This window comes from Herpailurus yagouaroundi, unplaced genomic scaffold, assembly GCF_014898765.1.
Source record: "Herpailurus yagouaroundi ecotype Mexico unplaced genomic scaffold, PumYag 141, whole genome shotgun sequence".
Lineage (NCBI taxonomy): Eukaryota > Metazoa > Chordata > Mammalia > Carnivora > Felidae > Herpailurus > Herpailurus yagouaroundi.
Genome location: NW_024412396.1, coordinates 56,551,292 through 56,623,380, shown reverse-complemented (window position 1 = coordinate 56,623,380; position 72,089 = coordinate 56,551,292).

The following is a 72,089-nucleotide window of genomic DNA, read 5'->3' as shown; positions in this document are numbered from 1 at the left end:
AATTTGTCTTTTATTTTTGACAGTGTACGAAAAGAACCCTTAGTTTCATAATTTCCTCTGCAATTCTTGCCCAGGATGGAAGCCCTTCAAAGCTCTAGTCCATTCATTTCCCTCCTTTGACCCATGGAGAAACCACTGCCTCAAACACTGGTCCAGCTTGGCCTAATCTTTATCTCCTGGGGTTCCTCACTCCTACTCACCATTGCCACCATTGGGCCAATCCCAGGGGATGAGGGGGATGGCTAAGCCTTGGTTATAATGGTTATCCCACAGATAAAACAACCATGATACCTTCATATCCTTCCCCTTGGAGTGAATGAATGGTGGGGCCCAGATACTAGTCAAGGTCAACCACGAGCAAGTGTTGCTCTGGACTTGGTGGTTAGAGAAAGGAGTGCTGCCAACATGCTGTCCCCTACTCCCAGCCTCCAGTCCACCTCTGGCATGTATTATAGTGCTAACTGCACTTTGTACCTCTAGCACATGGCTAGATTCCTTTGTCCTGAATCCCCAGAAGGATAGAAAGGCCCTATACAACGGAGGGGCCATAATGCATAAGTTTCATTACTTTTAAAATAAATGTATTTTTGGAAGTGGAGATGAGACAAGTAGTCTGATTTTTTATAAATGTTGGCAATGGAATCGAGAGGACCTGATGATGAAAGGATCAAATAATTTCACCACGTGTATGTACGTCCAATCATTATGTTATATACTTTATTTTTTTTTTTAATTTTTAATCTTTATTTATTTTTGAGAGACAGACAGAGACAGAGCATGAGCAGGGGAGTGACAGAGAGAATGGGAGACACAGAATCCAAAGCAGGCTCCAGGCTCTGAGCTAGCAACACAGAGCCTGACACGGGGCTCGAACTCACCGACTATAAGATCATGATTTGAGTTGAAGTCGGATGCTCAACCAACTGAGCCACACAGGCACCCCTATGTTATATAAACACATACAATATTATTTGTAAATTATACCTCAGCAAAGCTGGGGGAACAAAAAGCAGGGTGGGGAAGGACGGGGGAAGATATAAATTAGGGCATCTTCAGGATTAGATGGGACTTAGAGTAATGAGACTCTGTGAAATGAAAAGGGGGTAGGAGAGGTTTCAAGGACTAATGCTCTATGTCGCACCCCCATTTTAAAGGAAGATAAGAAGAAAACCATAAAAGAAACCATAAAAGAAGAGAAACAAGGAGTGGCCAGTGAGGTTGGAAAAAAGAAGAGAGACAGGGAAAGAGAAATGTAGCCGGGGAAGCCAAGCAAGGAAAACGCATTAGGAAGAAGAAGTAATCAGCTACGCCAAGTGCTGCCGACAGATCAGGTAAGAAGAGGACATAGAACTGATCACTGATGGTCTTGACAAGTAGACTGGATAAACGCCTCCTTGTAGCATGGAAAGAGGGTTGAAGCAGCCAGCTTGTGGTCTGTTTGTGAACCTTCACCTGGGTGGTATTTTCAGGAAAGAGTGAACACAGGTGACTCCAGCTTGTTCTCCTTGTAACACTAGTTAGAACCTCCCAGCAAATAAGCTAATGGTATTGGAGGAGAGTTCTTATTCATGAAATTATGTTAGCAGCATATCATTGATTTATAGATTTATGAGGCCTAGGTTCCTGGAAAGTATCTCATAAACTATATACCTATCTGAGTATAGAATGGGGAGATTTCATTACCTAAATCTTCCCTGCTGTGTGAAAACCTGTCCATTTCAATTACCGATCAGTTCTTTTGACCTGGGAAAGAGAGTGCCATTCACCTGTGCTACTAGATTGTTTGCATCCTTGAAATTCTTAGTGAGGGATCTCAGTGAGCCCAATGTGGCAATCTGACATTTGTGTTTAGCTGGAAGAGGATTCAGGAAAAAAAATGAAAGAGTGTAACTACTTAGGATATTTGCTCTAATGGGTAGAAGAATGAGGCATGGTATAGGCGAGATATGTAGCCAAAATAGGTATTATTTTTATTTTTCATGTTTTAAAATTCCTTTGAATTATCTAGAAGAATTAAAATCTGGGGAAATTCATTCTGCCTTCAGAAATGCTTACATATGACCCCACCCCCAAATAATGGACTAAAATGTTTATAGCAACATTATTATTTGTAGTAACTCCAAGCTGGAAACTACCCAAATACCCATCAACAGAATGGATCAATAAATGACGATATACTCACACCGAGAAATATCATACAGCAATGGGTATGAGCAATCTAAAAACACATGCAACAGTATGAATGGGCCTTGTAAACTTAATGGTTGAACAAATGTATACAGGCACGACAGATCTGTAAAGTATTAATTTAAAATACAATAAATTTAGATAATGTAGCATAAAGTATGAAAATGTGCAAAATAAATCTATTTTGTCAGAAGGCAGGATATCCATTATTTTGAGGGCAGATAATAATTGGAAGGGATCAGAAAGAGAACTTTAGGACTACTTGAATTTTTCTATTTCTTGATGTAGTTTTCACAGATGGGTTCAGTTTTTGGAAATGTGTTGAGCTATACATTTATGACCCAGGCACTTTTCTGTATGTCAAACAAATTTTCTAAAATATACTGGGAACACAGTGACTTCACATTCCCCTTATTCCACTTACATGGCCTAATTAAATTGAGCCCTCATAACAGCAAGCTCCATAAAGAAAGGAGAAAAGAAGCATGTAGTGATCTCTATAGTCTCTATCTCTTTATCTCCACCCTTAGTCCCAAGACAGGAAATTCTCACAGCTGAGCACTCTCCCTTCAAAGGATATCATGGATGATGATGCAATGTCAGTCACACTATTTAGATCCCTATCAAAGGAGATTCTTCTATAAATAGTCATGCAATTTGCATGGTTCTCAATTTATGATGGGTAAAATTAGGAGGCATAAGATAAAGTAGCTCTATCTTTTGGAGTAAACCTCATGTCTCCCAACCACCCATTTAACGTTTATTTATTTTTGGGACAGAGAGAGACAGAGCATGAACGGGGGAGGGGCAGAGAGAGAGGGAGACACAGAATCGGAAACAGGCTCCAGGCTCTGAGCCATCAGCCCAGAGCCCGACGCGGGGCTCGAACTCACGGACCGCGAGATCGTGACCTGGCTGAAGTCGGACGCTTAACCGACTGCGCCACCCAGGCGCCCCCCAACCACCCATTTAAAATCAATGACAGGGCCTTCTTTTTGCTGTATCTTACTCCAAGTTATTACCTGTTAAGCTCGGGTTACTTTCCATCAATTTATTTGTTTTGAACATTAATTAACAGTAGAAGCTTTTATTTTTTTAGGAGTCTGTATATGTTTAAACTTGCTTAGAGAGATTCAATGAACTAATATGTGAAATTACAACATTCTTAAGCCCAAGTCAATAAGGAACAACATGGGGTTGGCACTTTTATTTTTTAGTATATTTCTGAGAGTTCAAAAACTAGTTTGATGATTATTTTCAGTGCTCTCATCTTTAATGGTGAGATAAATACAACTCTGATAGCTTTGAAAAGCATTAAGAGGTCATGTTCAGATCTACCTAGAAAGAGCTGGAATCTCATATAGTGGTAGCAAGAATACTTCTCCCAGGGAATGTATAATCAAGTGCATACAGAAGACACTGGCATGTCAGGTTAAGTAATACAAGGGGATAGGGAGGCTAAATGACATAAGAATGGCTTAGAATACAAAGATAATGGGAATTAAATTGGTGGGATGTGGTGGTAGGCTGGATAAAGAAGGGAAGACTATGGAAATACATGATTTTGGCAGGGGAAGCAAGATGAGCAGGCCCGGACAGATGGTCTGATTGGCCCTGGACCTATCCATTGAGTCCTGTGTATGATTCTTAGGTCTAGAGGAGTTGCAGGAGCTCACTGAGGAAATTTAGGTAAACATTTTATAATGGCTTACCAAAGATTATAACTTTTTGTTTCCTCCCAACAAGTAGGGAAAAGCACTGATGACATTTAGAAAACAAACAGAGGAGCGCCTGGGTGGCTCAATTGGTTAAGTGTCCGACTTCAGCTCAGGTCATGCATGGTTGGTGAGTTCGAGCCCCACGTTGGACTCTGTGCTGACCACTCAGACCCTGGAGCCTGCTTCGGATCCTGTGTCTCCCTTTCTCTCTGCCTCTCCCCTACTCACGCTGTGTCTCTTGCTCCCTCAAAAATAAATAAAAATTTCAAAAACAAAAAATAATAAAACAAACAGAAAGTTCTCATATGGCATGCCCAGAATTGCACTGATGGGACATTGTCACTGAGCTAAGTTGAAAACTATGGCATTGATTCTATGGAGAAACACCTCCCCAAACCTCAATCCTCAAGAGGAGACTGAAGCATTCAGCAAGTTTCAAAACATGGGACCTGGCAACAAGGATAGAAGTTAGAACTGGACTCCACCCAGTCACAATAAAAAGCAACTTGTACTAACAGAAAGAGAAATAGTATGGGGTACAGTATGGGGACTAGGGTATCTCCTCCAGGCCAGGTTAGTAGAAAGGATCGGGTTTTTTCAAATGGGCATAAGCTGCTCCTACCCTACATTCTGGCATATTGAGAGGGATATTAAAGTCCCAATGGTAAGGCAAAGACTGCTAGAGGTGGGAAAAGAACAGAGAAGTTTAGGATTAGGCTGGCCCTGACTGCTTTAAGTACAAGATCCTACGGCATTTTGTGATAGCTACTTTCATGCGTCAACTTGAAGGGTTTTTTCTTTTTTTTTTTTTTGGATTAGATTAACATTTAAATCAGTGAACTTTGAGTAAGAAGATTGTGTTCATAATGTAAGTAGTCCTCATCCAATCAGCTCAAGACCATAACAGAACAAAAAGTTCTGCCTCTCTGTGCAAGAGGGAGTTTTCCAGCAAACTGACTTCAGACCTCATCTGTACTACTGGCCCTCTGGGGTCTTGAGCCTGCCAGCCCACATTGTAGATGCAGACTTGCCAATCTCCATAATCATGTGCACCAGCTCCTTATACTCTCTTTCTCTCTATATGTAGACACACACATCTTATTGGTTCTACTTCTCTGGAGAATCCTAATACACACTTGAAACTACACCTCAAAAATATAAGACAATTTTGAAAGTTGAAGAGTCAGATCAACACTTTGGAGAATAATTCATATTATTTACTCCTCTGGGGTCTCCACAGCTGCTTAATACATCATATTTAGTAACATATACTCAAAAATAAGATTACGTTTGTTGAATAAATATAATCTGCCAAATAGTCTTTTTTCAGAGGTATTTCAAAAAATTTTTTTCAAAGCTTCTTATTTATTTATTTTGAGAGAGGGAGAGTGTGTGCACATTCATGTGAGCGGGTGAAGGGCCAATAGAGAGAGGAAGGAAGAGGATCCCAAGCAGGCTCCACATTGTCAGCATGAAGCACAGCCTGACTCAGGGCTTGAACTCATGAAGCATGAGATCACGACCTGAGCCGAAATCAAGAGTTGGACACTTAACCAACGGAAACAGCCAGGCGCCCCTTTTCAGGGGTATTTGAGAAAAAAAAAAAGCAATCCAACAAATAACATCATTTATATTAATGTGAAGGATGCTATGTCTATAAAGGGAATAATTGATCATGGCTAGTCTGGCTTCCTAAGTTAGTTTTTGTTACTTCACTTTATATTATGTATGGTCTTTTCCTAGTTGCTAGGGTTATGCAATAACCAATGAGGGAAAGCCACTGCTTTCATCAATAATAAACACAAGTGAGTCTACCAATGATTTTCCCAGTGTTAACGCCATACGCAACAATTTTAAGAATAAAAAAACAAAATATAAAACACCTCCAACAACAACCTCTTAAAAATTATTTTTAACTTTGCAAACTTGTTAAGCACTTTCTCTTCAAAGCTTTGTCCCTGGTTCCATAAAGCAAAATCTTCAAGGAACTGATATTCTCCTCAGGTGAAATATACACTTAATTTTTCCATAATGTCTGTGATTTGCAATGATTTACTGACCTCTCTAGGATATCAAGTATTCTACTATTTTAAGTGCACAAAGGAATAGGGACCCCTGCCATGGTAATATTACTCTTTATTACTATCAGAGGGACATAGGACACAGGAGGTTAGTGAGACCAATCTTTATATGTAGCCTTTTGCCCTCAGGAAATCAGAGAATGTGTCACACTAGGTCCACTGTCTGTCTCTGATGTCCTTCAGAGAGCTTAGTCTTTCACTGGGCCTGGTAAAGACAGAAGGTATGTTATTCTGTTAGCAACTACTGTTTCCCAACTGCCTTGAGATATTTTATTTTGTATATGATACTTCTATTTCTCAGTCTTTAAAATAGTGTGTGTGTATGTGTGTGTGTGTGTGTGTGTGTGTGTGTGTGTGTGTGTGTGTGTGTGTGTATTTGGTAAGGCTGCTGTAATAAAATATCACAAACTAAGTGGTATACATGACAGAAATTAATTGTCTTGCAGTGCTGGAGCCTAAAAATATACATTCAAGGTGTTATCATTGTTGATTCCTTCTGAGAGCTGTGAAAGAAGGATTGGTTGCAGCCTCTTTCCTTGGCTTGCTGATGCCATCTCCACATTCACATGGTGTTTTCCCTGGATGTGTGCCTATCACCAAATTTTCCATTTTATAAGAGCACTGGTCATATTGGATTAGGGCCTATTGTAATGATCTCAATTTGATTTGACTACATCTGTAAAGACCCTATCTCTGGGGTGCCTGGGTGGCTCAGCCGGCTCAGCATCCAACTCCTGGTTTCAGCTCAGGTCATGACTCACAATTCTGTGACTTCGAGCCCTTCATCAGGTTCCTCATTGTCAGTTGGAGCCTGTTGGGGATTCTCTCTCTTTCTGTCTCTCTCAACCCTCCTGCTCTCTCTCTCTCTCTCCCTCTACATAAACAAACAAACAAACAAACAAACAAACAAACTTCGGCGGGGGGGGGGAGACCCTATCCCCAAAGAAGGTCACAGTGGTACTGGGCTTTAGGACTTCAACATATTAATATGGGTTCGGAGGCACAAATGAACCCAGAACAGGGACTCTGTCAAAAAGAATGCCTGGCCTGGTCTTCAGTTCACCATGAGTATCCAGACAGTATTCTCACCCTAAACTATCATAGTATCTATCACACGACCATTTGTTGTGTGATTCTCTGTTACAGGCATTGTTGTGCATGTGTGTGTAACATGTGTATGTAACACATGTAAAAATACAACAATCTTTATGGGTCAAAACTGCTATGTTTTTACAAATGAGGGACATGAGTCTGACAGAGATTAAGTAGCTTTGGACAAAGAAGTCAGAGTTGCTGTTCCAACAGAGGTCTGCCTGACACCAAACTTAGTACCTTTTCCCCGCTACTGGGCTACTTTATGTACTTTCAACTCCATTTTGTTGTACCTTCTGTGAATAAGACGCTATGCCCTAAGTGGCATACTTTACCTTGGAAGCACAGGTGACCCTTGAACAACATGAGTTTGAATTGCACGGGCCCACTTGTATGTGGCTGTTTTTCAAAAAATATATACATTTTTGGTGTTGATAAATACAGTAAAGAACTTTAAATGTATTTTCTCTTCCTTATGATTTGCTTTTCTCTAGCTTACTTTATTGTATGAAAACAGTACGTAATACATATAACATACAGAATATGTATTAATCAGCTGTTTAAATTATCAATAAGGTTTCCAGTCAACAAGCTATTAGTAGTTAAGTTTTTGAGAGGTCAAGTTATACTTGGATGTTTAACTACATGGGGAGGCAGCACCCCAGCTCCCCTGCCCCACTTGTGTTGTTCAAGGACCACCCATAGGTATTAGTCTCTCTACAAGGTGAATGCTTCATTTGCTTCTGTTTACCATTAGCATTCTCAAATCCCTCCAGGAATTCCTCAGCTTTCCCTAAATCTAATCCTGCCTCAAAGCCTTGCTATGACAGTTAAGTGATTTAACGTTTTCAAGTGCTATGTTTAGAGTAAGCCAACTGCTCTTACAAATCACCCAGACCTCTCAGTGGCTTAACACAATACAGGTTTATTTTTCATTCACTTTATAGTTCAATGCAGGTTGGGGAATGGAGTGGATCTGCTCTAAACACTTATTCAGGGACCCAAGGTCCTTCCATCTAGTGACACTGTCATCCCTCAGGTCTTCAAGGTCCACCCTCTATTTTTTGCATCTCACTCACTGATAAAAAAGAGGAGAGAGAGAATATATGGAAATTGTACCTTTGAGGGCAGGGTTTAGAAGTGCATACATCATTTCCAACAACATTCTAACTGCTATAATGTAGTCACATAACAAGGTTAGGTGGGAAATGTAGAAGTAAAAAGGAGCAGGACAATGGCAAGCAACTAGCCAATTTTCTAAAATCTCTTAGAAAAACGCTTGGCATAAGAGCTCAATAATGCAATTTATTAGGTAGGATCCATTGTTAAATCAAGACTGGTAACTTTGTGAAGTCAACATGGCCCAACTAAGCTAAGAAGATAGATACAACTATCCAAGGTATGTTGAAGACAGAATATAAGAACTGTCTGATAACCTAACTAATTTATTCTATTGAAGATATAAAGATAATAATGCCTAGACCTTGTCTTCAAGGAATTATATACTTCTTATTTATTTTTTTTTAATTTTTTATGTTTATTTTTGAGAGAGAGAGAGAGACAGAATGCAACTGGGGGGGGGGGAGGGGCAGAGAGAGAGGGAGACACAGAATCTGAAGCAGGCTCCAGGCTATGAGCTGTCAGCACAGAGCCCGACATGGGGCTCGAACCCACTAACTGTGAGATCATGACCTGAGCCGAAGTCAGATGCTTAACTGACTGAGCCACCTAGGCGCTCAGGAATTATATACTTTTTAAATTATCAATATCAACAGTAAAAATGTCCAATTTATACTCATCAAAATATATTTATAATAATTATTCAGGACTAGTTTTGTGTTAACATCTTAGAAAGAAATTAGTTCCTTTTTGCTAATTTGCTCATTAGGTGACCTCTTTTATTTATAATTAAATGTCATCAACTTCATCAACAAGAATATATTCAAGCTCAAAATCAATCAGGCAGAACTGACTTAATTCAGGTCGGACTCAGGCTAGAAACAGTTGGGAATTTGTAGCACAGATCAGTGGAGAGGGACTTGAAAATAGGATATATATGATTGGGGGCAAAGTGAGCGTAATGGAGTGAATTAAAAAGACAGCAAACTAAAGATGAAATGCAGTTTCAGTCAGAAATGGTAACTAAGTATAGTATGTTGAAACTCGAGAAGGAAAAGGAAATTAGCATTAAAAAAAGGCATACCCTTTAAAAAACGGAGACTAAGAACATACTAAAGATTTAGCAATGGATAGAAGGAAGGACACAGGTAGGGGGAGCTTGGTAGGTCAGTATTTCAGAAAAACACTAGGAAAAGGTGAGTTTTGAGGATGTCTGTGCATCATGTCACAGTGTTCCCAGCTAAATGGAATTCTATGAAGGTCGGTGGTTATTCCTGGCTAAAAAGCTGGATGTGGGCTAAGAAAAGTGAGCTATTCAGGGCTGAAATGAAGTGGTAGATATGGGAGAGCACAGTACAAATGGAAGTGAACTACCAGAACCATGATATCCAAGTTATCGTACCTGTAGGAAAGGAAATCATGTGCAAAAAAGACACCAAAATGTCCATGTTAAGTAGAACCTTCCCAGCCCCTCTCTGGATTTATCTTGACATTTAACTTGCATCATCAGATTCTGAGTTCTTTTTATTTCTCCTGGATTTATTGTTGTCGTTTTGAATCAGGAAGGTTTCCTACACTGTACACCTTTGGAAAGAGGTGGCTAAAAGGAGAGACAGGTTTGGGAGGTTGTGGCTATCAACAAATGGGGTGACAGAGGAGGATCCCCTGCTTTGTACAGAGCCATCACACAGCCTTGTCCCCTTTAACTTCATGTGCAAAGCACCGGGTATAAATAGGACGAGATGTTTTCTTAGATCCAGTAGAAGTGTTCTTCAAATAAGCTGAACGATATCTTGGTGGCTAACGTAGAGAAGTTTCCACACATCTTATAACCCGGTAGAGCCTAAACTTTCTTTGTATCTCAGAATAGCTGTGGTCAGTACTGAGAGTGGAGATTACTTCCTTATTTTTGACAAGAAAAACATGACCCAAAGAATTAAAATTACTGTCTCAAAGTCATAGATCTTCTAATTGGTGATTCTGAATATGAACACTGATTTATAACCCAAAGCTCATTTCACAGTCATATTGCTGACATTAAAAGCCAAATTAATCTCCTGATTACGGCGCAGGTAGGCTTGCCCAGCAGTAAAAAAGCTTTGCCAAGTAAAAAGTAGTCTTGTGAGGGAAACCAGGCATTCATGCATGCATGTGAGTGCACACACACACCTGCACACTCACGTGTGTGCAAACACACCACCTCCAGTTATAACTTAAAACAAAGAGAATCAGTACAGTAGACAGCATAGGCAGATGATTGGTTTTAAAATATCTGGTACCCAAATGAGATCTAATACAAGTTTAAATCTTCACTTTAATCCATCCAACCCCAATAATTCACACACAAATCTACCTAGTTTAAAGAAAAATAAGTTGGGTGGTGTTCAGCTGGTAACTAACATTGCAAAGGCATTTACATTGAGTCCGGAATGGGAAATAGAATCAATATACTATAATGACTTATTTTATCCTTGTATTTAGTCATTGATTCAACAAATATTCACTGAGTCCTTCTGAATTCCCAAACATTTTAGTAGATGTCAGGTCACAGTGAAAATGTAAATTGCAAAAAAAAAAAGAAAAAAAAAAAAAAGCACACCTATTTTCATTAAAAGTATACTTATTATCACAGGTCTCCCTCTAGTTAATAAGCATTATCACTTGTTCTGACCTAACTTTGCTTACTTTTACACTATTATCTGCTAGATTTAATTAACAGTATCTGTGAATAATCAAAACAACTGAAATAATATAGAGGAAAGGTGGCATATATCATGAATGTAGCATCTTCTTTGCCTCAATCTATTTGTTCATTTTTTTTTTCTTATTATAAATCCTCAGGCTTCCTAATCTCCTCATCTGTCAAGCTTGACTTTATTACCAGGCATGCTCTTATAACAATGAATGCGGTGAGTTTGTCTCCCCCAGAAAAGGGGTTCAATCAAAGAAGGTCATTTTATTCTGATTTGAGAAAATTTAATTATCTCTGCTGTCTTTATAATTTGCATATTTTACCCACAATGCACCATAACACATTTTCTTTTAAAATTATCATGACCTATAGATGAGTCATTTTTATCCTTGTGGCTACTGTTGAGTAAAGTGATGGACAGATTGAGAAACTTCTGCAATTACTGTTTCAGTCCAATCTAACTGAATATATGTTAGGGCAGAATGGAGGCAAGAGATTTCAATTGTCCTGATCTGATTCTTTTTTTTTTCTTTCTTTCTTCAAATCTGTCAGTGACTGTAATAGCATTGATACGATCTCTGAGCTGCTTGTCTACCATGACTTACACATTTTAAATTTAAACTAACTTCCCTTTTTCTATGTATCTCATATTTCCTAAAGCAGTGGACTAGTAAGCGGAAAGGTACACACCATGTAATGGGTGGGTAATTCTCTCCTCATAAACATCTTGAAAGATAGAGCAAAGAAATACACCAAGCCAAAGCCAACCAAATAAAAAGAAAACAAAGACAGAAACTAACACCCACTGCTATGACACTGTTACAGGAACACTGGGGATTTATAAACACAGAGTATCTCAAATCACATTGTGCTTAGAATAAAAAAAAAATCACCTTAAGCAGGTTTTGATTAATGAGACACTCAAGAGGTTAATTGGGCTAAATTTTGACCTGGATTTTCTTCTAAAGGCTAATTATGAAGTTTGTGTAACTCAGTCTATAGTGTTAGAAAACATCATGGTTTCAGAGCTGCCAATTCTCCTTTCCCTCTATTTTTACACATTATTATTAGGTTTTCATTCTGGTTTGCTTTTTAGGATGGGAGAATTTAGCTTAGGGTCAATAGCCCAGCCTTGAATTATGATGAGATTCAAAAAAGTCCCCATCCTTACAAGCAGATTTCTGACAGCAATTAATTTTATTATCAATAACTGTATAATTTAGCAGCATGTGAGACAAACTTATATGACACTTTTGAAAATGAAATAGTTCATCTTTTTTTCAAGCATACCAATAAATGCCACCAACCTCTCACACTCCCCACATAAACCGAGTCCACTTACAGAAAGCGGGACCCTTTCATATCTTCACTTCTATTAACTGATGATTTTTTTCTGAGATTGAAAAGCTTTGTTTCAGAGCCTGTGGCTCTTTTTAAACATGCTTAAGGAACTTTTTGTTTTGTTATTTTCTTCCTTTGAAGCAAGTTAACGTTTCTTTTTATTCTCTTGATAGGAAACCTCCAAAAGCTATTGGAGGAAAAAAAACCTTCAGATACAAGTTTTAAATCTGTAAGGATGTTATTTCTTCTCTGATTTACCAAGATTTCCATACAGGCGGGTGACTTATTTCCTTTGTTGCCTTCCTCTAGTCCTTAGCTCTCAAGTGAGTGAGGCTAATTATTTGTCAAATGAATTTTTTTAAGTATAATTTATTGTCAAGTTGGCTAACATACAGTGTATACAGTGTGCTCTTGGTTTAGGGAGTAGATTCCATGATTTTTAAAATTACAGAATTATTACTGAGTTCTTATTATGTAACAGATGTCTTGTGCTACGCACTTGTATGTGTGTCAATCCATTAAAGATCACAAAAACTCTGTGAAAATTGTTATCTCCATTTTTAGAAGATGAAATAGAAGGATCACAAAATTTACCCAGGTAAGTAAATAGCAGAGCCTGAGATCATTGTAACTGTATTTGTCAGGCTCTAAACCCCATGCTTTTAGCCATTACTCAGTCACCAATGGAAACAACTCAACAGTGTGCCAAATAGGTCACGTGTTTCCCTCTACTCGTCAGTCCTTCTTGCTGTTAGCCAGGGCCATGTGAGTCATTTAGCAGTGGGATGTGAGCAGAGCTGCCGGATGCTATTTTCAGTCTGAGGTAATTTAGGGTAGGCGGTATTTTTCTCATTTTCTTTCCTCCCGCCGCAGCCAACCTGGAAGCCACAAGTTGGCAGTAACCTAAGATGGTAGAACCTCCAAGTGCCCAACTTTCCGAGTTCTAACATGGAACAAAGCCACCCTCCATTTTCAAAATGTGCTTTAGATTTGTGGTAAGAATATAATGAGATTTGGAGGGTAATTTGTTACTCTGGAAAAATCCAACCTTTCCTAACTAATATAGTGTCCTGTGAGAAAGAAAAAATGGATTATTTAGTGATTAAATGCATATATGATCGATTTCATTGGTTCCAAGTGAGTATATATTGTATTAACAAGGATACATAATTCTCATTACTGGCAATACATGATATCACACATCTGGAAGAACAGATTAAATAGTATACAGGGCCACCTGGATGGCTCAGTAGGTTGAGTGCTGGACTCTTGATTTCGGCTCAGGTCATGACCTCATGGAACTGAGCCCTGTGTCCACGTGGAGCCTGCTTAAGATTCTCTCTCTCTCTCTCTCTCTCTCTCTCTCTTTCTCTCTCTCTGTCTCTCACCCCCCTCTGCTCCTCTCCCCAACTCACACACACTGTCTCTTTCTGTCTCTGTCTCTAAAATAATAAAAAATTTAAAAGTGTACAGATGCCACAAAATACTACCAATATTAACCTTTTGAGAATCTTTGTTCGAGCATTTTTTTCTTTCTTTTAATCAAAGAGGAAAAATTCTGGAACTTTGTATTCTTCAGTTAATAACATTTACTACTCTATCTGATTATAAGCCACTGCTAAGTCAGCCCTACCTGAGACCGACAAAAATTTGGGAGAGAAAGATACAAATGTTGGGGGGACTTACAGGCATGGAATGGAGAGAAGAGCCTATCTGATACATGCTGTAGATAAGGTCTTAGTCCTCTGTATAAAGATTTCAAGACAAACAGGAGTCAGAGTTTCAAGTAGTGTTAGTCCCTGCAAAATGTGACTCACTCACATAATGAGTTTCAGTTTGTTCAAATTGGAAAAAAAAGACTGTTAGTCACAGAATTGTCTTTTCTAAATATATGCACAGAAAATACCATTAGGAACTTTACTTTGGGAGAAGAGAAAATATGTGTGTCTCAGTATGGAGTAACCAAAACTGTGGAATATCACAACACTGAACCATGTGAATAGGTAAATTAGTGAAATCATGTTGCTAAAGCTGTTACTTTGGACTAGGATCCAGGAGGTATAGCTGTTTATACAATAGTAGGCAAGTCATTAACATGCCAGGTTCAGCTTTATACAATTTGTAGAAACTCGTATAATGTGGAAAAATAATGTCTGAAATATCTCCTAGCCTGAATATTCTGAAAATCTCTAAATCTTATAGCATAGTGGTTAAAAACATATGCTCTTAACAGCTTTATAACCCATCATATTACCTAACCTTTTTGTAGTTAATTTTCTTGATCTATAAAAATTAAAGTAATAATTGATCTCATAAGATTATTGTGTAAATAAAATTAGGATAATACAAATAAATGATGAGAATTCTGTCTGACATATAATATAATAACTACTTAATAAATAATAATGAGTTCTGTAGATAAAGTAATACATATTTTCAAAGTTGTTCATGCCCTAACAGATGTTGGGGAGGAAAAATGTTTATTGTACCCTTTAAGGTTCTTCTGGCTGGTGTAGGAGTTAAAACGACATGAGACAGATTAACAGAAGAAAATACAAGGAAAATATGTATGGACTGGGATTCCATAAGAAAAATGAGGCCCACAGGCAATCAGGAAATTGACATTCATATGCCTTCCAGGGCTAAGGAGAAAGAGTTAGAGGTCTGGGACTTAAAAGAGAAGGCAGACAATTCACAGGAAAATTAAAAAGAGTAAATGTTTGGTAAACAAATGTTTGCTGGGCCATACAAAAACAACAGGACACAGAAAGAAATTTTCACAGACTTTGCTAATCTCCTCTCTACCTATCACATCTAGTTCATATTATGCTCTAGTTAAATATGGTGGTAGCTCTCTTCCTGGAGCAGATCCTCAACCTAAATTTTTTTGGGCAGTTAGACGGAAAGGTCAAAGGTTCTTCATTCAAATTACTTTCCTTTTTTTAGGAGACAATCATCTCAGCTCAAGAGATTTGTTTGTTTTCTCTATTCTTAATATGCTGTAGATGAGTCTTATTTCTCAGCTGGAAACTGAACTAGAACTGGGGGAAGAGATGTACCCCAAAACTGGAAAGCTCTCCTCGCAATGTTTGTCGCTATGACTAGAACAGTCAACAGTCTATTCCAGGAAGCAAAAGTATAATAAATAGGAAGCTTGGAGGATGGGGAAATCTCATTAAGTGACAACAAGAGGAAGATTTTGCTAAAATGCTGGCCTTTCTCAGATGATTTTAAAGGAATTCAGTAAAGATAATTGGATTCATGATTAAACAGAGGTAAGAGGCAAGCACGGTGGTAAGGGTAGAAAGGAAACTGAGGTAAATGTCACAGTGATGGTCCCTTTGAGGTCTCTTAATAGAAAAACCTTTCCTAAATCTGCATTTTACTTTAATACAAATGACCTTTCTTTTATGAAACCAGAGGAAAACTATATATATTATTTTCTTTAACATGAAAGGCTTTTCTCTTATGTATTTACATGTACCCTATATTTTTCTGGACCCTAAATTCGAGATTAAGCAAGAGAAATATGCTTAAATTCTACCATTATTCTTCCCTCCTTTAATATTATGTAAGGAAGAAACATATCAGTGGAAAAGTCAGAAAGATGTGTACTGGCAGATTAACAACAAATACATATTGTGCAATCTACAGATGTTCTATGGCTTAAAAGTTCTCTATTTTTACAAGCCAATCTGATTTTCACTCGCTCAGTGCAACAGACTCCCAACCTACTCCCCTGGGACCTTTCTGCTGTTACCTTCCAAAACAGATTAATTAGTACCTGGAAAAGCCATGCGGGGGTGCTGGTAACTGCTCAACTACTCGCTGAGACTGTAGTCATTTCCAGAAGGAGAAAGGGTGCTCTGCTGCCGATGTAATAGGTGAGCTTTGTTTATACACTCCAACATTAACTGAAAGACAAAGGAGATATAAGTTGGGTAAGGAATTTTCCAGTTAAGAGTCAACATACGATATCACTTCTCTACAAGAACCTTGCCATCCCCCAAGTATAGTTCGTTCAAGCTGAGGCCTGCCTATCTCTTTCACAGTGACACCAGCATCTGACACATTCAGGGGATGCGTGGCTGTAATCTGAGCCAAGATACTAATTATAAAGAACATGAAAGGATGCTAAATTTGGCTTGAGAACAAAAGCAAATGCCTGTTCTTTTAAAAATCAGTTCTAACATTTGATCTTCTTAACCATCTTTGGTGATTGTAATAACACTGGAAAATAACACTGCATAAAGGATTAGTAAACATTGCTAAGAAAGAACTGGCACAAAGATAATAAAATTACATTTGGTTAAGAAACCTGGTTCCCTCTTAGGGCCTCCCTCATATATTCAATCTTTTTGTGTTTTTTTGCCAAATCACTGCCTGATTTCATTATTCATAACAAACATCTCTAATAATATGGATAAAATTTTATTGTTTTTACTTGGCGGGGAAAGATTTCTTTGGCTTTAGTGAAACCTACATGATTGAAAGTATCGTACAGAAGATTGTCACAAGCAGAAAGGGCTTGTTCTTAGCCATGTGTTCTCATTCTGTACTGTTCTCTGTTCCTTAATTATGCTTCACTACAGATGTTGTCCTCTATTTCCTCATCCTTCATGCCTTACAACTTCACGACCCCAATTCCATCTGAGCCTGTTGTGCACCCTCCTCTCAACCGAGGACAAATTGGTTTAGCTTTAAGCATTCCATCTTCGTATGTTGAAACCTTTCCCAACTGCAGTTCACATTCGACTGGGTCACTTTTCTCACCAACAGAAGAGAACCATGTACTGGCTGTGTTGGTTGTCAAAGAAAACCCCAACACTGTCAAATCGTCTCAATACCTGCAACGTTTATAACACAGCTACAAGAATTGGTATCAAAGGCGCTTTGAGCATACTTTTTCTCTAAAAGCTTAAAGTTTAAGTCCTGTAACCAACACGAAACCCTAATCCCCCAAGGTGTACAGGTAGAGCGGTCATAAAGAAAACACTTACCCAGGAGAGACTATCGATTTTGAACCCTGCCAGATGAATCTAACACAGAATATGCTCTAAAATGCTCCGGGGAAAAAGTCCCCTTTGTTTCCCTTCTCTGAACTTTCTTCTTGGATAAATTCAGGCAGTTTTCCAATTCATGAACACTTCCCTCCGGCAAGGTCTGATCGTTGTAAATGTGTTGCCAGGATGGCAGACTCTCTTCTTTGGCAGAAACCCCAGAGCAAACAGATAATGTGCCCGGGAAACCAAGTTCCCAATCCTGGGAAGGTCAAACTGAGATGAACTGCGAGCAAGTCACTTCTCAATCATGCTGATTTCTTCTACATTAAATGATGCTGGGAAGCACAGACACTGGCAACACTGCTATTAAGATAAGTTTGACTCATTTAGCAGCAGTAGTAAACCTAGGAGGCTGACTCAAATGAGCAGACGCCAGTGACGCTGGTAAACAAGTGTTCACACCTGTTAACAGCTGTGTGGCTTCCCTATTCCAGGTGTGCTATGTAAACTCAACTCAATGCCACATTTATCACCTATTAAGGGTTATCAAATTGCATTGTGCAGACTATCCCTCTGGAAATTGTCACAAATAAAGCTGGGCGTCATTTGTCCGGGGCCTCAATAAAGTGGATGTAGATGCACAATGTAAATCTAAGATCGTATCAAATAGGCTCCAATTAAAATGCTGTACTATAAAGAATACTCCAAAGCCATAGCCCTGGAAGACTGCCACAAACCACTTAATTCTAATATTTCTAAGAAGTCAGTGGAAAACTTTCTTGCTGGATTTTTTTTAGGGAGAGCAGTCACAAGGTGGGGACGGGGCAAATGCAATCATGTGAACAATTGTGATGGAGAGAGGCAGACTGCCTTCTACAAAGCCAATCAAAACCAGACCTGCCAATTTGCAGATTATATTATAAATTCTGTGGTAATGATGGGAGAGAGACTGGGTGGCAGAGTTTCTAGGGACTACTTAGGCAACTAATATGATTGTACATTTCTCCCACCACTACCTAACATACTTAATAAATGGAACACTCCTACCATAGGTAGTGAGCCCCCGGAATTCTGAATTGCAGAAATTTGTGAGTTGGAATGTAGCTTAAGAGTTGTCAAATATATCCTCCCTCTGATATAGTAAGCTTTTCCACAGAATGTCTCTAAAGTCACTCATGAGCTGCTATTCAAATATTTCTAGCGATGAAGAACTCAATTCTTCACAAGAAATATATTTCATTTCTGAAGATCACATTCCTCATTCAAGCTAAATTATTCTTCCCCATAATTGTACATGAAATTTTATGTTGAAATTCTATTCTAATCCATTTGGTCTTACTGCTTCCCACAAGAATGTAGGTTTCATGAGAGCAGAGGCTGTGTTTGTAGGGTGTATTTTGTTTTACCTACATCATGCACATGGGCTGACAATGGACAGAATACATACACATGTTTATTGAATGAGTGAAACAATAGAAGTTAACCCTCCTCTTAGCATCTTAACAATCTTGAAGATGTTTAAGAACAATTGAAAATCCTTTAATTCACATCTTATGTTTTAATTTTTTACTCATATTTTGCCATCCCAGTTGCTCATCCATGGGTTTAAGTCCTATGTATGTGTGAGTGTATGTGTCTTGAGAAAGAGAAAATATGCCTAAGCCTTATCATATACCTGCTCATATTCCTTGGCCATTAACAACTTTAAAATGGTGTAGTCACTTTTATCAAGTCCAGAGTGCTTTGCCCTAGTGTATCAAAATCATGGTCTATAACTCTGAACGAGGACACCATCTACACTGCTGCTCTGCCAATCTTGTCTCCTTCAATGTCATAGATTAAAATAAAAACAGTATTAAAAATACCACCTACTCCTTCATTTCTATCAGTTTCTTATGCAGGCCTTGAAATATATCTATAAAATAGTCCTCATCACTTTAAGAGACAAAACAGATGAACATAAGGGAAGGTAAACAAAAATAATATAAAAACAGGGAGGGGGACAAAACATAAGAGACTCACAAATATGGAGAACAAAGGGTTACTGGAGGGGATGTGGGAGGGGGGATGGGCTAAATGTGTAAGGGGCATTAAGGAATCTACTCCTGAAATCATTGTTGCACTATATGCTAACTAATTTGGATATAAATTTAAAAAAATAAAATTAAAAAAATAGTCCCCATCGAAGTGAAGATAACCGATTTCTACTGATGCCACAGAAGTCTGGGGTCCCTCAAAATTTAAATTATAATGAACTGTACATTTGGCCCTCTTTTCTCCACAAAATTGGAGGCCTCAGAAAGTTAGAAAATTAAACTTTTTAATTACTCCCTCCTAACTTATTTGTGGTACTTAATTCTCGGAATCGTTATCGGCCAGAACTGACATTTTTGTCAATCACGAACAAAGATTATGAAAACTTCCTGGGGTCAGCTCTTTCTAAGAAAAACTAGTTCACATAACAAGTATTTATTTAGTACCCACTATATGCAAGAAGCAATTCTAAATACCATCTCTGACAAAGATTATAGTTGGAATGGGAGGAATCAGAGAATAAATACAAAATTTTGAGTACAGAAATATATATTAGATAATGCTAGTGGAAAAACAGACCCTTCTATGTGTTCTGGCCAATGTGTAGGAGTGACTGTTGCTCAAAGACTATAAAAGTGACATTTGAGCAAAGAAGTAAAGGAAGAAAGGGTCAGAGTTATGTAGACAATTGGGGGAAGCAGACAGAACACAGTATTTCAATGCTACTCACACCTTACTGTGCATATAAACGAAGGCACCAAAGGTCTACAGATAACCCCAACAGGGCAACTTAATTTGTTGGTATAGTCTGATGATAAGAGATACGGAAACGGGAAAGGAAAATTATTTTAGTTAAAAAAATTATAATCTTTTCTATAAAATAGACAAGTACTTTAGCCAACTCTTAATCTCAGCATAATGCTCAGCTTTTGTGATTTTCATTGATGTGGCCATTATTTGAACTTATTTTGGCATACTTTCTCATTTTCATGCGCTGTCTCACTTTTGGATTCCATTAGGTGCTAAATGTGTAAGTGCCAAGAATATCACTTGGGAGCCTGCTTCGCATGAGAATTCTAGAGCCAATTTCACATTCAGAAATGAATGGGAAAGGTTTCAGGAAAGCTATTGAATTTCCATAGGGGTGCTCAAATGAAACCTTGCAGCCATTTGAATTTATTTTATTGCTACACACATATCATATAAATTTGCATTACCTTTTATAATACATATTTACTTATTTTTCTCAGCCTTATGCTAAACCAGGAGGCCAACTAGACTTTACAGAAATTCTAATTATCCAAAAAAAAAATCTTAAGTGGTTTTAGGGCACATTATGCATTCAGCATATGTGTGCGAGCTTTCACTCTCCCTCACACATACCCCTCTGGCTGATTTCTGGAATACAGATAACCCAACTGTGGTGGAAAGGAAAAGCCTATTAGAGATAGCATCAAATCTTCCACATATTATCTTCTCCTTTCCTTCTCTTGCCTAGGTAACATAATTCAATTCTGCCTTGGCCATTCACCTTTGACAGAATGTTAAGGTGGTGATTCCACGAGGAAAATCTTTGATAAAATAATTCCATCCTTTGGGTATCTTGGCTTCAAGTATTTATCATCATTTAGAAAAGTGGCTGAAATGTTACCTTTAGGATGGGGACTTAAAGAGACTGAATAAATGCTAAATGCCTTTAGTTGGTTTTGCCCAATACTTTGGGTTGAGTATAAAATGGATCACAGGAAATCTATCTTTTGTCTTTCTGTGCAAAGCTATTCAACATTTATCCATTATCATAGAAACAATTCAATCAATGGCTCTTGGGAACCAGAATATAGCCCTACTATCTACACCTTAATAGCCTCTATATATCACTGCAACCTAATTTCCAGATTGAATTGAATGTAAATGGCAGTTGCCCATAGATTAAAAAAAAAAAAAGTTTAAATTGTACTATTTTAGTTCCGTTCCCACAATGCTCTCCTGGTATACATATTAAATGCTTTCCTCTAATTCACACTCTGAGTTCTGTAAATTAATACTGCTATTTTGATTTCATTTAGACTTTTTAATTTTCAGATAAATCATTTGGATGAAAGGGAATTGTTTGCCAGTTGGAGCCTGCTTGCATTATCAGTGAATTATTCAGCAGTATTCTCCCCCACGGTGCTCAGAATATCAGCCCCACTTTCCCCCTCCACCCCCTGGTGTGTTTTTCCTTCTAAGTACTCATGTGAGCAGAGCAGAGAAAGCTGAGGCCACGCAGAAGGAGGATTCCATTTCTCCGGGGCAGAGTGTCAGGAAAGGAGGGCCTGTGTTTAATGTCTTTGTAGCAGCTACACTCATCTGCTCTCTGGTGGAGCAGAGGAACGGGAGGAAAAATTCCCACTGCCAAAGCAAATGAACGTGAAAGTGTTCAGCATCTCCTTTATAACCACTGTAGGTTGAACAAGCTGCTTCTGCTGGTCTCTTCTATTTCATTCTCCAAACACAGAAGATCTGGTGGAAATCTGTGCAGGAAAAAGTAACTGCAAATAGGGTGCGGCTCATCTGTAGAACTGCTGCAGACTGTGTCTGAGATCTCTCCTGGCCTGGCACTCACAGAACTGGAGGGAACAATTCGGTTTAGTGGAAGGGGTGAGGAGTAAGAACTTACGATGCATCTCAGAGGGCATTCCTGATGGCCACTGCATGACCCCACTGTCCCAGCCACAGCCCACACTGCAGCCCTGATCACTTCACCTTGGAACTAAGAGCTTGTTCTGAGCCACTGGCTCATTCCCACATTTCCCTCCAAACCACCACACTCTGCCAGATGAATCTCCCTGTTAAGAGTTTTGCATAAATCCTCCTGCAATTACCCCTGCCTTGCTCCCAGCAAGATAAAGCTCATACTCTTTAATCACAGCATTTGACACATTCGGATCTCTTTCCTTGCTATCTTAAGGCCTCTCTGTTCAAATCCTGCCTGGTGGGTTTTTCCTTTTCCAAAAAGAAATGTCTTATTCTCATATGGTGTGGAAAGCCTTCTTGCCTTTTCCCCACGTTATACCGCGTTCAAAAACCAGCTTCTGCTCTGTCTGGCCCTTTAGAACACACCCCCTTGGGAAAGGGTCCTGACCAATCTTACTTGCCACCATGTCTCCTTATATACACTGGTATGGTGAACACAGGCTTCTGCACAACTGTGTTCTGCCCTGCTCACCTGTGCCTTAGGCTGTGTTATCAGGACAACTCCCTGGCATTCACCATCTCCTTCCTCTTCCCCGCTATTCTCTTTGTCTCTTGTGGGTCTGGTGAACTTCTACCTACCCTCCAAAGCCCAACCTTGTTAGCTCCAGATTTGCTCAACATAAGCCTTAGGGAGAATTAGATTCCCCCTCATCTGCATTCCCATTAATCTTTACCGACACATTTCTAACTGCATGTACTTTTTTTTAGAGTTAGTATCTGCACGTTTTTCTCTTGTACTTCTTAATCCAAGCCGCAACTCATTGAGGATAGAAGATGAGATATATTCACTTGTCCTCCAACGTTGGCACAGTAAATGGCACATATCTGGTGCTCAGTCAGACTTTACCACTAGGAAACTAATAGCAGTGTGTCATTGCTTCTGTTTTTCACAAATTTAAAGTAAAAGTAAATTCACCCCTTCAATTCATCATGATCTTTTTATCTATCTCATCAAAACCAACAGTCCCAAAGAATGCTCTTCTTACATCTCCTTCTTAGGGTCTCTAAGCCCTGGGTAGTGAAGAGTAAAGAGGTTTTCCTACCTGAATAAAGAGCTGAAAAATATGCAGAGCTCTCTTAAAGCAATTCGACGGGCAGGAAAGAAAAGTCTTTCTGATTTTTCATAATGAACAGGCTGGGGTTGCCTCACAGTAACAGACTGTGATACTGACCTCTCAACTACCCTCCCAGGGACTGGAGACTTTACCATACCAAGACTGGCATTAAAAAATTTGATAACAATAGCTGTAACCATGGGAAACTTTCACTCCTCCAGTTTGAATTAAAAAAAAATCAAATCTCAGAGGGATGTGTTTTATCATCCCTAACAAAAGGTGCTGCTTAGAAAAAAGAAATGACAGCTTGTAAATTATGAGACATCCATCTGATGCGGGCCTGTCAGTCACCCAGGCCCTCCATCAAGATGAAAGAAAAGTAATAAAAATTCTGGTATCAGGAAGCAAACTTGAGAAATGGAAGTTCAGACAGCCATTCCTGTGGTCCTGCTACTTTTGCACTGGTCCTCTCAAAATCCACCGCATCCCAAACGCTGGAAAAAGTTAACGAATCTTGGTAACATGGCTTCCTACTCTCTGTGGTTGGGCAGGGAGAAGTGAAAGAATTACAGTATCGTGCACGATGCTGCTCTGGAATAATTTGCATTCCAAATGGGAACAGAAAGTTATGGGGAAAAATTACATCCCTTTCAATATGTTTTCAAGCTAAATTTGGGAGACCAGAAAAATCTGAATAAATTATAAAGCCTACGCCAAACACCTTAGTGATTTAAACTGAACCCAATTTCTTTTAATGTTCCCACATGACTATTTGACATCTTGACTTCTGTGTGTTAACAACATTCAGCACTGTTCTTTTTAATTACTGAATTTCTCTACATTAAAATTAGATCATAAATACTTTTTTTCAAAAATAAAAGAAATAGACCAAAAGATTGAGCCCACACAGGAAATCTCAAAATGGGTAATTTACACACAGGAATTATAATCTTTTGAACTATTTTGACTTCAGGATAATCTCTCTCCCTCTCTCTCTCTCTCTCTCTCTCTCTCACACACACACACACACACACACACACACACACATGCACACACACATATACACACATGTATACTTACATATATGAAATTATATATACATATGTGTATATGTATGTATATACATGTATATACACATATATAGGTATGTATACACATATATATGTATACATATACATTTATATATATTTATATAATGTATCACTGAAAATAGGGACTTGAAAGGATTTACATTCTTAATAGTCCAGATATGAAGGCCGAAATCTTTACTCTCAATTTCCTGAATGTCTTTTTACATAAACTACTATAATAGTCAAAGAAGAAAAAAGAGAAAAAGAAGAAATAAAGAATGAGGAGGAGGAGGAAGAAGAAGAAAGGAAGAGGAGGAAGAGATGAAATAATGGGAGCCTGATATGATGGAAGAATCTATAGTAATGACAGTGAGCAGGACACATTCTGTGCTGCCATGGAGGAAACAGACCAGCAGGTATTTAAAGTGGGTTCAAAACAATTTTCCTGTTCAGTGAAACTATTACTCGAGGCCCGTTGGCCTTGTCTATCCTATGGTTTGTACCTTCTGGCAACTCCTCCCCACCCCCAGTGGATACAGGTGCTGCATACAAAGCAATTTCATATAGAAGATTTGCAAACTGGGCCACAGATCCTTGTCACCCCTTCTCCTCTGCTTGCCTCCATCATGCCCAACTGCCTTGTGCTTAATTTGAAAAGAGGAACTGTAGGTGTGAACTATGCGCTCCCATGTGGCACAAAGGACTTGCCAGAGGTATTAGACAGGGTTCTGCAAAGAAACAGAATCAGTAGGATAGGTAGAGATATAGACAAGAGGAAACTTATAGGAATTGGCTCACACAGTTAAGGAGGCCAAGAAGTCCCACAGTCTGCTGTGTACGCACCAGAGACCCAGGAAAGCTAGTGGTGCAGTTCTAGACTGAGTTGAAGGACCTGAGAATCAGGGTGTGACAGAGTCTGAAAGCCCAAGCACCAGGAAAGCCCATGTCTGAAGGCGAAAGATAATGCTCTCAGCTCAAGCAGAGAGAGAGTGAATCTGCTCTCTTTTTGTTACAGTTCTTATTATATTTGGTTCCTTAACAGATTAGATGATACTCACCCACGCTGGGGAGGGCCATCTGTCTTACTCAGTTCAACAATTCAAATGCTAATCTCTTCCTGAAACACCCCTACAGACACACCCTGAAATAAGGTTCTGCTAGCTATGTGGGCATCCTTTAACTCCGTCAAGTTGATGCATAAAATTAACCATCACACCTGAAAACTGTACTGAGACTTAACCAAACTTTACTGAGCTTCTGCTTGCACTAGGCTAGGACACTAAAGGTGACTGAGGTCCCTTCAGTGCCACTTAAGGTGGCTGAGTCTTTGCTAAAGCCAACACAATACTAACAAACCATGAAATGTACTTTGTCCTAATTCACAGTGCCTAACCATTTTCCACTCATTTCCCTTCTGTGATTTTCCATTTCCCTAGAGCCTCTTGTTTCCCCAGAGCCTCTAGAGCAGCTTTTAGTTCTAGCTTTTTCACTTCCCGATGGCTCCTTTTTGTTCCCTCTCTGCTCTCCCTTTAAAAACCTCAGTGACTGGGGCACTTGGGTGGCTCAGTCGGTTAAGCATCCGACTTCAGCTCAGGTCATGATCTCGCGGTCCGTCCGTGAGTTCGAGCCCCGCGTTGGGCTCTGGGCTGATGGCTCAGAGCCTGGAGCCTGCTTCCGATTCTGTGTCTCCCTCTCTCTCTGCCCCTCCCCCATTCATGCTCTGTCTCTCTCTGTCTCAAAAATAAATAAATGTTAAAAAAAAATTTAAAAACCTCAGTGACCTTTGCCTTAATTGTGGTAGGCTCAGTTTACACTGGGGTCTCTCTCGCTTACTGAAATAGTCTGAATAAAATCTGTCTCACTGTTTAACAGTGATCAGTGCTATTTCTCTTTACTATTTCAACAGGACATGTTGGCTTCATAGAGAGCAGTGAATGAGGAAAGCTTGTAAAGAAGGCGGGCGTTATTCTACACATGGTGTAAATGGAAAATGGGATGGAAGATGCTCATAGAAAGACACAGGCTGCATGTTATCACGTGCTCATTGGCCCGGTGTTCACAGATCCTCTAACTTTTTCAAGCAAAATCAGAGATCAGAATTTTCTTTTTAATTTTTTTTAATGTTTATTTTTGAAGGAGAGACAGAGTGTGAGTGGGGGAGGGGCAGAGAGAGAGAGAGGGAGACACAGAATCTGAAGCAGGCTCCAGGCTCTGAGCTGTCAGTACAGAGCCCGACGCAGGGCTTGAACCCATGAACTGTGAGATCATGACCCGAGCCGAAGTCGGTCACTTAACCGACTGAGCCACCCATGTACCCCCGGAATTCTTTTTTGAAGTATATCTGCCATACTTTTAAAATGATAAATTACCAAACACCGTAATTGCCAAATTAGTAAACACTACACACACACGTGCGCGCGAGTGCACACACACACACACACACACACACACACACACACACACCAAGTTTCCTCGCTTACTGTGGCAGGTTGTGAATGAGAATGTGTATGTGTATATCTCAAAGCCCTCCTGGATTCTAAACAGCCAGAATAAGAAAAGTATTTTCTGTCATTTAATGTAAATTGCTAAGCTCACTGTTGCATCAACTGCTTGAGATAATATTGTAAGCAGAATAACACATATGAGATACCTGTCTCTGAACTAATGGAAGGATTCTATCTCTGGAGCTGTCAATTACCTTTCAGTCCTGCTAAACTCATTTGAGAAGCAGTCTGTTTCTGAGGCATGGATTATTTGTCTGAATAAACGGGAACGTTATGCTCAACAGACACCATTCTGATTGTGAATGCCACCTCAGTTAGAGTGTCACTGCTAATGCTAGGTAGCTACAGATTTTTAGTTTGGTTACATTTGACAAAACCCAGAATGCTCTGTTTCCTTTGTGTTGAACATTTTATATTGTGTTTCATTACCAAATAAAGGATAAAATCACCCTACATAAAACTAACCAAAATAAGATTTGTCCTATTTTGATATCCCCTGCTGAGGCTGGTTTCTACTTTCCTATGGCCTCTTCTCTAAAGAGCTAAGTAGTCCTCTTCCCTTTCTTCTTTCTCCACTTGTTCTCCCTTTTTGTCATTTTATGTCCCTTCCTTCCATTCCCACTGGAGATTATTAATTAACATAGTAATGTTTATGAAAGAGTTCTCCTCCATTTTACATAGTGTTGTCATTCTACATGGGGCTTCCAGGTAAGATATTAAAATGAAATACAGAAAATCTGGGAAACAAACCATACTCAATACTGGATATTGTGGTTGCCTGCACGATAGCTTCCCACCTGCTCCCCTTGGGTAGTTTGGATGAATAAACCCATCTTCCATAAACTCACTGATAGATAAGTCTCAATTTTTTCAGTCAATCAGAATATTCGCTCTCAAGCATTTCAATAAGAGGGAAAACCTGAAATTTAGTGGAATAGTAAAAGATTTTTTTTTAATCTGTAAAGAAACAAAGCTAAAAATTTGGTGGTGCCCATATTTTGACCTTAAGAAAAGGACGCTGGGATTAAAGCAGATATCAGAATAGGACAGAGCTAAAAGAACTCTAGAGAAATATAGCTTGTTTTCTTGAAGACATCATAAACCTCAGGAATAAACCTTTCTTTCTGGAGCTTCACCATACTTTTTAATTATGTGGGCTAATATATACAGCTTTATTATTTAAGCCAGAGTTGATTTTGCTATAATTTGCATATAAAAACATATAATTGATATACTACCAATGCAAAGTCATTTGAAAATTTAAAATGTCTCCTAGGCCTATAAAGTCTGACTATGGCTTGACAGAATATATCGATTCTGTCACTTACTAGCCAAGTGGCTTTAATTATGTTACTTAATAGTCTCATTGCCTAAGTTTTTTTCTATAAAATAGGTATTATAATATCCATTCTACAGAGTTGTTGGGATTATTTGATAAAACATGTAAATGATTACAAACTACATAAAATACTTGGTAAGTGAGGTAGCAATAGAGAAAGAATTTGGGCTTGATTGTCCATGAAAGCAAAATACTGGCAAAAAGTGGCAATACTCCTTCAGATACTGGCCAACAGAGAGGAGCGTTTGCCAGGTGACTACTATTAATCCTGTCCCCTTAGCAAGAGCATCAGGAATTTATTCATTCAATAAATATTAGTTGAGCGTTTACTATGTGTCACCTACCATTTAAGATATTAGACATACAGCAGTGAACACAACGGGCAGCATTTTCTGCTTTCATGATACCTATCTTCTGTGAGGTAGTCAAACAATACAGTGCACATAAAATGCGTGTCATATGCCAGATGGTGATGAGTATTATGAAGAAAAATCAAGCAGGGAAATGGAATGGGTAGTTTGTGGGAAGAATCAGTCTTAATCTAATCAGGGAGGTGTCCATGGAGAATGAGAAATTTGTGTATGGTATAAAGAAGGTGAGTGTGTGAGCCCTCCAAATATCTAGATGAAAAGCATCCAGGCTAAGGGTACATTATATAGAAAGGACCTGGGGCAAGACTAGGCCAATTGAGTTCAAGGAACTCAAGAAGGCAAGTGAGTAGCGATGGGTGAAGGAAGGGGTAAGTAACAGGCATGAGACCCTAAAAGTAGTAATTGTCCCAGAGGAGACTAGAGACAAACACAACACTGATGTCATTAAACACATGATTCAGCTAACTTCCTTTGTTTTGATTCCATCATCTAACATCTTTTTCTCGTTATTAAAATGTATAAATAATTTTTCTATAATTTTGGAAAATATCAAATAGGGAGTTTCCTTCCCTACTGACATTGCTACTAATCTCCAATCCCAGAAGACTCTGTTTTCAACTTTCTTCACATTGTTGCCTCCATATCACTAAATGATATTCTTAAACCATTATTTCATAATTTAACAATTTTAGAATATTAGCCCTTGATTTATTGCTATCTTAAAGTTTAGTGTACTTTTTCTGTTCCCACTTCCTTTACCCTCAAAGAGTTAGATCCCTTTTACATCTTTTATAATATTTTTATTTTTTAATTACTTTTAATTTTTTTTTTCATTTTATTTTTGTGAGAGAGAGATACAGAGAGAGAGAGAGAGAGAGAGAGAGAGAGAGAGAGAGAGAGAGAGAGAGAGAATGAGTGGAGGAGGGGCCAAGAGAGATAGGGAGACACAGAATCTGAAGCAGGCTCCAGGCTCTGAACTGTCAGCACAGAGCCCAACACAGGGCTTGAACTCAAGAACCTTGAGATCATGATCTGAGCTGAAGTGAAGACACTTAACTGACTGAGCCACCCAGGCACCCCTATAATAATATTTTCAAGTCAAAGTTTAAAAATACATCTTTACTTCTTTGTCCAATAACTAAAAACAATATTTCTTGATTCTCCATTTTAAAATTGTAGGCAGCTCTTATCCTCACTCGCTGACACCTTCCATTTTCAAAACTGTGTTATCCGTATTTTGTCTTTGATATTTTCAAGGTTGGTAACATTTACATGCTCTTCTGTGACTATAATTAATTCTGAAATCAATAGACATAACTTAATATGTAAATATTCATCACTGATGATCACATTTTCTTTCATCTACAGTTTTTCCATGACTCTGCCTCTCAGATCCTAATTGTCTTTCTTTTATTCTTAAATAGCATATCTTTAGCTGCTTCATTTTTATGCCTTCCATTTTCAGTCTTGCTAGTGTCTTTTAGCCTTATCCCAAACAGATACTTGAAGTCTTCTCTTAATTTCTGTAATAGGTTGGATCCACTGCTTTCCTAACCCAATCTTTCTGTCTCAACTAAACCTTCTTGCGCCCAAGGTATATAACTAAGTACCTTCTTTGAAAGGTTTATATGAGAAGTAAGTATACTGAGTACTTACGACTCTGAAGATGTCTTTTTTGTGTCACGCTGAGGTTTACAACTTTGCCTGACGCAATATTCCAAGTGGAAAATATGTTTTCCTCCAACTTTGGGTGCTTGAAGCAATAGAGAAACTCTCAGTTGCTGAGTCTGAAGCTATTCAGACTCCAGTGCCTTTGGACATATTTCTCTTCTTGAAAAGTTGTCTCATCTTTTCATTTGATCCATAAGGTTACAAAATAGTTCAGTGATATGTTTAAGTATGGGATCTTTTCATTCATTTGGTTGGAGATTCTAAACTCTGTTTGCATCTGAAGACAAAGGTCCTTCTGCTCTTAAAATTTTATTCCATGGCATCTTTCCTTACATTGTTCTGATTTGTTGATGTGCTTTTAAGAAATGTTATAGTTGGTTATTGGACCCTAGATTCATCTTTTATATTTTACTTTTAGCTCATAGTTTGTGTGTCTTAGTTTTGTTTTACTCTCTCAATTTTTTTTCATAACTTTTCCTTTAAACCTATTAATTAAAAAATTGTCAACCAAACTTTTTACTGAACTAAAAATGTGTCATAAGGTTGAGAACACATGCCCTGGAATCAGATTGTGAGATCTAAATCCTACTCTGCCACTTACTAGCTATGTGACAAGTTATTTAACTTTTCTTTATCTTGGTTTCCTAATTGGTAAACTAAAGATAGTAAGAGTTTCCACTTCAAAGGGTTATGACAAAAAGTAAAAAGTGAATTTATTAAAAGTTTTTGAAACAGTGATATGAACCTGTCCTGAAAAAATATTATCTATTATTATTACTATTTCATCATTAAACAAATGTTTATTAGGGCTTATTGTATAAATCAGACACATTCTAGGGGCACCTGGGTAGCTCAGGTGGTTAAGTGTCCGACTTCAGCTCAGGTCATGATCTCAATAGCTTGTGAGTTAGAGCCCTGTGTCAGGCTCTGAGCCTGGAGCCTGCTTTGGATTCTGTGTCTCCCTCTCTCTCTCTTCCCCTCCCCTGCTTGTGCTCTCTCTCTCTCTCAAAAATAAATAAACATTACAAAAAATACACATTCTAAATATTTTGAATACATTAAGGAAAAAACCATCAAAATTCCCTGATTTTGAGAAATTCACATCCAACTTTGGATGCTGCATCCAAAGTTTTGTTTTTTGTTTTTGTTTTTTGGAAAGCTTAGACAAACAAAAAACATAATAAGTAAGTGAATTATGTATATGTTAGGAGGGAACACTGCTATTAAAAAACAAAAAGTTGTAACGGAACAGGGGTATGATAAATTCCATGTGTGTACGGTGAGTAGCGACAGGGGTTCGATTTTACATGAGGCAGTCAGCGCAGGCCTTATATTTCAGGTACTATTTAAGTACTGACTTCAAGAAGGTTATAAAATGTAAAGTCAGAAGGCACGTTAGGGCAAAGGGAAGGGATTTGTTTTGTTCTAAGCAAATGTTATCTTAATGCTCCCCCTGATTTAACATTTATCTCAAATGTTTCGTTTTGTAATGATAGGTTACTATTAACGATGGCATTATAATTCATTGGAAGGGCACCTAGGTGGCTCTGTCCATTGAGCATATGACTTTTGGTTTCAGGTCAGATCATGATCTCATGGTTCATGAGTTTGAGTTCTGCATCAAGCTCTGTGCTGACAGTGTGAAGACTGCTTGGGATTCTCTCTCTCCCTCTCTCTTTGCCCTCTCTCAAAATAAATAAATAAACATTTAAAAAAATGCATTGGAATGGCTTTGGTAGATCTCTACTTTGTGCTTCCAGCATTTCCTTTGGCCTTATCAAGAAAAGTATGAGACTGGTAAGCAGTGAATAGAGTCCTTAATTTGGCATGAGGTTAAATTTTAACACTGGGGATAATAACTACCCATCTCTCCATTCCCAGCCCTATCCAGATTCAAAGTGACTAACAGTGACCCAGCAAGGCCAGCATGCAGAGGGGTTGCTGATGAAGGAAGAGCTCTTGGACAGGGGCTTAGGGATTGCCCCTCCTACAGCTCGGACGCAAGAGGCAAGGGCTTGATGATGCCCCTCTGGCCCCACTTGTTGATTATGTGAGCAGCTGTGAGACCTATTATTTTGAGACACACATGGATAAGAAACTGATCTGACATTAGGAATATACTCCAAGAATATTGACCCTATATACATTATAACTTAATGGTCAATCCATCAAAACAAAGATAATATTTGGTTTTTTGTTGCTTATTTTTGTTATCTTTCCACTTGTTATGGAAATAATTTTGTAATAGAAAGTGGGGGTTTTTTAGTAGAACTATTCTATAAGACTACCATTACAATTAAACAGTTTGTAATAACTGTAGAAACAATAACAAAACAGTGTTATTGTAATAAAAACAGCATTACTGTAAAACAGTAATTAATAACATTTCAAAATGTACATAATTTTAATCATTTTATGAGCATCTTTTTATTTGAGTGTGCAGTTTTAAACAGTAAATGTCATGCTCTCTCCACTTATAGGTGAACTGGTTGATCTTTACATTAGAACAAGGGTCAGGAAACTAAGGATTGCCTCATTTTTTGTGCAGTATATGAACTAAGAATTACTTTTATGTTTTTAAGTAATTGCAAAGCAAGAACAAAAGAAGAATTTTATTCTGTGCCATGTGGAAATTATACAGAATTTAAATTTCAGCATCCATAAATAAAGTTTTATTGAAACACAGCCCTAATCATCGATTTATGTATTATTCATGGCTGCTTTCCTGTTACAAAAGCAGACTGAGTAGTTGCAAAAGAGATCATGTAGCCTACAAAACCCAAAATATTTACTATCTGAGCCTTTACAGAAAAGTTTGACAACCCTTGCACTAGAGTTACCTGTGTCCTACAAGAATAATCTTTCACACTAAATTAATAAATAACCATATCATTCTTGTGACATAAATTTAATTCTTCCCTATAACATAAACATGAATGCTAAAATTTAAAATTACTGAGATTGGGGGGCACCTGGGTGGCTCAGTTGGTGAAGAGTCTGATTCTTGATTTCAGGTCAGGTCACAATATCACAGTTCATGGGATCAAGTCCCACTTTGGCCCTGGGCTGACAACATGGAGCCTGCTTGGGATTCTCACTCTCCCACTCTCTCTGCCCCCCCCCCTCTTGTGTTCTCTCTCTGTCTCACTCTCAAAATAAATAAATAAATAAATGTTTAAAAATAAGAATAATAAAATAAAAGTACCGAGAGTGCAAATATGAGGGCCAGAACATGGTTCGTGGTAGATTCCCGAACTTAATGAGTTCCATCTGGTAAGGCTTCTTGGGATACTATACAGTAGACTTTTTTTTTTTTTTTTGCGTCATCTAATGATACTTTTATAGTATTCTTTAATTTGCTATTTTTCAATTACAAATATTTACAGAAACAGTCCAAGGCTCATTATGTATTTGAAAACTCACAGCTCTGAATTTACTTCGGTTGACAGGACTGTTATACTACTAAGCTACTGAACAGGTGTTATATATACTACTGCAAACTTGCCTAAGTACCATTATTCACGTACTATTTAAAATAAGAGTAAATCAACAATGTATGCTAGGCATTTCATAGAGAAATGTTTTTATTTTCAAGAGTAGTGGCTAAAAAAGGAAAAAAATGAAGTAACTTCTCTGTATGAAGGTCTTCAACATGTGGGCCAGTGTGGGTTCAATATCATAAATATTCCATCTGTTTGATTGTGATCTCAGCTAATTTATGCTTAGCTAATTAAAATTAAGTGTGAAGTTGTGCTGTTATTGTGCAGATATGGTACCATTTAAACAATTGGTTTAGATAATTAAGGGAAGCAAGTTTAGTTTAGGAACTAATGTCAAGGCCCAATGCATGGAGAAAAGCTGGAATGAGACTCACTTCAGGCATTCATTCTAACACAGGTTTAGCTGTGTTATATTTTAGAGTTAATAATAATTGCAGAGGCGGACAATGACCCTAGGCTACAATTGTCTAGTATATTCAGCCATAATGTGCAAGAAAAGAGATTAAGTTGACTTCAGTATTTCAGGCTGTTAGGTTACAATGAATATTATCTTCCCACTAGAAGTGTGAACATATGACTTAGATATGTATGCAGCTTTTTTTCAGTAATTTTAAGCTGCAATTTGTTTAGGTCTATTATATACGCAGTAAGTATAGACATGGCCTCTGACCCACATTGCTTAGATTTCTAACTACCTCTTAACACCTGTGCATACTAGAGGCAAATTACTTAATCTCACTGTAATTTCATTTCTTGTACACATTAATAATTTGTGAGGATTAAATAAGACAATAAAGGCAAAAAGCCCAGGAAAACTGTAGCATGATCATTATCTTTGCTTTACTTTTAATCTGGACAAAAATGCTTCAGGGTAAGGATATCATCTATTTGAGGGAGGCACCTTTTGATATAATGTGGTTATAAGAGACACATTAAAGATTCAAAGACAAGATTGTCTGATGATAAAATTCCCTTTTGTTCTTCTTATTTTAACTCATTGACTCTTTTATAGATTCATCCATTTATGTAAGTAATGTGTATGGCCCACACATCAAAGATTTACAGTACTTAACCAGTTTTCCAACAACCCTCAAAACTTGATTTTAATTCTGATTTTAATAATTTACCTGATAAACTATAAATGTTATGAGGGAGTTTTGGAGTTTAAACCCACATTTTACTTTGTTTTGTTGTTGTTGTTGTTGTTGTTGTTTGATTTGCAAAGAAATGAGGTATGGAATTGTACATAGATGGAGTTATTTTTAATGAGAGTAGCTTCTAACACTCCTCAAATTACATGTACTGCAAGCCAAAAAAAATCAACTATATATTTCTCTGTTAAAGAAAGGGACAAAAAGAACATTAGAATAAGTTCTTAGGAACATCTTAACTGAGGGCTTAGTTGGAATTCAAGAAGCAAGTAAAAAGCATTTGAATGCATTTTAAGAGATAATTGCTACCAAATAATTTATGGGTGCAGAGCAATACCCAAGGAGAAAATACCACTAGTTATAACCTAGTAAATTAAAACCAAACAGTCTACATGCTTGGTATCGTGTTTAAGATTAATTGGATCATAGCAGAAAGTGCACATTATGAAGATCAAATACTAGGAGAAAAGTCATAAAGTTTGAAAACATATCAGTGTACCTTCAGCTCTGCAGATGCCTTTTATTTATTGTCAGTGTAAACAGATGTTAATGACATCATAAGATTTGGAAAGAAGTAGAGAAGAGAGAGTGAGAGAGCAAAAGAGAGAACAAGTGGGGGAGGTGGGAGAGAGAATTTCCCTGAAGATAAAGGAGAAAAACAAACAACAGAAAATGTTATAACTTAGATTCACAAAGAGCAAACTCATTCCAAACTTGAAGGACTATGGGATGGTGTGAGAGGGGGAAGATGGGTGGGGAGGGGAGGTGGTTTGGATTACTGCATGTATTTATTAGCTAACAATGTTACATTTAATTCTCCAAGGAGCATAATTTTGTTTGAATCATGCTATTTAGAATAAAACAACATCGCCTTAATGAGGCTTTGCTGTAAAATAACGATTTAAAGAAGGAATGAAAAAGTACTACTTAACTCTGGTTTAGGACTCTTGAATATCTTCTCCTTTATTTTTCCAGTGAACACTGTATCCCACTGCTTGGAGCTCCCATCACTTAAGTCTCACTGAATTACTGAGAAGTCTACCTTATTCCATATAACAAGCACCATCAGAATAGGAACCATACACATATCTTAGCATGTCATTAAAATTCAATATCTATTTGAGGAATACAAAATTCTAAGGATCTGTGAGAATGTCCACAATCCACTTAGAGTAGGGTTGTTCAACCTTAGTACTACTGACATTTTCAACTGGATACTTTTTGACCTGGGGGCTGTCCCTGTGTTTCAAAGGATGTTTAGCAGTATTCCCATACCTCTACCTACTTGATGGCAGTAGGCATCTTTCAAGTCACAAATTAAAACATGTCTCTAGACATTGCTAATGTCCTGGGGGGGGGGGGGGGGGGATGGTGAGGAGCAGTGAGGCAGGGGGCAGGTAAAATCATCCCCAGGTTAAAGTTCCTGACTTACAGAATTAACATTTACATATTTGTGTGTGTGTGCATGCGTGTGTGTGTGTGTGTGTGTATTTACACTAGACTGAGTTGTATGTTCCGCTATTCCTGTTGCTGCCATGTATTTTCTCCCTTGGTCTCCCTATCTCCCTCTCCCTCTCTCTCTCTCTCATATATATATATATATATATATATATATATATATAGGCAGATACAGATCTCTCTCTCTCTCTCTCTCTCTCTCTCTCTCTCTCTCACACACACACACACACACACACACACACACACACACACACACACACCCCTCACTGAAATGCATCCTAGCTGGTTAGAATATGAATTTATATGCCTGGCAGGTCGAGTTAGATAACTCTTTCCTTTTCCTCATCCAGGAAACATCCATTGATGCTTTATAGCATCAAGATTATATAGACAAGCATCTTATATAGACAAGCAGATCTTCTGGAAAGATCTCATACTTTATATACACACTTGGTATTAATACAAGCCTGTTTTATAAACTTATGTGGATGGAGTTAGGTGACAGAAATAAATCACAAGTAGGTAAGGCAGAGCAAGCAATCCACAAATTAGACTAAACGATAGCACCTGATGCTCCGAGAAAACTACTGGAACCCACCCATGACCCAGAGACTCTGGAGACTTTTACATATCCTACAGAGGAAAGTGTATAAGCACCAAAAGACCTTTAATTCTTGGGAACCCAAGATGTTTCTTGGGAGGAATTCCATCCAAAGACCACAATGCAGAGAAGGAAAAGCTATTTACCAACAGAGAACAGTCAAGACCTTATATGAGAGGATCAGGAAGCACCATTTGCTGGTTGTGGGCATACTGACCCAAAGGTCATACTGGTTTGGGAATGCTGTCCAAAAGGAGCAAAAAGGAAGAAAAAGGGCTGACGATGCACTGAGGTGACAGCGGTGAATGTAAAGTTTCCAAAGGTCATCAGGGGTCTGGGACCAAGGAACAGGGAGAGGAAACCACGAATGTGAAGGCAGCAGACACAGTAAGAAGCTGAGATAGTACAGACAGTGAACAGGTGCTGAAATGGATCTGAAATCTCACAGAAGATTTCACTATCAGGATCTCCATCGGGAGGGAGAATAACGACACAGGTGCGGGAAAAGGCCCCAGATGTTAGCACATCTTTGATACCTACCAAAGGTTTTCCATGGGTACTACAGGGGGAAAGAACATTTGAATAGGAGGTGGAAGGAGATCAATTCCCTACAATTACACAACTGAGGTTGCCAAAGAGCAGAATTTGCTCTGATTCCACTTAGAATTTATCCCAATGATGCAAAGTTTGTTAAACATTAGTTAACATGTCAATGTACTTAATGGTCACAATACATTAAAAGAGAAAATTAGGTCATTTCAACAGCTACAAAGACTTGCTCTATGATTTAACCCATTTATGATTTAAAAAAAACCAAAATTCTTATAAATCATTTATTGAAGGTAAATGACTTACACTATAAAAGGTATCCAACAAAGGGTAGCCTGTGTGGCTGAGTCAGTTAAGCATCTGACTTGGGACCAAGTCATGATCTCGTGGTTCACGAGTTTGAGCCCCGCGCCGGGCTCTGTGCTGACAGCTCAGAGACTGGAGCCTGTTTCAGATTCTGTGTCTCCCTCTCCCTTTCTGCCCCACACCCAGTCGCGCTCTGTCTCTCCCTGTCTCTCAAAAATGAATAAAAACAGAAAGGTATCCAACAAAAACCCATAGCAAACATCCTACTTAGAGATGGAATATTAGAAGCATTGCTTTAAGGGTAATCCACAAAACAAGGATTCACTCTTAAAACCTTAGTGTTATGCAAAATTTTACTGAAGTTCAAAAGAAAGACCAGTAATAACAATAAATATAAGACTGGGAAAGGAAAAAAAAATCCATTGATTTTTTGGTATTTTCTTGTTTATTTTTTTAGATTAATATAGGATAGGTGCTGCTGAAGAGTTTAGGTACTTTTAATGTGGTTCAGACAAGTAAGAGTTTACAGAGATTTTCTCTATGTAAGTATGCCAAATTCTAAACTAGATGCTGAATGTATAAAGTCAAAAATGTAAACAAGTACTGTCCTCTAAGATTCCATGTGGCATAGACGTTAAGGGTTTCAGTGATTAAGATCTAGATTCAGAAGGAGTTCTCAGTCTCAGGGTTGTCACCTTAACTGTGATCATGGATCAAGTTCAATAACTTCTTCAAGTCTCAGTTTTCTCAGGTTAATGTTGGGATGGGGTGATTCATGAACACATTGATTATCAACTCAATCATTTAAACTGACTTAACATTGGGGTGCCTGGGGGGTGCAGTCAGTTAAGCATCCAACTCTCAGTTTCAGCTCAGGTCATGATCTCATGGTCATGGGATCAAGACCCTAGTCAGTCTCTGCACTGGGCATAGAGCCTGCTTAAGATTCTCTCCCACTCTCTTTTCTCTGCCCCTTCCCATGCATGCTCCCTCTCTCTCTCTCTCTCTCTCTCTCTCTCTCTTAAAAAAAAAAAAATATATATATATATGTATTATATATATAATAAAATGAAATAAACTAAGATTAATTCAAATATCCAATCCTGGTATATTTACATAATTTTATTTTGTAATTATTATATTATTTCCATTGTGAATTTTAGAACCAGCATATAATTTCATTTTTGTTTCATTAGGGAAATGTACATTAAAATGGCAGTGAAACAGCACTGCACATTTATTACGATGGCCAAAATCCAGTCCACTGACAACACCAAATAATGGTAAGGATACGAAGTAACAGGAATGCTCATTCATTGCTGAAAGGGGGACACAAAATAGTACAGTCAATTTGGAAGACAGTTTGGTGGTTTCTTATAGAACTAAACATACTCTTATCGTGAACTCCAGCAATCACACTTCTTGGTATTTATTCAAAGGAGTTGAAAACTTATGTCCACACAAAACCTCCGCTTGGATATTTATAGCAGGTTTATTCATAACTCCCAATACCTGGAAACAACCAAGATACCCCTCAGTAGGTAAAATTCTGGTATATCCAGAAAATGAAATACTATTCAGTGTGAAAAATAAGTGAGCTATCAAACCATGAAAAGACATGGAGGAACCTTAAATACATACTACTAAGTGAAAGAAGTCAATCTAAAAATGTTATATATGATTCCAACTACATGACATTCTGGAAAAGGCAAAACTGTGCAGATGGCAAAAGACTCAGTGGTTCCCAGTAGTTGTAGAAGAAGGTGAGGAATGAATAGGTGGACACAAAGGGTATTTAAGGCAGTGAAATTACTCTGTATGATATCATAATAATGGATACACGTCACTAAAATTCACAGAATGTATAACACCAAGAGTGAACCCCAACGCGAACTACGGGCTTGTGATGTGCCAATGTGGGTTCATCAGGTGCAACAAATGCACCACTCTGGTGGAGGATATTGATAAACTAGGAGGATTTCTCTGTGTGGGAGTAGGAAGTATATGGGAAATTTCTATACCTTTCTATCAATTTTGCTATGAATCTAAAACTACTCTTAAAAAAGTAAAGTCTTGAAAAAATACCTGTGGAGAGAGCAAAGCATAATCAACCCTGAATCCCTTAAAATGGCCACGTCAGCAGGCGGTGGGGGGTCCAGGACCCAGACACAGGCCATTTTCACTAAAATACTAATTGCAATAGAATGCTCAGTGCGAATATAGTTGCTTATTATTCAGTGGCACTAATAAAGCAAATTATCCAATGATAGCTGTGAAAAGTTGTATTTTTCTTTTATAAAAATGTTCACAAAAAATGTGAACAGTTGGCAAATTAAAAAAAAAATAGTTGCAAATCAAATTGTAGCAGATTTTGTGATTTTGACCTTTCCTTCCCTACTCCCCTGCCACCTTAAACTGGTAAAACATGCATAACACATCTAGAAAATCCTGACAAGACCACATTAAGGAAAAGTGATTTCCCTTCGCTCCTAGTCCTTTCAAAAAAGCCACTTATTTTGATAGCACAATCAATGAAATACCAGTTTTTCCAGCTAGTCAATTTCCCTTATACATGTTTCATTCCAAAACCAAATGTTTGGCATTATTTTGCTTTAGAAGGTTATTTTCACCATCTTTTATTTCTAAGCACCATTGCTATGAAAAGAAAATAGATCATAAATTACTACCTCTGAGTGTATGAGTTAATGTAGTTGTGTGTTAGAAAGGGTTTGTCAAGTGTTTCGTTTATAACTGTTCCATTCTACAGGAAACTTGAGTAAGTGAATCACTTATGAAAGACAAACACAATTTGGGCATTCAGCATTAAATTTAACTTTAGAGAATTAAGCAGTTATTCATTTAAAAAAAAAAAACTTCTAATGAGAGCATACAATGTTCCAGAGAAAGTGTCAAGAGTACAAAGATTAAAAAAAAAAAAAAAAAAAAGATCCTGCCCTTTAGGAACACACAACAGAATTATAGATTAATTCAACTCATCCCAGCACATGTGGTAATATGCAACGTGCTTATTAATGCAATGCATACAATGTCAGGCAGAAGACATCTGAATTTAGCTACTAGAGGTGAATGGGGAATTCGAAGGGTAGACACTGGTTGTGATAAAATGGAGATACAGTAAATTGTACAAAGAGTGAATGATGCAGTAACTTGGGAACCTGAGATAGGTCAATGCTACAAGCTCTTTGGCTTTGCTGGAGAGCAATTTATAAAATGATTATGCTATAATCTAAATGTTTGTGTTTCCCCCAAATTCATATGTTGAAATACCAACTCCTAAAGGTGATAGTATTGGTCAATGAGCTTTTGGGAGATGCTTAAATCCAGAGGGTAGAACACTCATAAACCGAATTAGTGCCTTATAAAAAAGGGTACAGGGGCACCTTCGTGGCTCAGTCGGTTAAGCGTCCAACTTCAGCTCAGGTCATGATCTCGTGGTTAGTGAGTTCGAGCCCAGCATTGGCCTCTGTGCTCACAGCTCAGAGCCTAGAGCCTGCTTTGGATTCTGGGTCTCCCTGTCTCTCTCTCTGCCCCTACCCGCTCATACTCTGTGTCTCTCTCTTTCAAAAATAAGTTAACGTTAAAAAATTAAAAAAAGAGGCTAGAGACAGACCAGTAGCCCCTTCCATTATGTGAGGACACAGAGAGCAGGTGCTGGCCATAAGCCAGAAAGAGGGCCATCACCCAATCATGCTGGAAGACTGACCTTGGATGTCCAGCTTTCAGACTGTGAAAAATAAATTCCTTTTGAATATAAGCCATCCAATCTGACATAGTTTGTTATAGCAGCCTGAACTGACTAAAACATGCATTACCAGACAAAGCCAGCTCGCTTCTACTAATCCCCCAACTCTCAAAATGAACACATTTTCTTCAGAAACACTGACCTCTTCAATTTAAGTTCCCCATACACCATCCTCCCAGATCATCTTTAATCATAACTGAGTTATTATAGCTCCTTTAATTGTCCATGATAGAGTGTAAGTCCCACGAGGGCAGTGGATATGCTGTCTTGCTCACCAATGAGTTCCAGTATGCCCACTGTGCCACAGTGTCTGATACGAGTTCAATAGTATCAAACGCAGTAGCAGAAAACAGAATTAACGGATCTTGTAGTAACAAGATAAAAAAGTATTATACGTAAAGATTTACTGAAGGTGATGGAGGAGAGGCTAAGAATTTGGTTAAACTATATGTTCAGATTTGCTTTCTGAACAGATTATTAAGGGGCTACATAATAGGAAGGAGGTGAGGAAGATTAAAAAAGAGTTAAGAAATTAGTTCAAACACTGGAAAGAACTCAAGTAATATAAGGTGATAACAGATTAAAATTCATACAAAGAAAACAATGGGTCTTTGTGTAGAGATTCTAAGCTCCATGTGGAAGGAAAAGTGTCTGCTAGTGTATCTGAGGGGCTACGAAAGTGCCTAGAACATGGGGGACACTTGCTGAAAACATTGTGGGGGAACACCAATGGCTGACATGTATCAAGGTTTTACTCTGTTCTATTTGTTATGTTTTTATCCTCACCAATTCTAGGAGGTATTTTATATTTTTACCCATAATCCCTTGCCCAACAGAACTCAAGCAAAGAAGGGAAGAAAAACATGCAAAGTATGATTTTCCCCCGCAAAGTAAGATTGGAGCTGGGATTAAGATCAGAGATGTCAGAGTCCCAAATTTGAGCTCTAGTCTAGTGATTCAAGTACAGATGCTCACCATAATTTTATTTTCATATCTTTGTTTAAATCTTATCATTACATATGCCTGGGTAGACTTCTGCATTACTCAGTGTATTAGGGTTCTCCAGAGAAAGAGAACCAATAGGACACATACAGGGATCTATAAGAGCAAATTTATTATAGGAATTAAATGACACAGTCATGGAGGCTGTGAAGTCCTAAGATCTGCTGCCTGCACATTGGAGAAACAAGAAAGCCAGTGGTGTAGTTCCAGTCCGAGCCTGAAAGCCAGAGAACCAGGGGACCCAATGATCAAGTCTAATCTGAAGGAGCAAGAAATAAGAAGCACTGATGTTCATGGGCTGAAGATGGATGTCCCACCTCAGGCAAAGGCAGCAAATTTGCTTACTCTGCCTTTTTATTCTATTCAGGCCCTCAGTGGACTGGATCATGTCCATCTGCACTGGGGAGGTGAATCTTCTTTACTCTGTCTACTGATTTAAATGCTAATCTCTTCCAGAAACACTGTTACAGACAAACCCAGAAATCTATTTTACAAGCTTTCTGGGCATCCTTGAGCCCAGTCAAATTTTATGGCACAAAAAATTGACATCACACCCCATTATATTTTTTAGGCACTTTCTATTTTACTGGTCATCTGCAATGCCTACTATTCCAATTACTATTGCCATGTAACACATTATCACAAAATGTGTGGCTTAAAACAACATTTATTTTATTCATTAATCTTTAATTTCGGCAGGCTTTGGCAATTATATCCCCTCTCAGCTCCACTTGGCATCAGCTAGAATGCTGAGATTATCTGAAGCCCTACTCACATGTCTGGCTGGCAGTGAATCCCTAGCTGGGACAACTACATATGGTCTCTCTGGGTGGCCCAGGCTTCCTCACATCATGGCGGCTGGGTTCCAAGGGCAAACATCTGGAGAGAATAGAGAGGGAAAGAGAGACAGAAAGAGAGACAGAAACTATATCATCTTATATCACGTAGCCTCAGAAGTCATACAGCTTCTCTTCTGCCACACTATGTATTCTATTCATTAGAACCAACCAATGTTCAAGGCAGGTAGTAGACTCCAACTTTTGATTGAGAAGTTGCCAAGTTTTAGGAAGACAAGTAGGATCAGAAATATCACTATGGATATTTTTTAGAGGGCTTCTGGGAAGATGGCGGTGTAGGAGGACACTGAGCTCACCGCGCATCCTGCAGATCACTTAGATTCCACCCACACCTGCCTAAATAACCCAGAAAATCGTCAAAAGACTAGCAGAACAGATTCTCTAGAGGCAAGCGCAGACGAGAGGTCCACTGAAGAAGGTACGAAGGGCGGAGAGGCAGTGCGCACTCCACAGACTGGCGGGAGGGAGCCGGACGGGAGCGGAGGGCAGCCTGACGGCCAAGCAGAGCCCCCAAGTCTGGCTTGCAAACACAGAGGGGCCAGACGCAGTGTGTTCAGACAGCAAGAGAGACTTGACATCTGGAAGGTTATAAGCTAACAGCTCTGCTCAGAGAACGGGAGGGCTGGAGGTCAACGGGAGGGAGAGTTGTTGAGCCCCAGACTACAGAGCACAGCTTGGCGGGGAACAAAGGCGCTTGCCAGGGCCATCTCCCTCACCCATCCCCCAGCCAAAATCCCAAAAGAAACCAGTTCCTGCCAGGAAACTTGCTTGCACCTCGCAAACACCCAAAGCTGTGCTTCTGCGGACCCATCCCTCAGGCGGGTCTGACTCCCTCCCTGTGCCGCAAGGACCCTCCTGAAGCGGATCTCCAAAGGAAAAGCAAGCTGAGCCTGCCCTTCCTGCCCCTGTGCACCTTGCCCATCCACCCCAGCTAATACACCAGATCCCCAGCACAAGCCTGGCAGTGTGCAAGTAGCCCAGACAGGCCACGCCACCCCACAGTGAATCCCGCCCCTAGGAGAGGGGAAGAAAAGGCACACACCAGTCTGACTGTGGCCCCAGCAGTGGGCTGGGGGCAGACATCAGGTCTGACTGCGGCCCTGCCCACCAACGTAAGTTATTCAAGACAGCACAGGGGAAGTGCCCTGCAGTCCCACACCACTCCAGGGTCTATCCAAAATGATGAAACAGAAGAATTCCCCTCAAAAGAATCTCCAGGAAATAACAACAGCCAATGAACTGATCAAAAAGGATTTAAATAATATAACAGAAAGTGAATTTAGAATAATAGTCATAAAATTAATCGCTGGGCTTGAAAACAGTATAGAGGCCAGCAGAGGATCTCTTGCTACAGAGATCAAGGGACTAAGGAACAGTCAGGAGGAGCTGAAAAATGCTATAAATAAGCTGCAAAATAAAATGGAGACAACTACGGCTTGTATTGAAGAGACAGAGGAGAGAATAGGTGAACTAGAAGATAAAATTATGGAAAAAGAAGAAGCTGAGAAAAAGAGAGATAAAAAAATCCAGGAGTATGAGGGGAAAATCAGAGAACTAAGTGATGCACTAAAGAGAAATTATCTACGCATAATTGGTATTCCAGAGGAGAGAGAGAGAGGGAAAGGTGCTGAAGGGGTACTTGAAGAAATAATAGCTGAGAACTTCCCAGATCTGGGGAAGGAAAAAGGCACTGAAATCCAAGAGGCACAGAGAACTCCCTTCAGACATAACTTGAATCGATCCTCTGCACGACATATCATAGTGAAACTGGCAAAATACAAGGATAAAGAGAAACTTCTGAAGGCAGCTAGGGATAAACGTGCTCTACCATATAAAGGGAGACCTATAAGACTCGTGACCAATCTCTCTACTGAAACTTGGCAGGCCAGAAAGGAATGGCAGGAGATCTTCAATGTGATGAACAGAAAAAATATGCAGCCTAGAATCTTTTATCCAGCAAGTCTGTCATTTAGAATAGAAGGAGAGATAAAGGTCTTCCCAAACAAACAAAAACTGAAGGAATTCCTCACCACTAAACCAGCCCTACAAGAGATCCTAAGGGGGATCCTGTGAGGCAAAGTTCCAGAGACATCGCTACAAGCATGAAACCTATGAACATCACAATGACTCTAAACCCTTATCTTTCTATAATAACACTGAATGTAAATGGACTAAATGCGCCAACCAAAAGACATAGGGTATCAGAATGGATAAAAAAAAAAACAAAAACAAAAACAAAACAAAACAAGACCAATCTATTTGCTGTCTACAAGAGACTCATTTTAGACCTGAGGACACCTTCAGATTGTGAGTGAGGGGATGGAGAACTATTTATCATGCCACTGGAAGTCAAAAGAAAGCTGGAGTAGCCATACTTATATCAGACAAACTAGACTTTAAATTAAAGGCTGTAACAAGAGATGAAGAAGGGCATTATATAATAATCACAGGGTCTATCCATCAGGAAGAAGTAACAATTATAAATGTCTATGTGCCGAATACCGGAGCCCCCAAATATATAAAACAATTACTAACAAACATAAGTAATCTTATTGATAAGAATGTGGTAATTGCAGGGGACTTTAACACTCCACTTACAGAAATGGATAGATCATCTAGACACACGGTCAATAAAGAAACAAGGGCCCTGAATGATACATTGCATCAGATGGACTTGACAGATATATTTAGAGCTCTGCATCCCAAAGCAACAGAATATACTTTCTTCTCGAGTGCACATGGAACATTCTCCAAGACAGATCACATACTGGGTCACAAAACAGCCCTTCATAAGTATACAAGAATTGAAATACCATGCATACTTTCACACCACAATGCTATGAAGCTTGAAATCAACCACAGGAAAAAGTCTGGAAAACCTCCAAAAGCATGGAGGTTAAAGAACACCCTACTAAAGAATGAGTGGGTCAACCAGGCAATTAGAGAAGAAATTAAAAAATATATGGAAACAAACGAAAATGAAAATACAGCAATCCGAACGTTTTGGGATGCGGCAAAGGCAGTGCTGAGAGGAAAATACATTGCAATCCAGGCCTATCTCAAGAAACAAGAAAAATCCCAAATACAAAATCTAACAGCATACCTAAAGGAAATAGAAGCAGAACAGCAAAGACACCCTAAACCCAACGGAAGAAGAGAAATAATAAAGATCAGAGCAGAAATAAACAATATACAATCTAAAAAAACTGTAGAGCAGATCAACGAAACCAAGAGTTGGTTTTTTGAAAAAATAAACAAAATTGATAAACCTCTAGCCAGGCTTCTCAAAAAGAAAAGGGAGATGACCCAAATAGATAAAATCATGAATTAAAATGGAATTATTACAGCCAATCCCTCAGAGATACAAGCAATTATCAGGGAATACTATGAAAAATTATATGCCAACAAACTGGACAACCTGGAAGAAATGGACAAATTCCTAAACACCCACATGCTTCCAAAACTCAATCAGGAGGAAATAGAAAGCTTGAACAGACCCATAACCAGCAAAGAAATTGAATCAGTCATCAAAAATCTCCCAACAAATGAGAGTCCAGGACCAGATGGCTTCCCAGGGGAGTTCTACCAGACGTTTAAAGCAGAGATAATACCTATCCTTCTCAAGCTATTCGAAAAAATAGAAAGGGAAGGAAAACTTCCAGACTCATTCTATGAAGCCAGTATTACTTTGATTCCTAAACCCGACAGAGACCCAGTAAAAAAAGAGAACCACAGGCCAATATCCCTGATGAATATGGATGCAAAAATTCTCAATAAAATACTAGCAAATCGAATTCAACAGCATATAAAAAGAATTATTCACCATGATCAAGTGGGATTCATTCCTGGGATGCAGGGCTGGTTCAATGTTCGCAAATCAATCAACGTGATAAATCACATTAATAAAAGAAAAGAAAAGAACCATATGATCCTGTCAATCGATGCAGAAAAGGCATTTGACAAAATTCAGCAACTTTTCTTAATAAAAACCCTCGAGAAAGTCGGAATAGAAAGAACATACTTAAAGATCATAAAAGCCATTTATGAAAAGCCCACAGCTAACATCATCCTCAATGGGGAAAAACTGAGAGTTTTTTCCCTGAGATTAGGAACACGACAGGGATGTCCACTCTCACCGCTGTTGTTTAACATAGTGTTGGAAGTTCTAGCATCAGCAATCAGACAACAAAAGGAAATCAAAGGCATCAAAATTGGCAAAGATGAAGTCAAGCTTTCACTTTTTGCAGATGACATGATATTATACGTGGAAAATCCGATAGACTCCACCAAAAGTCTGTTAGAACTGATACATGAATTTAGCAAAGTTGCAGGATACGAAATCAATGTACAGAAATCAGTTGCATTCTTATACACCAATAATGAAGCAACAGAAAGACAAATAAAGAAACTGATCCCATTCACAGTTGCACCAAGAAGCATAAAATACCTAGCAATAAATCTAACCAAAGATGTAAAAGATCTGTATGCTGAAAACTATAGAAAGTTTATGAAGGAAATTGAAGAAGATATAAAGAAATGGAAAGCATTCCGTGCTCATGGATTGGAAGAATAAATATTGTCAAAATGTCAATACTACCCAAAGCTATCTACACATTCAATGCAATCCCAATCAAAATTGCACCAGCATTCTTCTCGAAACTAGAAAAAACAATCCTAAAATTCATATGGAACCACAAAAGGCCCCGGATAGCCAAAGGAATTTTGAAGAAGAAGACCAAAGCAGGAGGCATCACAATCCCAGACCTTAGCCTCTACTACAAAGCTGTAATCATCAAGACAGCATGGTATTGGCACAAAAACAGACACACAGACCAATGGAATAGAATAGAGACTCCAGAATTGAACCCACAAAAGTATGGCCAACTAATCTTTGAAAAAGCAGGAAAGAACATCCAATGGAAAAAAGACAGTCTCTTTAACAAATGGTACTGGGAGAACTGGACAGCAACATGCAGAAGAATGAAACTAGACCACTTTCTCACACTATTCACAAAAATAAACACAAAATGGATAAAGGACCTGAATGTGAGACAGGAAACCATCAAAACGCTAGAAGAGAAGGCAGGAAAAGACCTCTCTGACCTCAGCCGTAGCAATTTCTTACTTGACACATCCCCAAAGGCAAGGGAATTAAAAGCAAAAATGAACTACTGGGACCTTATGAAGATAAAAAGCTTCTGCACAGCAAAGGAAACAACCAACAAAACTAAAAGGCAACCAACAGAATAGGAAAAAGATATTTGCAAATGACATATCGGACAAAGGGCTAGTATCCAAAATCTATAAAGAGCTCACCAAACTCCACACCTGAAAAACAAATAACGCAGTGAATAAATGGGCAGAAAACATGAATAGACACTTCTCTAAAGAAGACATCCGGATGGCCAACAGGCACATGAAAAGATGCTCAATGTCACTCCTCATCAGGGAAATACAAATCAACACCACACTCAGATATCACCTCACGCCAGTCAGAGTGGCCAAAATGAACAAATCAGGAGACTATAAATAGATGCTGGAGAGGATGTGGAGAAACGGGAACCCTCTTGCACTGTTGGTGGGAATGCAAACTGGTGCAGCCACTCTGGAAAACAGTGTGAAGGTTCCTCAAAAAATTAAAAATAGACCTACCCTGTGACCCAGCAGTAGCACTGCTAGGAATTTACCCAAGGGATACAGGAGTACTGATGCATAGGGGCACTTGTACCCCAATGTTTATAGCAGCACTCTCAACAATAGCCAAATTATGGAAAGAGCCTAAATGTCCATCAACTGATGAATGGATAAAGAAATTGTGGTTTATATACACAACGGAGTACTAAGTCGCAATGAGAAAGAATGAAATATGGCCCTTTGTAGCAACGTGGATGGAACTGGAGAGTGTGATGCTAAGTGAAATAAGCCATACAGAGAAAGACAGATACCATATGTGTTCACTCTTATGTGGATCCTGAGAAACTTAACAGAAACCCATGGGGGAGGGGAAGGAAAAAAAAACAGAGGTTAGAGTGGGAGAGAGCCAAAGCATGAGAGACTCTTAAAAACTGAGAACAAACGGGGGGTGGAGGGGGGGGGTGGGCGCGGGGGGAGGGTGGGTGATGGATATTGAGGAGGGCACCTTTTGGGCTGAGCACTGGTGTTGTATGGAGACCAATTTGGCAATAAATTTCATACATTGAAAAAAATGTAAAAAAAAGAATAAAATAGAATAAATTGAAATAAAGAAAAAAAATAAAAATACCATCTGCCCTACCAATGTCAGTTCGACTGGGAAATTCCTTTAGAAATTAGATTATGGATTCTTTGTATTTATGGAAAAGAGTAACTCTTTTTTTTTTTAATTTTTTAAATGTTTATTTACTTTTGAGAGACAGAGCACAAGTGGGAAAGGTACAGAGAAATAGGGAGACACAGAATCCAAAGCAGCTCCAGACTGAGCTGTCAGCACAGAGCCCAATGCAGCACTCAAACTCACAACCCATGAGATCATGATCTGATCCAATTTGGGCGCCTAACTGACTGAGCCACCCAGGTGCCCCGGAAAAAAGTAATTCTTTATAAGTAGTGATAATGTCAGTAATTTGTTTATTAATCATGTACTCAGTACTAGTACTCACTTAATCCTTATGCCAAATCTGTAAAGATCTAATCTTTAGTTCCATTTTGTGGTTGCAGAAATGAAGGCACAGAGAAGTGTAGAAACTTGCCCACTATTACACAGCTTGTCAAATGATGGAGTTGGCAGTCAGGCCCAAAAAATCCACTTTCACTCTTAGATATTACACATTACAGACTTTCTGAGAGGAGTCATAGGAAAATATCGGGTTTCATATTACCTTACAGACTATTTTGACTGTTTGATCTTTCTTCCCTCACATACACATTCTTGCCATTCACATGTTCTAGACTTTATAAGCTCATTTGATTCTACTGACGTGTCCATTTAAAACATCTACAAAGAGGGAAACCCCATTAAACAACTGAATTTCATTTATTTTGGCAGATACTACCCTTCCTCAGGAAGCATTAGCAGCAAATATGCCTAGAGTTCATCAAGACTCAAAATAAGAACACATAAAAGGTTAAGATATGGAGAAAGAGTAAAATATAAAGTAGAAATGCTTTCCTAAAACAAAATTTGTTTTATCACCATTGACTTGAGCTATTTTCTTCATAACCGGACCATCACCCATATGAAAATAACAGAATATGCTAAGGGAACAGTCAGAGGATATTTGAATGAGATAAAATTGAAATGGCCTCAGAATCTCTTCCTGAAGTATTGCTCATGAAAGCTTCAAATATTTAACTAGTCAAGTCTTCGGAATTACTATTGGCTGGACTCAATGCAACACTTGCTAAATACAAACACTTAAAAAAATTCTAGCTCTATGGGATCATCTCTCATCAAAGCATCAAAGAGACATTTTATTAAGAGTATTAAAATATGGATAATTCACATTGTTGAAAAATAATGTTAACTTCCTGGTTTTTCAATGCTGTGGTCATCTAATTATTATTATCATCATAAAAATAATTTAATGACTGGTTTTTTGTATCTGACACTTTTATAAAATACAGAGCAGCAGTCCTTTACTTCTAAATTCAAATCCACTAATTAGACAATAGACTTCGTTATCTGTGGAAATTTTTAAAAGATTCATGACATTTAGGGGCGCCTGGGTGGCTCAGTCGATTGAACGTCCGACTTCGGCTTAGGTCATGATCTCGCGGTTCGTGAGTTTGAGCCCCGCGTCGGCTCTGTGCTGATGGCTCAGAGCCTGGAGCTTGTTTCGGACTCTGTGTCTCCCTCTCTCTCTGACCCTCCGCTGTTCATGCTCTGTCTCTCTCTGTCTCAAAAATAAATAAACGTTAAAAACAAAAAGATTCATGACATTTATGTGCATGTTTTTGAAACTGACTTTTGTGTACATGAACTGACAAGAAAAAAGCAACTAAATTTTTATCATATTGTGGGTACAGAATCTGATTACTTGATTTGCAGTATATGTCCAGTGTGAAGAATTTATCATCTGTGATTTGGTATTTTCATACTGATGTTAAGATATATTGTTTTTATTTGACACAAAATTGTGATGTTAAATGGGTTAACATTGTTTAACATTTGTTGGGTGTATTTCAAAATGGTTTGGCCCTTTAAAATGTCAAATTGTTGAGTCGTTTTTAGAATATTCCAGTAATTCACTCAGACAACCTGGGTTGTAGGTGAGTTAGATAATAAGAAACAGCTGGATCAGCTATTCTGCATCAAGAGATATCATCATAAAATAGAGAGCTTTATAGATGCAAGTTCATAAAATTTTAGAATAATAAAGTACCACAAAGACTACATAACCAAACTAACATATTTATAAATGAGGAAAATGAAGTCAAGAAAATGGCTTAATCCAAAGTCACACAGCTACTTAATATGTGTGTGTGTGTGTGTGTGTGTGTGTGTGTGTGTGTATTAAGGGAAAAACAAAAACACATGATCCTTCTAATATCACTTTACTTGCTCTGAGGAAATGCAAACAACAACAAAACACATATACTGTTTCTATGAGATATTACCTCGATGCAAAAAAAAAAAAAAATCAAACAAGAATCTGACAAAGTTATTTCCAAAACTGTAGTTAGTTGCAGGAATAGAGTCTGACCTTTCAACCCCTGGCTTTTTTTTTTTTTTAATTTTTAAACATTGCCTTATTCAAAACAACAGTCTTTGTAGATGTAATTGGGTAAAAATATTTGAGATGAAGGGATTACTCTGGAATATCTCGGTGGACCCTAAAGATCATCACAAATATTGTAAGAGAGAGGCGGAGGGGGATCAGACACAGAAGAGAGAGTAATATGATAGGAAAAAACATAAGATAAAGTAGGCAGAGAGGGAAAGCATTAGGACCTGAGGCCCCTGGGTGGGGAAAGACATTTTGGAACAATGCTGGGAGTGTCTGACCACAGCAAACCCCCTCAGAAAACTCCCCCTTAGTTTTCCTCCAGGGATTTGACAAAAGACCTGACTAAAAATGAGTAGACCATAAAACCCATGACCCACAAGGAACTGGTATGGCCACGGACCACCCCTCATACAATGGAAACGAGCCAATCAGGAATGGACAACCCAGCACCTAGTTATCCAGCCAATAAGGATGAAACCTGAGAAGGAACAGGGAGAAGGGAAGGGGTAGGTTGACCAGAACTTTATAAAACAAGGACCCTTGCCTATTGTAGGCAGGAATTTACTTTTGAATGTCCCCTCTCTGTAAAGAGAGTTTTTCTACTCTTCTTCATTTCTAATCTTATATTCTTTTTTTAAATTTTTTTTTTCAACGTTTATTTATTTTTGGGACAGAGAGAGACAGAGCATGAACGGGCAAGGGGCAGAGAGAGAGGGAGACACAGAATCGGAAACAGGCTCCAGGCTCCGAGCCATCAGCCCAGAGCCTGACGCGGGGCTCGAACTCACGGACCGCGAGATCGTGACCTGGCTGAAGTCGGACGCTTAACCGACTGCGCCACCCAGGCGCCCCTCTAATCTTATATTCTAATAAACTTTTGCCTGCTGCTCATTTTGTGTCCACCTCTTCATTTTTCGAAGCAGCGAGACAACAAATCCCAGGTATTGTGGTAAGAAATCCTGCAACAATATGAAGATGTAGGCAGAGATTGGAGGATTGTGGCCACAAGCCCAATGTATGAGTCTGAATTCTCCAGAGAAATATAACCAAGACGACGTGTATATACAGAGAAAGAGATTTATTTTAAGGAACTGGCTCATGTGAATGTGGAGGGTTGGTGAGTACAAAATCTTATAAGGGAGGCTGGCAGGCAGGAGGCTCAGAAAAGAGTTTCAGTTTGAGTCCAAAGTCAGTCCAGCTAGAGAACCAGGAAGAAACTTTAATGCAGATAAAATCTGAAGCCAGAATTTCCTCTTCCTCTGAAGAGATTTTATCTGGCCTTCAACTTAATGGGATGAGGCCCATTCACATTATGGAGAGCAATCTGCTTCACTCAAAGTCCGTCTATTTAAATGTAAATATCAGCACAAAACACCCTCACTGAAACACCCAGAATAACATTTGATCAAATCTGGGCACCATGGCTCAGTCAGTGAACATATAAAATTAACTCATTACAGTCAGCAGCCACTAGAAGCTAAAAGAAGCACGGAACAGATTCTCTCCTAGAGCATCTGATATGTAGGAGCCCGACCCTGCTCTATTTTGGATTTGACCTCCAGACTGAAAAAAAAAAATCCTCTGTTTTTAAACTACCAAACTTGTGTCAATTCGCCAAGGTAGTCTCAGAAAACAAATGCAGAAGGTGTTTGAATTTTCAACTGGTTTGATTTTTCTTTATTCTAGTGTGTGTGTGTGTGTGTGTGTGTGTGTGTGTGTGTGTGTGTGTGTCTCCTTTTTCCTAAACCAGGCATATTTTAAAAATCAAAACCAGGGGCGCCTGGGTGGCCAGTCGGTTAAGCGTCCGACTTCAGCCAGGTCACGATCTCGCGGTCCGTGAGTTCGAGCCCCGCGTCAGGCTCTGGGCTGATGACTCAGAGCGTGGAGCCTGTTTCCGATTCTGTGTCTCCCCTCTCTCTGCCCCTCCCCCGTTCATGCTCTGTCTCTCTCTGTCCCACAAATAAATAAACGTTGAAAAAAAAAATTAAAAAAAAAATCAAAACCAATTATATAAATTTCTAAGTATATGATGTAAAATACCCCGGGGTACTTAGTACTCCAGTCCCCATAAGTTTCTGCTCCATTACATATAACCACTGCTATTTTATAAGGACTTTTAATTGTGATAAGTGGGAGTCAAGGTGCCTGTGGGTAAACATGAGTGAATATACACTTCCTAAAGAAAATGCTCTTAATTAAAAACAAGCCAAAACAACAACAAAAAAGAAAATGCCCTTAATTATCAAAACTTATGTAAAACCAAGTGTATGAGGACGTTTATTTTAGCACAGAATTCAGAGTCTCTAAGGTGTGATTACTTTAGATTGAAATAACAAGAGTGATCTCTACTGTTTGACCCAATTGGGTCAAAGTCTCATTTCTCCCAATTGCTTGCTTTGGTTAAGTATTTTCCCTTCTCTGAGCTACAGTTTTCTCAGTACCTGTTTTAAAGTTATTGTGAGGATTAAATATAGAAAATAACACCACTGAATAAAGTTAATCCCAATTAAAATCCATAGGTGGAAAGTTATATATCACTCACACACACACACACACACACACACACACACACACACACACACACAGGTACACACAAACTCAACATTCACTCAACATTCATATATTGGTTTACTACTTAGAATAGTGTGTGGCACATAGTAAATGCTATTTGCACATTTGTCAAAAATATATAAACAAATGTTTTTAAAATATAACACTTAAATAAAAATTACAATAAAATTCATTAGGAATAAATTCCACAAGATGCAAAGCAACCATGTATATAGTTGTAAACCTTTATTTATAGTAACCAAGGAACAACTAAATACATTCAGAGATACAGCATCCTTAAGAATTTGAAAATATAATATGATACTGATGTTCCTTCCTACCAAAATAATCTATAATCCAATGCTAGTGAAAATCCCTATGGGAATTCCTGTGGGACCTATAAAGCTAATTCTCAAATTTAGATTGAACAGCAAAATTTCAAGAATAGCAAAGGTAATCCTAGAGAAGCACAATCTGGGAGAATGTTCCTGCCAGATAACAAAGCATGTTATAAATCTACAGTAAATAAAGAAATTGGAACCGTCATGCATTGCTGGTGGGTATGTAAAATGGTAGAGTCACCTTGGAAACACAGTTTGGTAGGTATTCCAAAAGTTAAGCAGAACTACCATATGACTCATGAATTCAATTCCTATATATATATATATATATATATACCCAAGACAAATGATTCCACAAAAACTTGTAAATGAATGCTCACTGCAGCATTATTCATGGTAGCCAAAAAGCAAAACAACCCAAATGTCTACCAACTGATGAATAGGTAAATAAAAGGCAGCATATCCAAATAATTATTATTCAACAACAAAACAAATGAAGTGGTGCTGAAACACGGGTCAACTTTGAATACATTATCCTAGATGAAAGAAGTCTATCATAAAAGACCACCTATTTTATGGTTCCATTTATATAAAATGCAGGGAACAGGGAAAAGTATAGAGAAAGAAAGTATATTAGTGATTTCTTAGGCCAGGGGAAGAGATTGTCATGGGCAGGAAGAGCCGGGGAGGGACACTGGACTGCTAACGTGTAGTGGATTTCTTATAGGAAAGATAAAAATGTTCTAACTTATGGGGTGCCTGGGTGGCTCAGTCGGTTGAGCGTCTGGCTTCGGCTCAGGTCATGATCTCATGGTTTGTGAGTTCGAGCCCTGCGTCGGGCTCTGTGCTGACAGCTCAGAGCCTGGAGCCTGCTTTGGATTCTGTGTCTCCCTCTCTCTCTGCCCCTCTCATGCTCATGCTCATGCTCATGCTCTGTCTCTCTCTCTCTCTCTCTTGCTCGCTCACGCTCTCAAAAATAAATAAACATTAAAAAAATGTTCTAACTTAGATCATGGTGATAACTGTACAATCCTGTAAATAAAGTAAAAATCACTGGATTTTATACTTTAAATGAATGAATTGTGTAGTATGCAAATTATACCTCAACAACTAATTAATAGTCTCTGTGCACAAAAACCAAACAAACAAAACAGAAACAAAGGCCTAGAAACAAAAACACTCATATAACTTAACATGATATATAATAGCACAGAATTTTCAAATTAGTGGGAAGAGTAGAGAATTACCATGAAATGATTTGGGCATAATACCTTACTTATATAGGAAACATATGAAATTGGATTTTTACCTTATACTCTAAAAAATAACTCATTCCAGAAGGGATTCAAAAAGTAAATGTTCTAGACAAAACTGAAAACATTTTGTGTTTGTAAACTGTTATACACATTTTAAAAGAGAATTTGGGATTATCTAGCACATTTGAAGATATCTATAACCTATGCTTCAGAAATTCTACTTCCAGATGTATTCCCTAGAGAAACTTTTGTATGTGAATACACTCTTACAAAACTGTGTATGCTACTATTATTTGCAATGATGAGAAACTAGAGAAAAATCAGTGGATTGGCATTGGAGTACTACTGCTGACATGGTGACATGGGTAAGTAGCTTAAATGTAATACTGAAATAAAAGAGAAAGTCTTAGAATGACGTAGCAAGTGTCATTCTGACCTGTAAAGGACAAAAATATACAAACTAAATAATAAGTTATTTAAGAGATGCAAAAATGTGCAATGGAAGGAAAGGCATGAGATTAAGGTTGGGTGCCCTTGACACTTGGAAGTTTCTGGCAAAGCTATATTATAAGCATGCAGATTTTTGCCTTATTATTTTTTAAAATTATTGTAAAAGAATGGTGATTTATATAATCTCTTTCAACGTGTAGCTATTACAAAACATTAAAAGAAAACATTTTTTTTTGGTATAGACCTCAGTTGGATATGAGGACGTGAGGTAATTTTTTTAGAAGTTATTTTTGGAGGGGTGCCTGGGCGGCTCAGTCCATTGAGCATCAGATTCTTGATTTTGGCTCAGATCATGATCCCAGCGTTGTGGGATTGGGCTCTACATCAGGATCTGTGCTGAGTATGAAACCTGCTTAAGATTTTTCTCTTTCTCATCCTCTGGCCCTCTCCCCAGCCTGCATGTGCTCTCTCTCTGAAAGGAGAGGAGAGGAGAGAGGAAAGGAGGGGATGAGAGGGGAGGGGAGGGGAGGGGAGGGGTGGGGAGGGGAGGTGAGGAGAGGAGAGGAGAGGAGAGGAGAGGAGAGGAGAGGAGAGGAGAGGAGAGGAGAGGAGTTATTTTTGGAAACTCAGAAATTGCAATTAACCTATTTACTTTTCTCATCTTTGTAATTAGTAAAGCTACTGTATCAAATTATTAAATGGATATGAAACCTTATCTAAACATAATATAAAAATTGTACTACAATGTAAATGTTGACTAGTAAAGTATAATTTTGAAAACAAAGTTTTAATAGCTTACAAAGTGAGGGAAAACCCTTACATTCCTTAAAATAGATCACAGAACCATCCTTTATCTGTTTCTATTTTTGTTTTGTTTTGTTTTGTTTTGTTTCTAAATAGCACCTCACTGAAGGTAGAGAGATGAAAACCTTTCTCTTGCTGTTTTCCTGATGAATCAGAATGACAACAGCCTTTGAGCTGGGTGTCTTAAAGACATGACCTCCTTAATTTATAAATTCTTAAGAATGACATTTACCATATTATCAGGATAAACATTTGAATTAAAAATTTCTATCAGGAAAAAAAATAATTCTAACATAAATTAACTCAAGTCCATCTCTTTAATAGTCACTCTTTATAATTCTCAATGGAAAGTTTTCCTAAAATCAGCTTTACTAGAAAGTGTGATGAGAAAGTAAATTTTAGTTTTGACTGCTTTAGGATATGGAGTCAGTTCAACATTTCACTCAGGAATTTAATTACACCATTTGTAAGAAGTTTATGGTGGACTGGCCCAGAGCCAGGCTCCTGTGCCCTGACAATGCGCTGAGGTGATGATGAGATTCTCCCTTCCATATGGCACAGCAAGGGGAAACGAGAATACTCTACTCATCTGATCTATTTTGCTGGAACAATCTTAAGTTTATTATTAGGCTTTACCTCTTCTTAAACTTTTCATTTCCTATTCTACTGAGTGTCAAATTAAAATCCTCATGCAGAGTCCATTTTTATAGAAGTACCAACGAGGGTCTATATAGTGAGGCTTTGACAGTTAAGCAGTCAACACAGATTCCTACAGGAATGCCAAATCTGCAGGGAGCTACAAAAAAAAGAAAACACAAAAACATGGAGAATAATGCAAGCCAGAGGGAGAGAGAGATGGAGAATAGCTTAATTTTTGCTCTCTCATAGAAAGCTCACTCCTTTTCATAATTACCCAAAACTGAACTCATCCATCCATCCATCCATCCATCAATCCATTCATTCACTGAGTCAATAAATATGTTTTGAAAATTGCTACATGTCTGGGAACTGTGTTATGTTTTACTGTAAAATTCCTGAAGGGTTTCCCAAGACATTTCTCTGTGATATTATCTGGCACTAAAGGTTTAAAGGCTATATAACGGATTGAAGAAGATTAAACAAGTTTGTTTACTACAGAACTTGGCACAAGAGGTGGGAGGGACATATCACCTGAGCAAAGGAGTTAAAGAATATGAAATAAGTTTGTTTATTGTAGAATTTCTCCTGACCATTAATATAAATATACTTTATATATCTCCAAAGGAAGTATATTTATGCATGCTTTTCTAAGCTTGTTGGATGGAATAATCATTTTACGTCTTTTTTTTTTTCATTACAGACAATATTTTGGAACAAAGTTTTCAAGGGAATATAGCTTGGAGTTATTGATTTAATAAAAGGTTCTGACTGAAGATCTGGGTTACTCCCAATTTTTGTGTTAGTAGAGATAAGATCAGGATTTGTACTTGGATAGATCTAGGGTCTATTGTTTTTATGCCTATGTTACATAACTGAGTAATTAAAATATACATATGTATATATAATATTTATTTGTATATATGTGTGTGTGTGTATATATATGTGTATATATATATGTATGTGTATATATATACACACACATATATATATATATATATATACACATATATATATATATATATACACACATATATATATGTAATATCTGGATAATGACATACCATAAAGAGTTATTTGGAGGATGACATGTAAAAACATAGTAATTAAACTCAGCACCATTTTATAGTAGTTTAATCAACTCTAGCTCCTAAGACAATGATAATGAAGTTAATAATGAAGAAAAAGAAGAAATATTCTGACCACAAAACATGGTATCTCCTATCCCAGGAATGAATCCTGGGACCCTATTTGGCCTTCATGAAGCAGCATTTTTAGACCCAGAGATACCAGCCATAATTGTTCCCTTGTCTTCTTGGTTATATTGTATATTTAAATTCCAATGTCCTCTTTAACCGGTAATAGTCATTAGCAAAGGTCAATCTCCTAGAATCCTCTTTTCTTGGGTAGCACTTCTTGTTTCCCTTCTGTTATCTCTGTCTCTAGTACCTAGAAACTTTTTAAGAATAGACAGACATCCTGGAAAAGTCAGAAAGAAACTCTGCCTATTACATATTATGTGTACATTCACTGCTCTATCCTTTCTCCAGGGGTAGATCATCTATAACCCCACTCCACCAAGTGTTCAAGGGAATCAAAGCCAGGAGTTTGGAGTGACAGTGACTGAATCACTTATGACTATAGTTTCAATATGGTAGAGCTAATAATACTAGTAATCTGTCTTGAAAACTTAATACCCTCCCACTCTGCATGCATGGAGAGAAAGTGCCATCAAATGGGTACACGTTCATTTTAAGAGACATGCGAATATGCAGATAAAACAGGAGGAGATGCCTTGTGCATTCACTGTCTGAATTTCATTGGTATTTAATATTAACATCTTTAGCTTTTGTATTCAATGGTTCTTCCATGTATACTCATTCATGAAACAACTGTTCATTGGATGTTATTATATGCCAGACCCTAAAAAGAGGGAATAGATTTTTGAAATGATTTTGAATATTTTAAACTTAAATCAGACTTTTAATATAGAGTGTTTTGATCTCTTTAGGAGTCTGAATGACTTTCATGATGTCACCTGGAAAACTGAATTATTTCTGTAACACTAATGTATCACAGCAATTCAAGAGAAAGTTGGGTGTGATTGAAAAATCTCACATCAAGAAATACATGTTTTCAAAAATCTTTAGCAAGAAACTGTTTTAAAGGCAATAGGTTACAAACTCTATAACTAGTCACCAAATTTAGAAAACAACACTTATCGAAATATATTCCTTATATCCCTGCCAGAGAGAGAGAGAGAGAGAGGGAGAGAAGGAGAGAGAGGGAGAAAGGCCAAACAAGTAATATGAAAAGTCTCTAATCAAGTTGAATTTAAGTTAAGAAAGCTTGATGGGGAAGAAACGTTCTTATAATTTAGGAAAAAAATATTGAAGTTATAGGATCTCATTAATCACCTTCTGCCAAAATCTCAATAAAATCTCCAGCCATTTCCAAAATAGTCTCTTTGTGCCAAGACTTGAAAATGACTATAATGGTCAAACTTTAAACTTTCTGCTAAATTCCCTAGAAGTAGTCAAGTACCCAGAAGTTTAAAAGGCTATAGACAAGTGAGCCTATTAAAAGCAATAAACTAGGATCTATTTAATTATATGGTGTATTGATAACTGACATTGAAAAACAAAACTGAGCTGGATAATATCTGAGTGTTAGATTAAGAAAGGGGAGCTATGCTAATGAAAAATTAGCTCATTAGTAATGAATAATAACAAAATTTGAAAACATTTATACATGACCCAAGAAAAACAAATGTGGAACTTTGGCTTTCTATACTGGTAAGAGTCTGGCAAAACTTTATTTAGACTGGGCCAAAACTTGATCTCTTTTCAGGCTTTGAAGCTGAATCAACATAGACAGAATGAAGTGTAGATTTTTTTGGACAATTATCTGCAATTTGGATCATTACACATTCTTTTCCAAAGTCCACTGCATAATCTGGGTTTAATTTTTTTAACTCCCTCTGTATCATTAGCAGATACTAATTATGGTGTTAAAGGTACTAGAGGGACCATGGGAGTACTCAAAAGTCAATCACATTGGTTTGAATACAAAACATTCCAAAGAAACTTTGTTGGGAGATGAAGAAGCTGCCACTTAGGTGTAGAATTTATTTCCCAACAAGTAATATCTATTTTAAGGTTAAATGGTGAAATTGTTTTTTAACAAAAAATGGGACATAGGGTTGGACAATTTCTTTCATGTGGAATAATTATAAAAAGAGGTTTGTAATCTTATAAAATTAAACCATTGTTAATTACACAATTAGCAAATCACCTTCATTAAAAGCTTTTATTCTCCCAACCAAAACATAAGCTTATCAAGTGCAGGGACAACACGACATTCAACTTGGTCTAGGGCCTAACAGGTAGCTCTCACTCCACTTAATCTTTAGAATTGTTGAATACAATCTTGCAGGAAATTAGAAATTTCCTGGAATTCCCTTAGTGTTTAGTCATTTCACATTTAGGCCATCAACTCTGACTTTAAAAAATATATTTTCTTTGTTGCTAAAGTGTTTCTTCAGGAGTTTTCCTCCTGAGTTGTGTGAAGAACTGCCGCCATTACCCATTTCACACAGTTCATGTCTAAATGCAGCAGCAAGATAATGAACCAAGTGAGGCACAGGGTAACTTGCACCATATACAATGTTGCAGTGGTTGGCGCCTGGCATTGCTTGTTTAACAGAGCTACAACAATCCATATTGTTTTAAAACAGAGATGTCAGGGCCCCTAGGGGGCTCAGTAGGTTTAGCATACGACTTTTGCTTTCAGTTCAGGTCATGGTCTTGTGGTTCCTGAGAATGAGTCTTGCATGGGGCTCTGTGCTCACAGGGCAGAGCCTGCTTGGAATTCTCTCCTTCTCTCTCTACCCCTCCCCTGCTCATGCTGCCCTCTTATCTGTCTCTTTCTTTCTCTCTCTCTTTCTCTCTCAAAATAAATAAAGTTAAAACAAAACAAAACAAAACAAAACAAAACAAAACAAAACAAGAGATCTCCTGGAACTTAGGTCTACTGATCTATAAGGATTCCAGGACCACCCACCATCCCCGGAATTCCCTCTGCTCCTCTTTTGACTGCACAGACCAGTGACTCTGAACTTAAGAACTGTGTGAAACTCTTTAGCAGGAAAACTATCCTCAAGGATAGTAGCTTCAGTAATGACTTTAATTACCTGTATTTTGATATTCCTTACTTTGATGTAAAACTATGACTTTTTTTTTTTTTTTTATAAAACCAGCTCTTTCATTCTGCATTCTGTTCCTCTTTTGGTTTTTAGTGCCTAAAAAATAATTCAAACTGAACGACTCTTTTCTAGGCAAAAGGCAGTCTACCACCCAATTTTCTGGGTTTTGGGGGGTTTACAGAAACTTGACCTTCCCGTTCTTCTACAACAATGTCCGCAGGTAAACAGAGATCTCTACCACTGGCATGTGCTTAGATGTGAACTTTGGAACTTTTTACATTATTGCAACGAGCCAGTTCAGAACAGAGTCTGTGTCTAATCCCAACCTTCCTCTGCCTCTCAGGTTCTCACCTTCTCCCCCTCTATCTCCTATCTTCTCACTCATGATTCATGGTCCTACAGAATTTTTATACCCTTGTTGCCATGAGGCACTTACTTCTGGGTGAAAAGGATGCGTGTGATGAGGCTTCAACTTATTTCTGAAGGCATTCTTCTCCCAGTGTCTTTCATACAGCTTTCTGCATACAGGCAGTCTGTAACAAATTCCCACAGAACATACTTCTAAGTATATTATTTCCTATTAAGAAAAAAAAAAGCTCTAAATGGAATCAACAAATGTTCTCTGTGTTAAAATATCTGTGCTTTAAACAACTACAAAAAAATTAGTACAAACATCTATGCTTCTCATATGCTAAGCTGTATAAATATGAATACAGTAAATGAAGAACAGAGAAAACAGTAAAAGACAAACTGTACTAATGCTTCTGTAGGAATTAAATCGGCACATAAATAAAATCAGGGCATTCAAAGGTTTTTGGTGATGGAATTGAATGCCTGCCCTAGGTTTTTCATTAAGTTTAATCATCACTCTCATGATATTTACTGATCTGCTACCTCACTTAGTTAGCATACATTTTTGTATGAATTTGGAAAACGTAGAGGAGTTAAGTTACTGAAATGACCAACTTCTAATGAGAAAATGCATATAGGCTCATATGTCTCAGTTCATGGGCATATTTTGACTGTTAACAATGAATTGAGATAATACATTGGCTTACAGGATTAATGTTGACCTTTTTACCAAAGGATTCCTGTCACAACAAATCCTGTCACTCATTCACAGCAGTGTCGTAGTTAGAAGAGCCAACAGGGGCTACCCATGGAAAATGAACAAGCTTTATACATCAGTACTTGTGAAATCCATGAAGCATAGCTAAAATCAGCTTAAGTATCAAGTTCATAGCAGATCGTGACAGGCTAAATAATCCTTCCCCTCTGTAACCCCCTGCACCCCCTGCAAAACGAACACATCCTAAGCCCCAGGACCCGTGAATATGTTGCCTTATATGGCAAAGGGGCTTGGCAATAATTTAAGGATCTTGAGATAGGGAGATTATCCTGATGGAACCAATGTGTAGTCTCAATGCAACTGCAAGGTCTCTTGTAAGAGAGAGGCAGGGAGACAGAGTAGTTGTAGGAGATGCAATGCAAGGAAAGGAAAAGAATCAAAAAGTAGGAGTCATGTGGGGGAGGGGGCAAAGCTAAGAAATGTGGGCAGCTAGAAAGGCTAAGGAGTGGATTCTCCCAGGACTCTCCAGACAGAACTAGAACTGCCAATACCCAATACTAGAACTTAAGATTGATTTTAGACTTCTGGCCTCCAGAGCTATAAAAGAATATTTTTTATTGTTTCATACCACTATATTTGTTGTAAGTTGTTATAGCAGCAAGAGTATTAACAATAAACTAATATGTAGATGTAAATCTTTTTTTGTGGGGTGGGAAAGAGAACCCAAAAGAACCCCACTGATATTCTCTTCTTCGGAAAAATTTAAAAAATAAAGGATGATATATATTACGTATTTCCACAAAATCTGACATTTACACTGCGCTGGAAAAAAAAATGTAATGCTATTTGACATTCTTCCAACATCTTCTCCCCATTTCTATTTAATTCTAAAGAATCAATTTAATCTATTTATAGGCCAGAAATCCTAAAAATTTTGTTGTAGTTATATCTTCTGTTTAAGATAAAAGGTCATCATAAAATTAGTGCCATTTAATATATAGGATACAAATGTGAAAATTCGTAAGATAATTTTGAGCTCAGATTATCAAGTTCAGAAAGAAAGACTTTGGAAACAGAATTGATTGCCACCTGGAAGTCAGAAAATGTGGATTCTAACTTCAATCGACAAGTCTTGTTATTTCCCAGCATCTTAATTTTTTTAAATAAAATAATGAGAGTAGATGTCAACCAAAATGTCTCTCATCTCTAAAGTATATTACGACATAAAGGGAAAGTGAACATTTTTGTTTTTTTTTTAATTCCAGGAGCAGTCATAAAATGGGGTTTAAAAGACAAAGTAAGGAGGCTCTCTGAGAATCCCAAAATAATCTGTGCCACAGAACTGATCTCCCAGGATAAGCCTTCACTAGGGTTCCTTGTACAGTTGCTATGTTCCAACAGTCACACAATATCTGCTGTGGAAAAGAGATTGCCTTCATAAGGCTATGGGAGGTAGAGTGGTGGAGAGTGGAAGAAGGTATAGGAGGATGTCTATTATTATTAAATTAAGCATTTAACAGAGCAAGTATAGTTCAAGCCCAGCTCACCGGTGTAACATATAAAATATTTTTCGAAGAGCAAAATCAATTATTATGTGAAATATGACTTAGGTAGGCTTATCATATTCTTCCTGCTAGGTTAGTCTTTTTAGGCTGAAGTTCTAGGATTTCCCTTTTTAGATAAAGTACCTTGTTGTACCTTGTAGCTATCTTGTAGTAACTTTTTCAAAACTTCCAACATTTCTGGTATGTTTTTAAAAAGTAAAAAAGAACAAAAACATTGAAAGCTTGAAAATACATGATATTTTGACTCAAAATGTGAAAAAAAAACCCACAATCAATTTGAAACCCATGGATTATGTCTTTTTGAGACAACTGGAATGTTTTAACTAAATTTTATATTGTCTTTGTGAGTAGATAGAAAGACAAGGCAGTCTAGTGATCAAAGCTCTCCTCCCTCTCACTCCAGGGACATCTTGAGTTTTCCTATTCTATTGCATAATGAAATAGAAGGCTACAAGGAGCTTTATAGTAGTGGGCTATGTATCTCATTTTATAATACAGTAAGCAGTTAAAAATAGGTTTTGAGTCAGCCTAGGTTTGTGTCTCAGTATGCTTTTTTCTTACCTTTCAACAGGGACACATTTCCTGTCTGTAGGGATTGATAAAGCCAACTTTCCAGATAGGCTGTTGTGGGACTTAAATATGGTAATTTAAACGAGGCACTCCCTATCACAATCAGTCTCCTCAAATCCTCCAATGATAGCTATTGTCATTTTATCCACATTATCATACACAAACCTTTACTAACTCAAGTTCATTGTTTTTAGTAAAGGAAATAGAACAGGCAAAGATATAACTCTAAAAAAAATCATTTGGTATCTGTCTTTCTCTGCCTGACTTATATCATAAGAGACTCTTAAAAACTGAGAATAAACTGAGGGTTGATGGGGGGTGGGAAGGAAGGGAAAGTGGGTGATGGGCATTGAGGAGGGCACCTGTTGGGATGAGCACTGGGTGTTGTATGGAAACCAATTTGACAATAAATTTCATATCAAAATAATAAATAAATAATAAATAATAAAAACAATAATTTAAATAATAAATAACATAATAAAATAATTAAAACATTTAAAAAAATAAAATCATTTGGATTTAGGGCCAAATACAAAAACCTGATGTTAAAAGATTAATAATAGAAATAATCATTTTATTTTGGATTTTACAATGTGAAATTTATAAATAGGTTTTTCTAATTCAAACATGCAAACATTTACCTTTTGGGAATAAAAACTGAGACAATGTTAGTAAATTTCAGATACATTACTGACAAAAAGCTTGCATCTTCTGATTATTAATGTCAAAATAAGAAATTGAGTTCATTTATCATCAAGATGTTTAGTGGCATAACTGCCTTTTTCTGTTGTCTATTACACTAAAGCTAAATCATTCAGTCCCCTGCTAGTCTCCACCTGTGGATGAACTTCCACTTGTTCAATTCTGTAACAAATCAACTGAAGACATATGTGGACAGTTGGGCATCAAGTCGATTTCTCTGACTCTCTGCTCTGATTTTAGGAACTGGCCTCTTTAATTATTTCTTATTGATCTCTTCAAATAATTTCTACTTATAAGAAATTTCCTCTGCAGAGTAAGGCTTTAATAATGAAGCAGTCCTTGACTTGGTTTCCGGCTCAGACCTGTCTTGTTTTGCTAATCCTCTTGGGCGCTGGAATAATGTTCTGGAATCTTAATATTAATCCCAGCCAATCTTTTGGTGTATCCCCATGGACATCCGTGATGATTTCCCTTCATCAAATTTTGAAAATTTCCAGAAGTTCTCCCTCATGATGCTCATTTTACCTTCTCCTCTGAATTCTTCCCTCTTGCCCACTGAAAATCATATTCCTGATAACACGACATTCTCTCAAGACTCTTCTCAGTCTGAAACTCCTGCTCTCTGAGGTCTGTTCATTCTCAACACCAGCTAAGACCTAGTCCTATTTTGATGTTTTACCAGATACAGGTGAAACAAACACGACACTGCATCTCAGCATTGAATAAGTAGCTGTTTTGTTCAAAGTAGTGCAAGGGAAAGAAATCCCAGAGAGTCTGACTGACCAATGGCTGTGCTAGGTCTGTCAGTGACTCTGACCGTGTGGTAACCCTGTATACTCCAGGGGGTGCACTAGGGAAAGACACTGGGAGTCGATGAGCCGGAAAATGATTCAGAAAGGCAAACTGGCTCCGTGAGCATGGCAGATGCAGCCAGGAAGAGGGTGGTACACCACCTGCCTTGTCTTTAGTACAGTCCTGCCCTGGATTTACGTAAAGTCATTGGTATGCACCTGTTACATGCGTTTAGTCAGTGATCTGAGTGTCACTGCTCTGAGTGACAAATTCCTCATCTGTAGAAACGAGGACAGAAACCTCACTGGGAGTGAGGTTTAAAAATGAAAAACTTTACGTAAAGGACCTGCTATAACGTAAGTACACAAAATATCAGTGATAATGATAACACAAATGCCACTACTACAGGCATAATCCTTGTGTTGTACCAGCCTAAAATCCCTTTCTCACCAGACACTCTTCTTCCTTCCACATTTCCCCCCTCAGGACACAGATTGCCAATATGTGAATTTTTAATTCTCTAATGCTGTCGCCTTTGAACTTCAGTTCAATCAAATTCCTTCTACTCGTAAATGTTGAGGGGCACTATTTTCCCCAGGACCCTTATCTTCTGATAACGTCCTTCCCATTTCTCAACTTCCAGCAATTCATCCAAGCAGAGCAAGTGACCAGTTGCTACAAAAGCTTCAAGCTTCAAATTGTTCCCTGGAAAAATGAAGGTTGGTGCTTAAAACAAAGAAGACAGGGGTAAATATGGGGTATTTACCCTCTATGGGGTAAATGCCAAAACGTGAATATGTGCTGGATATAAAAATTTTAAAACAAACAGTGTTGCTAACGTTGTAATAATGGCCCTTAGAAGAAATATGTATAAACATGCATTATTTAGTTTGACATTTAGTCCTTTGCAAATTGATTTGATGTTTCAGAGCCTAAAAATATTGTGTAATTTATTTAATATTTATATAGCAATTTACATTTGTTAAAATCTTCTAGGACATTTATTACCTTGTGATTCATACTTGCCCAGTATACAACTTCCTTTTTACATATTAAGGGAGAACTTTGAAATTGATCACTTTTTCAGCCTCAGTATGTTGTCATGTAATAAATTACAGTCATATTAAATACTCAATAGTTCTGTAACTTGTTAAACTCCAGTATAAGCTAGCTGCAGCCTGAAGGAAACAGACCAGCATTCATAGGAATGACACCCATCTTTATGCTTTATTTGGCCAATGCCCCTTCCAATGATAACATTTGATTCTATAACTAAGACATGCAATCTGGATGCATAAGGGTTTAAGAAAATTTAATAGCTTAAGTATTAAAAAATTCAACTTTCAGGTAAATCTGCCATGTTCCAAGTAGAACAAAAGATTCTGAATTCCCAAACATCCATCTAAGCTTTAAGCATATGTCTTGGTTTTAACAGTTTCATTTAAGGCTATTCAACTATCATATTTAATACCTGGTCCAGAGCAGTACAGTCAATAATTAGAGGGAAACTGTGTATAAAGGTAAACTTCCTATACCTATTTATCTATCTACAGACACTCTAGATACCGGATGAATCTAGGCTTTGAAGAAAGAAGGCAGATATGAACTATCCAAGAACACCATGGATCTGACATTCACCTGCGTGTGTCACCAGAACTAAGCTGTGAATCACAACCCTCCATACTGCTTCAGCCTCGGATAAGAAATTACAAAGCAAGGGTTGGATAAATGTAGTATCGTGTATTCTCTGGTTGCTTACCTTAACTCAAAGTTTTATGTTAAAGAACACCTTTAGTAACTACCAATATTTAAAAATATGTTAATTAATAGAAGCAGATGTTTATGGGTTCTCGCAGGAATAACTTGTATTTATGAGAATTTGTGCTTTATATGGATGCTAACTTCATTAAAAATAAAATACTGCGGCACCTGGGTGGCTCAGTCGGTTAAGCCTCCAACTTCGACTCAGGTCATGATCTCGCGGTTCATGAGTTCGAGCCTGGCGTCAGTCTCTGTGCTGACAGCTCAGAGCCTGTAGAATGTAGAATGCTTTGGATTCTGTGTCTCTCTCTCTGTTCCTCCCATGCTCATGCTCTCTCTCTCTCTTTCTCAGAAATAAACATTAAAAACATTTTTTAAATAAAAAATTAAAAAAATACTAAACAGTTTTTTTTTACGTTTATTTGTTTATTTTGAGAGAGAGAGTGTGTGGGAGGGGCAGAGGGAGAGAAAGAGAGAGAATCCCAAGCAGACTCCACACTGTCAGCGCAGAGTTTGATGCAGGGCTTGAACTCACAAACCGTAAGATCGTGACCTGAGCCAAAATCAAGAGTTGGATGCTTAACTGACTGAGCCATCCACGTGCCGCCTACACAGTTTCATACATGCTTCATCATCGAGTAATTTACAAAATGTTCTCTCTTCCTCAGAAAGTACAGGAGAAAACAAAGAGTTTTGGTACGACTCAACAAAACTTCCCTTGTAATACTGACTCTACCACTTGCTAGTTGCAATGATGCTGAGCTTTACTTTTGTCTTCTATAAAATGGGGTTAATATTACACACCTCACAGAGTTACTGTGAGAATTCATTTAAGTAAGTGAAGCAACTGACATGCAAAGTGATTATGTCACTCGCCTCAGGTCTCCCAAGTAGGAAAGATACTGCACATTTTTAAACTTCTGCCTCTGACAGTAAGATAAGTGCCTTTTGAACTACATCTTACTGGTGCTTGAAATAGTACACAATAAGGTGCTATGTACTCAACCTTATTTCTGTACAGAATCTTGTGCACTGCTTCTATTAGTTTCATACATTTAGAAGTCATGAATTTAAATTTTCTGTGATGGTGCGTAAATGTTCTATTTGGAATACTAAGCCAGAGAGGGAAGGATCTCTTTCAGGCTATGAGAATGTTACATGAGCCAGTTTTTTTTTTGGGGGGGGGGGGCAGCTCTATCATTTAGTTGTTTTAAAATAGGCCCAGAAATTATTTGATACTTTTCCCTTCTAAAGGTGGATTCTGATTCCCTCCGCCTTGAACCAAAACTATGCTTAATAACTTGTTTCTAATGAATGGAAAATGGTGGAGTTAATTGTATGAGGCTTCTGAGATTAGACCATAAAAGACACTGCCTTTTCCTGTTCTCTCTCTTAGCTCCTTCGCTCTGGGGGAACTCAGCTGCCATGCCTTGAGGGGTTCTCAAGCAGCCTTAAGGAGAGGTCCACCTGGCAAAGAACTCAGCTCCCTGCCAACAGACATGTGAGAGGGCCATTTTGGAACTGAATAATCCAGTCTCAGTCAAGCTTTGAGATGCTCGGCAGGCCAGCCTGACAACTTGATGGCAACATTACAACAGAACCTGAACCAGAATCACCCAACAAATCTACCCTGGAATTTCTGGCCCAGAAAATGTAAGACAATAAATATTTATTATTTTAAGCAACTGTTAGGTTTTGTAGCAATATGTAACTCTAAAAGATGCACACAGAAAGAGGAGGTCACCTAAGTCTTCAGCCTCTTTAAAAAGAAATCATCTTAAAATCCTTTTCAGAAACATATCACAAAGCAAAACAATTTACATGAATGCAGTAGGGGTTTTCAAATAGAATTAAAGGATATAATTTATCCAAGAAAAGACCTGGGGGAAAAGTACCACGTGATATTCCTTTGAGTATCAGATGGTAGTTTTGAGGAGAATCTGGACAATGATAAATTTTAATTTAGTCATCTCATATCCCAAGGGAATTATGTCCCCCCAGACAACAGTAGAACCAAAGTAAGACTCCTGATCCTAACTTGAAAATTGATGCAGATCATAAAATCACAAGAAGGAAACTTCCATTAGAACTGAGTCAAAAACAGTGCGATGCTTAAGTCAACACCAAGGGCTTGAGAGCAAAATTCAGCTTTGTAGTTGTACCGATGGTCCCTACATGCAAACACAGTCAAAATCTTTCCACAGAGGGAAAACTGCCATGCACTGCGAGAGGCATCCCTCCTCCATTCTCTTTAGACAACCTCAAGTTACCCACAGCAGCTGTGTTCCTTTCCTAAACTGGAATCTAGTCTTTTAGATTAAGACTTCTAGCCCCATTAATGGAAGAAGTAGAATAGTTCCCTCTATAATTTGCTTAACCATTTTTACATTTTTCCTTAGTCTATGATATATTTTCAAGATGAAGAAACTATGCAATAAAATAGCTGTTTAATGATAGTTATTAGTATTATTAGTAATACAAAGAATTTTTATGATAATGATAGAACTTTAACACCTTTTGTTCTCAACACATTTGTGTCTTTCTTATGCCTATTCACTTGTCACTGGAAACACGCCCACTTAGTCCTATCACATATTCTGGGCACGCTGTAGGCACTGATAGGACTTATTGAAGGAAAAAAAATATATATACCTCCTCCTAGATGAAATGCTAATTGGTATACTGTACTTCTTTGGTGAAAGGCATTGTCCTCTTTGATCTACAGTATAATGGGATTTATTTGGAACATCAAAGCATTCCATAAAAACTGAATAAGTGATTTGAACATCAACAGAAGCATCATATTTTTGTGCCTTCTGAGGGAAGGGGGGCGGTCTGGGGAAATGAAGCAGCATGACATTTTTTGAATAAGGAGATGATCTTTCTAAATAAAAGGTCAGTACTTTGAGGATAACATATATATAAGTGGCTAATTCCAATTATTGATTTCTGATGGATTATAAAGATAAGAACTCTTGACCCTTATCAAGAGTTTTGTTTGTTTGTTTTGTTTTAATCTAAGATCCCATTAGCTTGCTCATTGCTTTTTCTAACACTGATATTAATGTAATAATATAACTGCAATAATTCCTATTATTTCTTTTCTTCTAAAAATAAAAAAGAGACACCCAGAATGTCTCTAGTGGTTCCTGTTTTAATTATGGTATCAGTTACAGCAGTACAGGAGAAGTAGGACTGATTTCTTCAGTGTGGACAAGCAACTAAAGTTAAAGGTCCAAGATCAGAGTATGGGCTTAAGAGGGAACTATCAAGACTGCTTTCCATATAGTAGATAGATCTGCTGATAGCCATAGAAGAGGCTCCTTCATATACCAAATAATCAATTTAGTTCAAAAGAAGATTAAACTCAATTTTGTACAAAGCACACTAACCTAATGAAGAATATATGTGTTTTCTGGATCTTGCTTCTTGGATTTCTTCTTTGGGACCTGGCATAATGGGCAGTAGTTATAGGGGACTAAGG